Source organism: Ovis canadensis, chromosome 13 (assembly GCF_042477335.2).
Source record: "Ovis canadensis isolate MfBH-ARS-UI-01 breed Bighorn chromosome 13, ARS-UI_OviCan_v2, whole genome shotgun sequence".
NCBI classification, from domain to species: Eukaryota; Metazoa; Chordata; class Mammalia; order Artiodactyla; family Bovidae; genus Ovis; species Ovis canadensis.
The window spans coordinates 74,993,936-75,065,740 of NC_091257.1; the positions used below are offsets into that span (position 1 = coordinate 74,993,936).

At 44.6% G+C, this 71,805-nt stretch overlaps 2 protein-coding genes across 4 annotated transcripts in view; one reads left to right on the plus strand and one right to left on the minus strand.

The window, feature by feature from the left end:
• Nucleotides 1–4,793, plus strand: part of TMEM74B (transmembrane protein 74B) — a 5,286-nt gene extending 493 nt beyond the window's left edge. Inside the window, exons 1-2 of one of the 2 annotated variants that reach the window (XM_069548904.1) lie at nt 1–177; nt 3,803–4,793. The exon at nt 1–177 is cut by the window's left edge and continues 87 nt beyond it. In XM_069548904.1, the coding sequence (XP_069405005.1) occupies nt 3,844–4,545 (702 nt within the window). In that variant the 5' untranslated portion in view covers nt 1–177; nt 3,803–3,843 and the 3' untranslated portion in view covers nt 4,546–4,793. The remainder of the gene's footprint in view (nt 178–3,802) is intronic. The other variant, XM_069548903.1, reaches the window with a different exon arrangement.
• A 12,981-nt stretch (nt 4,794–17,774) lies between these two features.
• On the minus strand, nt 17,775–57,709 carry PSMF1 (proteasome inhibitor subunit 1). Of its 2 annotated transcripts, XM_069546864.1 has the most exons (7): nt 57,374–57,709; nt 52,178–52,330; nt 50,561–50,643; nt 47,805–47,987; nt 20,410–20,463; nt 19,065–19,223; nt 17,775–18,536 (listed from the first exon to the last, which is right to left on the minus strand). In XM_069546864.1, exons 1-7 carry the CDS (start codon nt 57,500–57,502, stop codon nt 18,485–18,487), a joined length of 813 nt encoding a protein of 270 aa, XP_069402965.1. In that variant the 5' UTR covers nt 57,503–57,709; the 3' UTR covers nt 17,775–18,484. The 2 variants fall into 2 exon arrangements, with proteins under 2 accessions (XP_069402965.1, XP_069402966.1); XM_069546865.1 differs by lacking the exons at nt 17,775–18,536; nt 19,065–19,223; nt 20,410–20,463 and adding an exon at nt 24,842–26,602 and having other exon boundaries at nt 57,374–57,691.
• Nucleotides 57,710–71,805: the final 14,096 nt, after the last annotated feature.

Genomic DNA, 71,805 nt, shown 5'->3' on the forward strand with positions numbered 1-71,805 from the left:
GAGGCGGCGGCCGGGCCCGCTCTCCCCCTGAGCTGCGCCGCAGCACCAACACCGGCTGCTGGAAGAAGGCGGGCGGGCGCCCGGGGAGGACGCGCCCTCCCGGTTGCCCGGAGGCGGCTCGGCGCCCTTGCCTCCCGCGTGGGGAGGTGGGGAGGTGAGGAGGGAGGATCGGCACAGGTAGGCACGCCAAGAGGGAACTGCTGCGGGCAGCGGGAGGCCGAGGACCCGAGGCGGAGAGGGGCGGCCGAGGAGAGCTAGCCTGACCTCGCGGCCGGGCCGAAGGACACGCTGCGAGGGAACCTGGGCGCACGCGGGTCCTCGCAGATTCCGGCCTCCCTGGGCCGCCTGGCCGCCTGGCTCCCGGCGCCGCTCGGCCCGGTCCGGCCTGGCCCGGCCCAACGGCTTTTGTGGTCAAGGGCAGGAGCAGGGGGGTGTGAGCTGCGGGATGGCGGGCGCGTGGGTACAGCGGGCAGCCGGGGTGCTGGAGCTTTCTGCTCGGAACTTTGGGTATCACAGCGTGGACGTATCTGAGCGCCCGAGGCTTTGTGTACAACTCGTGCGTGTGTCTGTCGACTGGGTTTTGTGAAGCTTACCCACGCCCGCTGTACGTCTGTTTTCCCCGCGTGTTAGTGCACGCCACTGCGCGAGGTGCTGGACTTGGGCGGATCTTGGTGGATCTTAGCAGTCCTGAGAGTAGTGAACTCTGTGTGTGTGTGTGTGTGTGTGTGTGACCAACTCTATCATTTCTTGGGGAGCGCGTGTGTGTGTGTTTGTGTGTGTGTGACCAGCTTTGTCCTTTCTTGGGGAGTGGATACCAATGTGGTGTATGGATCTCTGGTTATATTGTGTGCCTTCCAGTGTCTGTGGATGCTGCATATGGAAAAGGCCCCTGGGGGTCTGAGTGTGGGACCAAGGTCTACCTTTCAGGTCCTGTTGGACTGCAAATGACATTGGAGTGTAACTGGTACAGCTGTGGGGTGTGAGCAGTGGACAACCAGCATCATTGTCAGCTTGTGTTTCTGCTTATGTTTTGAGTAATTGGGCATGCCCTTGTAACTGGTAGGTATCTCTGAACCTGTGTGTCAGAGACATAGCAACTCTGTGTAAGAAGGAATCTTCTTTTCCTCCACTCTCTTCCTAACTCTGCTGGCATCCTAAGGAAAAAGTTTTGGCTTCCTGCCAGGTGAAAGAGCCCTACTCCAAGAATCTGAGTGTCCTGGGTTTCTTCTGGGATATGGAGGCATCAATATGCTGGTCTGGGAAGAGAGTTCCTGGGCTCCTCCAGGGGCTGAGTTCTAGAGAAGATGCTGAAGATCTAGGTAGGGGACCACTTCTGGACACCAACTGGGCAGGAGTGGTCACTGCCAGTCCCTGTTACTGGCTGGGCACTCAGGAAAATGCGTTTGGTGCCAAAAGTAAAAAAAAAAAGAAAAGCCAATGAACACACCTCTCCTCTTGGTTTACTGGAAAGTGGGAGCAGTTTGGCCAGAGCCTGTCCGGGAATAGGACTCCCCATCCTGTTGTATGGGAAGGATTGTCTGCCTGAGCAGGTTGTGAAACCATTCCTGAGAACTGGCTGTGTTCCAAGCCTTGTGCAGGGGGCTGTGGACCCAGATGTATCCCTGACCTCAAGCTGCTCATGGTTGCTGCTCAACAGTAGTATAAAGTAGAGAGTCTACAAGTGTGGCCTGGAAGACCAGGGAAGGATGGCCAGATGATGCCACTGGCATGAGAGTGTGTGGGTTTTTAGGCTTTTAGGTGATAACAATTCTTGGGGAACCTGTATTCAACTCCTGACCCCCACATGTATGCCATAGGATCTTGGCTACATTTTGTAAAATGGAGATAGTAACACCTGCTCATGGGGCTCGTGAGGGTTACACAAGATACTCCCGAGTGAAGTGTCCACAGTAGGGCCCAGTAGAGAGTGTAGGTGCTCAGTAAACATTTTTAAAATTGGAACTCAGGCAGAAGGGACGTGGTGATCGAGATGGGTTGTAAGTGGAAACAGGCTTTGTACTCAGATGAAAGGCCCTGTGTGTGCTAAGAGGAGGTGTCTGATGCAAGTCCATGTTGGATGGAAGATCAGAAAGATCGAAAAACGTGCCTTCCCGCAGAGGCTCTTTAAATTTCATTCATTCATTCATTTCATTCATTTTCACTTCATTCATTTGCTCATATCCTCTCTCTTTCCCGCATACACACACACTGAACCAGGGAACTTTGGAGAATAAACTCGGGCACAGGGAAGCAGAGAAAGGTCTAGAATCCTGTGTATGTGTGTGTAGACACCGTAGGGCATGTAAGGCAATCTGCATCTGGGGGTCTCTGTGCTGTGTGTGGACTTGGGTCTGGGATGTCTGTACCCACAGGGTGTGGGTGTGCCTGGGCACATGGTGGTCAGGAGTTTTACATGCCAGGGGGGCCTGCTGGGGGCACACCAGAGCTGCTGGAGGGAGACTCCATCATCAGCTCCCGCTGTGTGGCTGTGAGGGAAAGAGGGCTAGGGTCGTCAGGTTCATCCATTTTGCAAGAGAAGCCAGGCATCTAAGGTTTGAAGTGTAGAATCTTTTGCTTTTTATATATTGGCAACTGCTTCACAAAAAAAAAACAAAAAACAAAAAACAAAAAACAAAAAAACACCAGACCAGAAACATGAAAAAGCAAAACTCCTATGAGCCAAACATGGCCCATGGGCTGTAAGCTGGTTTCCTTTGGCACGTGTGCTGTCTGTCTGTGTGGGCAGGTGCTCAGGTACTTGGGTGGGATGTCTGTTCTGTGAGCAGAGAGCCCACTTCCCTGTCCTTTCCCAGCTCCCCTTCTGCCACCCTCATCCAGGTCCTCCCATCTCTATTTATATAAAGGCATTTGGCCTTGACCTCAGTCATGGCTCTCAAATATGCTCTTCCTTCCTCTTTGCCTTCTCAGCCTCTATGCTTCCCCTACTCTACTGGGTTCCTCTCTGGACCCCTGGCCTCCAACTGTCCTCCTTCCCATCCTGACTGTCCTCCATGCAGCAGCCAGAGAGAGCTTTCCGAAACCCAGGGGGATGTTAACCCTCCCAGCCCAACGCCTTGCCTCCCTGGCTCCTTGGCTTGGTTTTCAGAAAATTTAGAAAGCTAGTCCCAGCTGACCTCCAAGGCAACCCCTCTTCCTCTCCAAAATGCCCTTGTCCCGTCTTGCTGCTGGGGGATTTCCCACTTATCCTCTGAGATTTGGCTCAAATGCTACCAACTCCTAGAAGCTACCCTAACTTTCTCCTCTTTGTTCTTACAACCACCTTCATCTCCCCTTCCCCTGCCCCCAGATATCCTCATTTCATCACAACAGTGTCCATTAATTGAACTGGTGGGGGCCTTACATACCTTATTTTATGAAACAGAATCCTCACATCAACCCTATGAGGGAAGCACTTTTGCTTATTCCCACTTAGCAGATCACAAAATTGAGTCTGGAAAGATCACCTCACTTGCCCAAGCTCAAGTGGTGATGCTGGGATTAGAACCTGATATCTACCCTATTTAAATTCCCTCCATCATAGTAATAGCTCATTGCCAGTACTTACTGAGAATTTACTATTCTGAGGACTTTAGTGGATTATCTCAACCCTCACATCAGCCCTTTTAAGTAGGAAGTAGTACTATTGCTATCATTCAATAAACAGGGAAGCTGAGGCCCAGAGAGGATACGGGCATTGCCCAAAACCCACATGCCTAGTAGCAGGCCTTGTGTGATGTCTGGGGCCCGCAGGCTGTCAGTAGTAGAGGCTTGCTAAATTCCACTCTTCTGTTTTCTCTTCTAGCTACCAAGGGGCCAAGGGATGAGCTGGGGTCCGCCTTCCCAATGGCATCTCCCCCTGGTCTGGAACTGAAGACACTGAGCAATGGTCCCCAGGCCCCAAGGAGACCTGCATCTCTGGGTCCAGCAGCCTCACCCAGGGAGGGTGTGGAGAATGCCTGCTTCTCTTCAGAGGAACACGAGACCCATTTCCAGGACCCTGGGGATGCCAGACCAGGCCGCTCCCCCAGCCCTCCTGGGGGCCTTGGCCCCTTGCAGCCCCGACCCCAGAGAGATGACACGTCCCTGCATTCAGAAGAGGGGCCAGGCCTGGAGCCTGTGAGCCGCCCTGTGGATTACGGCTTCGTCTCTGCTCTGGTTTTCCTGGTGAGCGGGATCCTCCTGGTAGTGACTGCGTATGCCATCCCCCGCGAGGCTCGCGTGAACCCGGACACAGTGTCAGCGCGGGAGATGGAACGGCTGGAGATGTACTATGCACGCCTGGGCTCGCACTTGGACAAGTGCATCATCGCAGGCTTGGGGCTGCTCACAGTGGGCGGCATGCTCTTGTCTGTGCTGCTGACGGTCTCCCTGTGCAAGGGCGAGCTGTACCGCCGGCCCGCCTTTGTCCCAGGCAGGGGCTCCAGGAAGACCTATGGCTCTATCAACCTGCGCATGAGACAGCTCCATGGGGACGGAGGCCAGGCCCTGGTGGAGAACGAGGTTGTCCAGGTCTCAGAGACCAGCCACGCTCTCCAGGGGTCTTAAGTAAGAGCTCACTCTGTCTGGCTGCTTCAGCTTCGGGGTGACCAGGCCCCCAAGGCTGGGGTTTTAGACCGAGCTCCACCGAGGGCCCTGTGGAAGGAGTCGTGGGTGCAGAAAGGGGAGCTTGGGGCCTGGTCCAGGCTTCGCTTAGGAGAGCGGCCCCTCTGTCTGTTTTGTAGCCTGAGGTTTTGCATAAGGTTTTGTTTGAAGGATGGCTTCTGCTGCTAAAAATACAAAAGTCTGGAAACCGCTGCCCTTGGAGGATGAGGTTTCTTGGCATTTCTGTGGATTGAGAGCTGTTTGAAAGGCTGCCCATCCTGTTCCCCGTGCCTTGGGGAATTCCGGGATCTGTGCTGTCCTCATCAGCCACCTATGGGTGTTGGGTGACCTCGGAAGGACCCCTTGCAGCCCTGACCGTTGAAGATGGGAGGTGGCTTCATGATGAGGGGAGAAGTCATCCCTGGGATGACCTCTCCTCTCTAGGCCTCAGTCCCCCTGACTGCGATGTGAGAGGGGTGGCCCCTCCAGTTCTGCCCTAGGAATTCCCGTCTGGAACAGGAGCCCAGTGTCTGCATGTGGCCACTCCTTCCGGGGAGGAGAGTGTCAGCGTGTGCTGACCATTCTCCGTGCCATTTTTCTGACCAGGGCTGCCACCACTTACACAAGCCAGCATCTCCCACGGTCCTGCTAAAGGAGCCCTTAAGTCCTCAGGTTAGGCTGGGCTAAATACAGTTTGTGACAGCCTGGTTTTGGTCTTGGTATCGAATTACCTGCAGTGACTAGCACAAGTTTTACAGTCATGTGCGCAGTTTTCACTAACTCCCTGGACAAGGGGCAGGGGGTCTTTCAAATAAGAAAGGGTGAGGGCTTTGCTATATTTCTGTGGACACAGTGTGGCCCTTCATTACCGCCCCTTCCCCAATAGTATGTCTCTTAGGCATCACCTTATTCTGGAAACGGGAAAGAAACTTTTTTTTTTTTTTTTAATGTTGAATTCGTAACCTTCCTTTCCCAACACCCCTAAGCAGCAAAGTGCAGCCCCAATTTACTTGGGGAAGAAATCAGGTACGCATTCTGGTGGCCTGGAAATTCTAGCCACCTTAATCACCATTTGTTCTGTTTCTCTTGTCAAATGTTTTCTAGGCTCCTCCTAGACTGTCTTTAAACTACTGACAAGGAAAGGAAGTGGGTCCTAGTGGGCAAGGAGATAAAGGTGTTTGAGGACTGGGGGAGGGCATCATGCATTCTGAAAGGCTCTAGAGGGCTTTGAGAATATATACCTTCTAGGTCACTGGTTTGAAGACTCTAATGGGGTCATTTCAGTGAGCCCCCAAACCCCTGCAGGTTCTGTGTACTCCATCTCAGTTGGCCATGTGGGTCGCTCATCCTGATTCTTGGGGGTGGGAGAGTGGGGTGGGAATGAGGCTAGAGCAGCCCTGACTATCTGTAACCTGAGCCCTCAGTCCGGTGAGCTGAACATCTGGATGGTGTAACATTATCGCTTCTATGACGGATCAAATATCTGCTCTGCTGGCAGGATTTTCCAGGAGCAGGGGGCTGAGGGAGGGCTAGAGAGGACAAAGGCTATGCATATTGGCCTGTCAGATTCTGTTTCTGCTGTTGAAGAGGTGTGGTTTGAAAAGGACAAAGCCTCGAGATAGTGAAAGGTTCACAAGTCAAGGCTCCAAGCGAGGAGTGGATGCACAAAGTGACAGGAGCCACGCTAGGTAGATGAACTGAACATCCAAAGTGATGGGCTCAGGCCTTTCAAATCTATAATGATAATAAAAAAAATATCAATCCAAGCCAAATAGATTATTGTGATAGTGGGGGACTCTTTTTGAGACTAAACCTGTTGAGTGGATACATCCAGGACCGTCAATTCCTATCAGTTTAAATGCCGTGAATCGTGTTTAGGGAGTAAATCTGTTAGAAGGTAAAATTCCAGGAACCTCAGGTTTTCTCTAAAGCAGAGAAGCCTGCTTTGCATCCTCATGTACTCTTTAGAAAATGTGTAAAATGGATGGAGGCAGTCATTTCTTTATCAGTGAGTTAAGAAAACTTAAGTGATGCCAAAAACATTTCCCCAAGATTGCAGCTGAGATGGCCCAGCCAGTGGATGAGAAACGGGGTCAGGAGGGAGCAGGGTGTAGGATGCTGAGAACTCTCTTTGCAGGTTTTTTTTTGGGTGTAGCTATGAAGTGGCCCCCGGGGACCCTGTGGTGGCTGGAAGGTGCCCACCTGTAGGAACTGCATCTCCTACTTGAGAAGCTACTAGGGTCCCCAGACCTTGCTTTTCCTGGTATAAGAGAACAGATATTGATTTTGGAGTCAGTAAAACCTGGGCTTCAGGGTCTACCATTTCCTGGCTGTGTGACCTTGAGCAAGGTATTGTACCTCTCTAAGTATCCTGAGTACTGTTGTCTCTGTGAAGTGGGAGGAATGAAAGTTCATCCTCGGCCTCTTTTCAGAGAGAGGGAGGTTGGGAAAAATCAGAGATAAGCTGTAGGCCTGAGTGTATGAGGTTGTCTCCATGATCACTCTCCTTCCTCACCCTGGTTGGAGATGACTGGATTAGGCCTAAAACTTCAGAGTCAACCCTTCTGACTTTCTTCTCTCACCTCCCACCCTACTGATCAGCAGATTTCATTGGTTCCATCTCTGGAATCTGAGTCCTCAGTCGCAACTGCCCAGTCCAGGTTGCTCATTTGAGTCCTAATTCCTCTCCTGCCCACTCTCCACCTCACCTCTTGTTCCACTCTGCAGCAAGGAGGATCCTTGTTCAGTCTCTCAGTTGTGTCTGACTTGTTGTGACCCCATTGACTGCAGCACTCCAGGCTTCCCTGTCCTTCACCATCTCCTGGAGTTCGCTCAGACTCATATCTGTTGAGTCGGTGATGCCATCCAACCATCTCATCCGCTGTCATCTCCTTTCCTCCTGCCATCAATCTTTCCTAGCATCAGGGTCTTTTCCATTGAGTTGGCTCTTTTCATCAGGTAACCTGAGTAATGGAACTTCAGCTTCAGCATCAGTCCTTCCAGTGAATATTCAGGGTTGATTTCCTTTCAGATTGACTGGTTTGATCTACTTTGAGGGTCCTATTCAAAAGTTAATTAAGTCAGGTTGCTCCTGCTCCAAACTGTCCTATGGCTCCCTCTTACTCTAGGCAAAAGCTACCATTCTCGCCAGTCAAGGATGCATTTACAAGGCCTCTCACTTGTGCAAGCTCCTTCCAAGGCCCTAAATCACAATTATTTATAATTCTGATTTTTCCAAAAAGGATGACTCCCTAAATTTCATAGGCTTCAGGTCTAACCCTCATGGTGGCCTATGAAAGCACTACACAGTCTGGCCCCTGTGCTGCTCTGACCTTCTGTCCCATCCTAGCCTCTGCTCACTTCACTGCAGCTAGGCTCACTCCCTGCGGGCACATGCCCACCTCAGGGCCTTTGCACTTGCTGCTCCTTCTGCCTGGAAGGCAACCCTTCCTTGTGGGCCTTTGGGTGAATCATGCCACCTCTCTGGTGCTCCAGAGAGAGACTGGAAACATTCCCAACCAATCACCTTCTCTGGGGACTGAGGGGATCAGGAAACACAGAAGAGGGCTTTTCAAAGTTAAGACAGTGGTGCTGAGTCTAGAGAGTTTTGGAGGGGCAAGAGGAGGGAAAGGAAAGGAGGCATTATGAAGCCGCAGGAGGCAGGTTCTGTCTAAGGGATCTGTCTTGGAGGAAAGGGGAGCATCACTGGCATTGACAGAGTTAAGGAGATGCCCTCGGGTTGGGTATGTTGGTTTCTCCCAAAAGACTGGGCTCCTCCTGATATCCATGAGGAGGTGAGTTTCAGCTAAGGGAAGGAGAAGCTTGAGATCTTGCCTGGGTTGGAATGGTAGGGAGCTTCTTGTCAGTGGAGGTATGTTAGCATTTACTGGTTGGGTGTTGGGTGTCTTCAGGGAGAAACATAGTGGAATTTGGGTAGGATTAGTCTTGAGGCTTCCAACCCCCTCTCCTTGGAGGAGAACCTGCGCCCCCGTGGCCAGAGCCTGGCTAAAGACAGTAGCAATGATGGTCTTGCTGCATCCTCTTTTCTTTGGTCCCAGCACCCTCTTCCCCAGATCAACCCTCTTCCTAGTTTGGGTTGGGTCCTGGAGCAGATGGGCAGGCCCAAGAGATATGTATGGTACAGAGGGTAGCAGGATTACTGCCTTCCTCCTCCCAGGGGACCAAGTCCTTCTGAGCTTTCTCCCTACTCCAGTCTTAGAGAGATTAGGGGGCAGAAGCCCTTATGGAGGGATGTCATTGAGGACCACCCATCACTTGAAGCATAAGGGCACTGGCTCTGGAGTCTGATTGCCTGGAGGCTTGTGTGCATGTGTGCCCAGTCGCTCAGCCTTGTCCAGCTCTTGGTGACCCCATGACCTGTAGCTGGGCAAGAATACTGGAGTGGGTTTCCATTTCCTGCTCCAGGAGATCTTCCTGACCCAGGACTTGAACCATGTCTCCTGCATTGCAGGTGGATTCTTTTACCGCTGAGCCACTGGGGAAGCCCGCCTGGATGCTTAGCTGATGCCTGATACCCCTGAGCCACAGTTTCCTCATCTGTTAAATGAAAGCACCTTCCCCATAAGGCATAGTGAGCAGTAAATGAGATATCTATAAAGCACTGAACATAGAGCCCGGCACTTAGTAATTCACTCAATAATGTTAACTATTCATTTGCTTGTTCATTCACACCTAATCTGTATTCTTCCCTGGGGGAGGTCCTATGGCCCCACGTGGACCCTGCCCTTGAGCTGGTCACAGATTGTCTGGAGAAACAGGACAGTGCACAGGGAGCTGTGTATGTGTGGCCAGGGGTGGAGAGTGTTGGCAGAGGAGGGATCCGATTAAGTTGAGATCAAGCCAACTTAATCTCCAGGTTCTGGGGGAAGGTTAGTGAGTGGAACGATCTTCTGGCAGGAAAGCTGGCCCCAGAGGAGCAGGGAGGACAGGGGAAGAAGGTGCCTGCCATGCCATCCTCTTCCTGGGTGGCAGGCATCTGAGACAATAATGACTTAGGGTAAAGGGTACTCAGGAAAGGCCATCTCTCTCCCCTTCCTGATTCTTCATTTCATCCCATCTCTCCCTATCTTCCTCTTTTTTTTTTTTTTTTTTAAATTCTTCTGTGTTTACACCTCCTTTCACTAAAGCCACTCCTGGGGGTTACACCCACAGGTGTGTTACTACTATTGCTGACTCACCTGCCAGCCATCTGACTCTCCTCTTGAGAGTGTCTTCCCTCCTGTATCAAAGATGAAAGCAGGGGCCCAAATGCAAATGTCCATAGAATTTGGCAGGTGACATTCACTAATGAAGCAGGTGGCAATCTACAGCAGTGGCAGGATTAAAGGGGTGTCTGTTTCAGCTGATTGGCTGTTGCCCTGATGGATGGGCTCAGGGTTGTCAGAGCTCCTGATTTTTTAAGAGCAGCTGGACATCTGGACATTTGCATGAGTAAAAAGGATTATCCCACTGCCTGAGAATTCTGACAGACCAGAACTGAGGACAAAGGAGTGTCCAATGAGATGCCACCTGCTAGGGTCAGTCATCCACCCCCTCCTTGGCCCAGGGCTTACCAAGTCACTCAGAGAGATGGGGGCACCCTCAAGAAGCACTCTAGACTGTCTCCCAGTTGGAGGCTCACTGAAATACAGTGCCTGCAGACCACTTGAGTGTTTGTCATCTAAGATTCTTCATTCTTTCACAAAGGACTTACATACCATTCTGTGCTAGGTTTTGAGGTATAGCACCAAACAGATGAAAGAAGTAAGGAGAGTATTCTTGAGTGGGCTTGACAAGTATAATCTGGGGCTCAGAATTAGTGTGAATGCGGAGATGAGGTCTGCTTCTGACCTGGAGAATTTCTGATGTGGGAGACCCATGGGAACAGCCCATGCTGGCTTGAAGGGTAGTGGGACTCAGGGAGGAAGAAGGGCAGCCCTGCAATCCCTCCCAGTGTTCTGAGGCTCTTGAAGACAGGTGGAGGACCCTAGTGTTCCAGGGCTCCAAGAGTTGATGTAGGCAGGTGAGGGGAGGCTGGAGCTGTGGGATGGTGCAGGTGGCTATGCAGCCCAGGATATTACCTCAAGGAGCAGATGGGCTGAGAACCTCTTATGGACTGAGAGAGACCCTCACTACTGAGAGTCCTGGGTAAAGTTCTCAACGGCACCCCCCACCCCAATTTTGCATGTTGTCTACCAAAGACTCTAGCATCAAAAAGCAAAACCCCAAGATGAATTAGAGTAAGAGCACACCCCCCCACCCCATCACCATGGCTAGTGAAGAGACTCTTCATTTTTCTCCCTTCCTCCTCCCATCCCACCACAGAGGACCAGCAAGTGTTCAAAAGAGGTCACAGGAGAGACCTCTTGGAACTGGATGTAAGTTTAAATAGGACTGGACTGAGTTTGAAAATCAAAGTGACCATTCAGTTTTTGGTTGGATACTAGATGTTGAGATGAGAAAGGGGGATCTGACAGAGGTTAGTTGGATAAAACAAAACACTTCAAGTTTCTACATTTCAGTGAACCCATTATGTATTATACACATTAGACGATCAAATTTTAAATGAAATACAGTGTTCTTTCTGTGCCAGGCACTCTTCTAAGTCTTTGCATCTGCTAGTTCATTTAAACCTCACAACCATCTTGGAGAGTGGGTGCTATCATTAATTCCCTTTTACAGATGAGTAAGCTGAGGCACAGGCAGGCAAAGTGACTTTCCCAAGGTCAAAAACTAGTAAATAGCAGACTCAACTATAATAGTGTGCAGGCCGGCCAGGGCATGTTTGCAGATCTGGGCTGTAGGCTGCCACTGAGGCTTGTCGTTTAGGTGCCAAGTGGGAAGCTCTGGGTGGGGTAAGAGGGGACAGTTGGGGCAGCAGCAAACTTGGACAGGCCCATGTCCTACTTAAATCATGGAATCTCATAGGTCAGCGGGATCTTTGAGGATCCTTGGAAGATCAAGTCCACCTTTACCCCCATTTTACTACTGGGGAAAACCAAGGGGAGAAGTGGGACTTGCCCAGGGGCCCCATGGCTCAGGCCCCCTCTCTTCTTCTTAGGGTTCTCATGTGAATTTATGTCATAGACATCAAGAAGCCTAGAGGATGACGCTGTGCTCCTGTGGTTCTAATCTGGAGGCGGGGCGGGCAGGGCTCCATCTTGTAGGCATAATACCTAGGATCATCCTTCCTGGGATGCCTGCCTGTCCCAGAGGAGGGCCATCCTGGACTGGGGAGCAGTCGACACTGGCCTACCCTGGCCCAAAGGCTTCCTCTGGCAGCTGTGCCTAGGTGGGCGCTGACCAGGGTGCTGATCCTGCATGGCCCCTTTCTCTTACAACCTGGCTGAGGGGAGCAAAGGAAGAGGGAGGGACAATTTTTTGGGGTCATATTTTTGTCACTCAAAGAGACCAACATGACTGTTGGGGGTAATGTTTGATACGTAAGTTTGGGGCTAGGATTTCTTTGTGGTCTTTGTGGCAGAGTGGGGGTCACTCAACTGCTCTGGATATACTTTTTCATCTGTCCAATGGGGAGAGTAGCTCCTAACCTACCAAAGTCAAAAGGCTGGGGTGAGCATCATTTGGGGTCAGATGACAGAGCCCTGCACGGAGCCCAAGGCCAGAACTAGGCCAGTGAAGCCTCTCAGGAGGTCACCCTGACAGGCTTTGGGGCCTGTTCCTTCCTCTGTGGGATGGGGGTTGGGCTGGGTGCTTTCAGGTACTCCCAACCTGGGTGCTTGGGTGCTGTGGCTGTAGGTGGAAGTGCTCAGAGACATGAGATACACTTTGCAATAGGTCTAACCTCGGAGTCTTAGGCCATCTTGGGAATTATGCAGCATTGTTCCTTTCTCATATCAGTCCTGACTTGTTTTCCAGCTTCAGGAGTGGATTTTGTCCATGCTCCTCCTCTGGACAAGATGTGGGGTCTAGGTATAGCAGTTCTACTAAAAAGAGCACCAGTTTTAGAACTAGGCTGTCTCGGGTCCTCATCACGGCTCTGCCACCCCTGACGGAACAAACCCAGCACCACTTCAACTAAGCTGCTACCAGTGTTTACCTTGGGAATAGCCAGGTGTACTACACGAGACTAGGAGGAGTTTGGCACACTGAAGCCATCAGATAGTTATTCTCTTCATTGAATAGCAGCCCAAGGTTTCCTTCCTCTTGTTCATGAAGTGAAAGTCATTCAGTCATGTCTGACTCTTTGTAACCCCATGGACTGTAGCCTACCAGGCTCCTCTGTCCTTGGAATTATCCAGGCCAGAATATTGGAGTGGGTAGCTGCTCCCTTCTCCAGGGGATCTTCCCAACCCAGGAACTGAATCCAAGTCTCCTGCATTGCAGGTGGATTCTTTACCATCTGAGCCACCAGGGAAGCTCTCTTGTCCATGAACCCCCAGTCTTATCTACTCATATGGCTTCAGTAATGATAGCTGGTACCCATGGAGCTCCTGCTATCTGTTTGTAAGACACATTATTTGGTTGGGTCCTGCAACAATCCTGAAGGTAGATGTGATGCTCATTTTGCAGATAAAGACACACACCAGCAAAGGGAGGACTGGGAGTCATAACTACTCCTGCTTGATTCCAAGAACCCTGCTTGCCTTCTTGAGCAAATTACTGAAACTTCCCAAACCCTCTTTTTCTGGCATGGAAAAAATGGGGATAGTATTTCCTTATATTAGATATGATGTATGCTATTTTACAAGGGTACACCCATATTTTAAAACATATGAAAAAAAAAACACATTTTGAGTGATATGGGAGAAAGGAATGGAGAGGTTACAGGGGGTAACACAGAAAACAGTTAAAACGAGGAGGTTCTTGTATTAGTCATAGTATGTCATCAACCAAGACTGACAATTCTTTTCACCTGCTATCCAGGTAAAGGGAGAAGATATAAGGTTTGTACACTAGAGAGTTTCAGACTTTAAAGTGCACACAAACCACTTGGACAACTTAATAAAGTGCAGATTCTCATTTAATAGGCCTGGGTGGGGCCCAAGATTCCACATTTCTAACAAGTTTCTAGGTGATGCTGCTGGTTTGAGTAGCAAGGATGTGTATAGCCTTCCCTTCCCTTCTCAGGAATTCTCAAACAGGTCGGCCAGATGAATCACCTGAGGAACTTACAAAAAATGGACTTAAGGGCCCTTCCTAGTGATCTGGATCCAGGTCTGGGTTGGGGCCCAAGATGTACTGTGTCCTTCAAGCAAGCATTTCAGGAGACTGGGAGGCTTGGGCAAGCTGGAGAAGCCTGGCTGTGGTGCTCATCTCTATCAAGGCCCATGCTATAGGGATGTTAATACACAGGAGACTGGCTTGTCAGATCTCTGTCCCAAACGTGCCTTCCTGGGACAGGCAGGAAAAGGGAAAAAGACCATTTCCCAGGCTCCTTTGCAGCTATGGTTTAAAAGTTGATGTAGGTTCCGACTATCAGATGCATGCAACCAAGCCTTGCACTTGGAACTGAGGTGAGAGGAAGTCGGGGAGGGGGGTCAAGGTGGCAGTACAAGGTGCATTTACTTTCTGGCACAGACCCAGGCAGTTGCTGGGTGGCTCTGGAGTTTCCTGATCCCCAGATCAAGACAATGATGCGATCTTGCTGCTGCTGCATCTAAACCTTCTTGTTTCAAAAAGCTAAAGTAGTTTCTGTTTCCTGCAGCCCTCCCTGTCTCTCCTCTTTCAGAACCCCGTCACCCAACACTCACCTTATGTGGCTAGTATGGAACCTGGCCTTTCCCACGGTCACCCAACGTCCGAGGCTGGGCCTTCCACCTCGTACCTGCCACCTAGCCCTGCCACTAGCGGGGCAAACCTCATGTTCAAACCCCTGTCAGGGCTGCTCTCTGCACCCTAGTATCCTTGGTCGCCTGGGTCTTGCCACTCCTCTATAGCCACCATTCTCACTGCCTGCCACACTCCTACTTGTGACCTACCCTCTGGGTGAGGCTCAGGGCTCAGCACAGCTGGAGACTTAGGGTAGCCCAAGGACAAACGGGCTGGGGGCTTGAATGCCTGCCTTTGAATCTCTCTTTTGGTGCAAAAAGTCAACAGCGGGCCTTAAGAATGTAAGTTTTATATCAGACAAAGCTGAGGGTATTTATGTGAGGGATCTTTCATTTCCTTGGTGGTGGGACCTGTCTCATCGGAACTGCCCAAAGCAGTCAAGAGTACACGGTGACAGACAGTAACTGCTCCACAGGCTCTAAGTTTTCTTCTGTGAAGAGGCAAGGATCAGTAATAGAATGTCATTAATGAGTAGAAAAGGAAGCTATGAAGGAATCTGGATTTCAAAGAATGAGGTTCTTATAAGGCTTGCTACCCGATTTCTAACTGCATGTCAACAGGTACTAGCCATCCAGCACGGGAATATAAAATGTTTTGAACGTAATACCTGATTGGAGTCAGGGTCTTGACACCAGTGACTTCACCATGGAGGCTGACAGATCACGACGAGCAGATAAATGCAATGCAGGGAAAAACACAGCTAGCTCTAAGAATCAGGAACGACACAAGGCAAGGAAGAAGAGATGGGGATTAGGAGACTGCCAGAGATGGTACACGTGGTCTGCGTCACTTCAAAAAACAAAGATTTAGAACTAGATGTTAATTTTACTTGTAAGCCACTGGGTCAATACAAATTATTTCAAAACAAGCAAAAGTGGTACCATGAATCTCACCAGACCTGGAAAGGTCATGGTAACTTCCCTACAGACAGGACCTTTCTCCTAAATCATATCCAGCCCTGAAACTTCCCCAAAAGTCAAAATTTAACTCCTCTGCGTCTCACCAGTCAGTCACCCCCGGGTGGCTATCACCAAAGCCAGAGTCTGCGGCCTCTGTCTTGTTTGACCTAGGTCAGAATTCCTTGTTTTTTTTAAATAGAGGACACCACCACAATGAGGTACCACTTCACACCCACTAGGATACTTATACACAAGAAGACTAACAAGTACTGGTGAGGAGATGGGAGGAACCAGGCCCCTTACAGTCTGCTAATGGGAATGTCAATGGCACGGTCACTTTGGGAAACAGTCTGGCAATTCCTCATAAATTAAACAGAGTTACCGTATGATCCCACAATTCCACTTCAAGAGAACGGAACACATATGACCAAACAAAAACTTGTACATAAATGTTCATAGCAGCCTTATTCATAATAGCCATGAAGTTGGAACAACCTGTCCATCAACTGATAAATGGATAAGGGAAATGTGGAATATTTTTCAGCCATTAAAAAAAATGAATCACTGATACACGCTACAGCATGGATGGACCCTGCCAACGTTAACCGGAAAGAAACCAAACGTGAAAGACCACATATTGTGTGATTCCACGTGTAAGGACTGTCCACAATAGGCATATCTTTAGAGACAGAAAGAGACGAGTGGTTACTTGGGGCTGGGAGAAGGGAATGGAGAGTGACTGTTAATGGGTATGAGGTTTCTTTTTTGGATGATGAAATGTGCAGAACTCAGATATGGTGATGGATGCACAACACTGTGAATGTACTAAAAACACTGAATTGTACACTTTAAAATACATGGACTTTATGCATATGTGAACTGTCTCTCAATAAAGCTGTTATTTTTAAAAAGGAGGAACAGGTTATTAAGCACTGGTATTTCTAGGTTCCACAAAACATACACCTGAATCAATCCCTCTGGCTGCTTGGTGGTTACTCATGGCTGGAAGGAGGGAAGTGGCCTAGATACACATGTACTGACAGGCTGACTCAGGAGTTCCTAAAGGTCCCGTTCACCTCCCCACACATAACTAAGGCACAGTCTGCGTTCCTCAGTGTCCTTGATGCAAGGAGTCCCACTCAAAAAATGACTGATTCTGCAGATGAATCACTGAAGTTTCTGTTTTCAGAAAACAGTATTATGCTTATGACTGTCCTTTCCACTTTCACTATTAGAAAATCTAAGTGGTGAATTTATTGTTTTAATCTTGTCCTTCCCCTGAATCAGGGTCCTAAAAGTTATCCACTTCCCCTGCTTGTCTGATGTTCCTTTAAATGCTTCTTTTTATAATAAAGGATGCTTTTATGAGCAAACTGCCTCAAGTTCTTTTGGTAGAAGGTATGATCCAGCTTCCAAACAAAAACATCTCACCCATTTGCTGGCTCTTGGGGAAGATGTCCATTGATGACTGCATTTGCAGCTCTGCCTGACCTCTGGGTCTTTTTCCAGAGCAGAGCTGTTCTAAAAGCTTTACAGTGGTCTTTTACTAAATCAGTGCTTGAAATGCAGCCTGCCAGAAATGCCCAGGAAGCCCTAGCCTCCCCAACTACACCCAGGTGGCATCTTGGATTGACCCTGCGCATATATGCCTGTCTAGTTTACTTGTAACCCACTCTTGGGCACAGCAGACAGGCACTTCCAGGCTATACAGCACCTTAGCAGATGCCTTAGGAAGGCTCTGGTAGCTCTCTGCTGCTGCTGCTGCTACGTCGCTTCAGTCATGTCCGATTCTGTGTGACCCCATAGACGGCAGCCCACCAGGCTCCCCTGTCCCTCCTCTGCCCACAAATAAATACTATCTCCTAATTTAGAGAAAGGAATCCAAGGAGCTGAAAAATGAAAGGCACCACCCATGGCTGAAATGGTAGCGGTGGAGTGAAAATGACTAGTGCCTTCATCTCTCGCCTCTGAGTCTGGTGCTCTAGGGTGCTCTTTCCACTCCAGCACAGGGGTTCATCACTGACCACGTCTGTCAGGCCTCGGGCTGAAAAGGATCCGGAGAACACCAAAGGTCAGGTAGGCCTGGACACAGGGCACAGGCTTCCAGAGGCTGGGGCTCCCCGGGGGTGGAATGCCTTCCTGGGTTGTTTCCTGTATCACCAACTCCTCCATTCACCCTTCTCACACACTGGCTTCCAGAGGCCAGGATCTCTGCTTGTCCCTAAGTCCAGCACTGCGCTGCTATGCTCATGTCGGGGCCTCACGGTGGGCGAGAGGCACAGAGTTGGAGACTCTGTAGGTAAGCACTACACAAAGCCTTTACCCTTCACTCTTTACCTTTTGCCCCAGTTACTAGGGATCATCGTGCATAGAAGCCGACACCAGGATGTTTTAGAGCAAGAAAGGCACCTCGGATTTCGCAGGTGGGCACAATGGCCCTGGGAGGGGAAGGGACTTGCATAGGGTCACTCAGTTAAGTTAGTGGTAAAAAAGAGATTAGCCTTTAGGTCTGCCCTGTTTATTCCTCTGTTCGTAGGCGGCCACTGCCCAGGCACGACAGACCCAGAGGACAGGCTCAGACAAGCAGAGCTGGAACGTCTTGCCCTTTCCAGAGATGCAGTCGTTCTGCAGTGCGCCTGGCCTTGTGGAGGTCATCCCTGCGGCCTATGGGGGTTCCAGCCACTCATTTTCATCCATGCAGCCAGACCATCTCAGTGGTATCAGGAGCAAGAGCAAGTCACAAAAGGAAGATGCCTAAGAGAGTCCTTTAGCCCCTCAAAGATCCAAACTCTCAAGTCTCATACATGGAAGGAGTTGTGCAGTAAAGAAGAGTGGGAGACCGGCAACATGATTTCTGTATTGACATTTGGTTCTTAATAATAACATCCAAAATGGGTTCTGTTCTTATAGTGATGCAGCTGGAACTGCATCGGGTCAAGGGCATATGTTGCCGGAGTCTCCCCTGGGAAGTGGAGAGGAGCTGGTGGTGAGACACACACTGATTTCTCTTTGGGACCTATATGCAGCCAGGTGGAGAACTGCAGCAGGTGCCCTGGCTCTGGTAGGGGGTGGGGAGGCAATCCCAGCCGGCCTCCAAACACATGGACAGAGTCCTTTGTCCCCAGCCCGCAAGAAAATGGGTGCTGATGGGGCCCGCGATGGCAGCTCCAGGACAGTGGAGGGAAGGCTGGGACGTTACATTCTTGAGGCCTTCACAGGTACATGTCATCGTAGCCCGGCGGGGGCAGATGGTCTGGGTTAGGTCTGGAATGGAAAGAGGGGCTGGTGAGTTGGGGTGATGAAGAGTCAGGGGCACACAGGTAGACAGGATCCTGCATGGAGGGAGCCTGCCTCCAGAATGATGTGGTGATTTGTGGAGTTAAAGACCATGTGCTCCAGAGTTGGTGTGAATTCTGATTTTCCCATGTTGGACAAGTTACTTCATCACTATGGGCCTCAATTTCTGTCTCTGTGAAATATCTATCCACAAGTGCTGACATAAGAATTCACCGAGTTTCTGGCACATACAAGAAGTCCAGTAAATGTGAGTAGCAACCCCTCCTCTGAGTCCTCCTGGAGGGAAGCTGGGGAAGGGAGCCACTGAGGAATGGGAAGCTCATGGAAGGCTTCAGGGAGCACCAGACAGGGGCCTGGAGGAGGCTCCACTCTCTCGGTGGCAAGGCCTGGGACTACTGGCAATTCTGTGCTTGGTGTCAGATGCCTTTATCCCTGCAATGCTGAGCTGAGCCGCTATCGGGTCCTACCTCTCAGTATCCCTGAGTGAATACCTACCCAGATGGGCTGGTCCCAATGGGTCCAAAGGGGTCAAAGCGTGCTCCTGGGGGCACAGCGCCTGGAGGAAGCCGGTTTGGGAGTCCTGATGATGGGTCAATAAGTGCTCTTGGGAAGCCAGATCTCAGGGGATCCACAATCATGCCACCTCTCCGACACCTGAGGCAAGAAGGAATGATGGGTAAGCAGGTGTGGCAAGCAGCTGTTGGAGAAGAAGTGAAGGTGATGAGAATGCAGGTAAAAATGATACAGATACCAACTCTGGATGGCTCACACAGATGTGTGTGGATGGTTGCCTGAGTGCCAGCAGGAAGTGGGCAAGAGCAAGAACACACCTTTTCTGGCCATCATGGCCTGCGCTTTCAGCTCTACAAGCTCCAGGACCCCACAACACTGAGACCCCCGCCATGCCCTGCAGCCAAGCAGGGGGGCGCGATTTGATCAAGAACACGTGCCAGAACTTGTCAAGGCGAATGCAGAACCAAAACAAGGCTCTTCCAGGCACAGCTTTAGCTAAGGGCTAATGAACTGAGACAATTTATAATACTAGCTTTTTGTGTGTGTGTGGTTTTCTTGAAGGGTCTCTGGGCATTCTATCACTTGATTGTCCAAGTCTGACTCTTGACAGTACCCATCCCTCATGGAGTTCTATGGATCTGACCTTATAGCGCAAACTAGGATGAATAAGAAGGTGATGTTACCCCAAACTTTGAGGTCAAAGTTTGAGCTTAACTTCAGCTCAAGCAAAAGTATTAAGTTAAAAAGTTAAGTTAAGCTTACTTGTTCAAGCTTAAGATTTACTTTCCCCCACTGTCTAAAAATGAAACACTCAAGTTGGGGACACCCTTTGCAGCAGAGCTTAAAATCTAGAAGCACTGAGCAAAGACAGTGCAGTGCATAGCTGAGGCTATAATTCTGTTGGGGACTTCACAAGAACTACCCCAGAGTCTAGTGGGGATCAGTGACCCTCCCTTATCAAGTGAGGTCATGACCTCTGAAGAGCCCGCAACTGACCTCAGGTCTGTAACCCACTTGTGTGTTTTCCAGTCTTCACCTGATAGACCTCCCCCCGGGGGTATCGTTCCACCAGGGCAAGCGGGGCCAGAAAACAACAGTGGAACTGCCCACTGGGCTTGCTCAGTTGCTCCCAACATTGAGAGCCCTCTTGCACTGCTCCAGGCATGGCAGAACAGAACAGTGGCAGTGCTTCCTCAGCCACTCGGCAACAAATGCCTCCTTCACCCCAAAGGAAGACTGACAGAAAGTTCTAAAATTGGAAGATGAGCTGGGGCTGAAAGGCCACGAGACCAAGTTGTGTTGCTGCCACCTCCCCAGCAGTACTCACCCAAAGGGGTCTAGGTCCTCTCCCCCGACAGCAAATGGGCCCAGGGGATCACACCTGAAACAAACAAGGGACAATTACTGAAAGTCGCAGAGCAGCTTGGCGCCTGGGCTCCCAGAGGTCCAAAGCCGATGCCTGTGGGGGACACATGTGTACTTCCAGGCATGGAGGTGGGGAAGTCCCTGCCTAAGACCATAACACAAGAGGTATTTCAACATGGTCCTTGGCACAGACTACCACTGAAAACATTACATATCACAGTAACGTGAAAAGAGCTGGGCACAAAGCTAGAAACACGGAGGATTCCTAATGATATAGAAAGATAAAAATATGAACAGTGGGAAACACATACATTTTATTTTATTCAAACCTTTCTCAGGTTCCTAAAGTCTGTACAAAGAATTAAGAACATTTAGACCAGAAAAATACTGTTCTAATCCCAAACCAAAAACTCAAATTTAAAAGCTTCCAAGGATGGAGTGAGATGGGTGCTCATATACAGCTAGAACTGTTTCTCAACCTTTTTCTCATTATGGCCTCTGCATGAAATGTTAAAAGCAAATACTGTATATCAGTTTATGCTCTGGAAACCACTGGATAGCCACAAAATTTCTAAGGTTTTTTCCACCCCCCACCAAGAACCAATTTTTCCCCACACTGAGACTGCACGAGCCAGAAGCATAAATTAGTGCATGCTTTGTGGAAACCAAGTTTATACTAATACACACACACACATACACACACACACACACAATGTAACTGCCTCTCAAGAGCCTTTTGTATCTTTACATTTCATGGTCTGATAATGTTATGCGTAGGTATCCATCATAAGGGATTCCATGTGGCTCAATGGTCAAGAATCTGCGGCCAATGTACGAGGATGGGGAAGATCCCCTAGAGAAGGAAATGGCAACCCACTCCAGTATTCTCGTCTGGGAAATCCCAGGACAGAGGAGTGTGGTGGGCTACAGGCCATGGGGTCACAAAAGAGTCACACATGGCTTAGTGACTCAACAACAAATCCATCTTAAAGAAATTCAAATATCGTCATACAGACTTTAACCAAGGGCACTGGATTGGTCACAAATGGGGACCAGTCAGGTAGATCGTGGAGCCATGGGAACAAATGTTCTTAGAATGTTTAAAAATGATGTGGAAAAGTGCTTATGTTCTAGCATTCTAGTGTAGAGAAAACGGGATTATCAATAGCCTAGGAAAAATGTGTGTGCATAAAAAAAATAAGAAAGAAGCATAACTGAAAATAAAAAGTGACAGTTATACCTGGGTGACATTTCCTCTTTATACTTTCCTACTTTTTCTATGAAGGATCTGGCTATGGATATAATGAAACAAAAAAGATCTGGTATTTGAAAGTATGCTTTGGAATCTACTTGGAGCCCTGGCAAGCAATACAAACCTGACAGTTCTGGGGCATGGCAGACCTCAGAAAAGCTTTGTAAATAGCAGTTAATCGAAGCTTATAGTAAGAAGCCATTAATTAAAGACCTGGGAAAAAATCCAAAAGTAGGTGCTTCTCCAGTCAGTTCTACCAATGAGCTGGAAAAGACATAGTGATTAGGCAGACATGGTTTCCAAGGGAAGCAATTTTTCCTGATGGAGGTTATTGTTTCCAAGTCATGGTCCACGGAGCTGGCAGTCAAACTTTCAGGTGGCCTCCCAATAACTTGCCTCACTGGCGAGACCAGGTGGTGCGGAGGGCAGGAAGCATTTTATCTGTCTCCACAAGCTGCCCCCTTACAGAGAACAAACAGAACCAACTGTAACAATGACTTGGAGAAATGAGCCTTGATGCCTCCTGAAACATGGAGCCATCTCTATTTTTCTCTCTGAGGCCACAGAGTGTGAGGAGAGAAGAAATAACAATAGATAAGAAAGGCAGTTGCCAAGCCAACCCCAACAATTTGGGTACTTCAAATGGTCATGGTATATCCCTTAGGCTCGTACTCAACATAGTCTAACTGCAACACAAACACCCTTCTGTGAACTCTTCATATACAACACACCCAGAATCTATTATAATATAGTCTCAGTCCTGAATGTGCTGAATGAGGCTCTCAGGATTAAAAAAAAAAAAAAAAAAAAAGGTAATTTTGGTACAGTCTCTAGAATCAAGTCCCTAAAACTTCATCTGGTAATCAACTGAAGCAGAGTGTGAGTATGCTAAGTCACCTCAGTCACATTTGACTCTTAGCTTGCCAGGCTCCTCTGTCCATGGGATTTTCCAGGCAGGAATACTGGAGTGGGGTGCATGCCCTCTTCTAAGGGATCTTCCTGACCCAGGGACTGAACCCACGTCTCTTACGTCTTCTGCACCAGCAGGCAGGTTCTTAAAGCTGAGCCACCTGGGAAACCCCTGATGGAGAATGCTGGTACACTAAATGCTATAGGCACATCTGCCTGGCTGGGCCCACGGGACTGTCTAATGGGATTTGGGGGTGATCCTGACCACACATAATTTCCTCATTCTCTCCTTTGGTCTTAGATAAAAACAACTTGGCTCTCTTGGGCACACAAATCCTGCTGATGCCATTCTTGTGGCTGAGGTGGTCTAGTTAATAGAAAAAACCTCGGGACCCTAGGTGCGGGGCTGCCTGGCTGGTTGGCAGGCATCTGTCACAAAATCTTTGCACCTCAGTCTTTAAAAATGTAAAATCTAAGCAGTAACAGTCACAGGGTCTGCTGTGATGGTGAAACGTTGTATTGGACATGAACAGATTTGTTGACAGGAAAAGCCTGGAAGAATGGAATAACAGCAGCTGCTGATATTTACTGACAGCTTGCTTTGTGTCAGGCACCATGCTAAATTTAGTTTTTAAGATTTAATTTTGTGAATAGGTAATGCCTTCACCAGTTTCAAAATTCAAGACAATACATAGATTGAATTCAAAATTCAAAGGCTACATAGATCCATAATCTTGTGCTGAATGTGTTTTTGAATTCAGAATTTTTCATATTTTAGAAATATGTGTATACCAAACATTACTATGTAGCACACTGTAAACAAAACCCTAAAATTTCTGCAAAATGAATAAGAATTCACATAAAATGAATATATAAGGAACTTCATGCCACTTCAGGTCACGTTGTGCTACCAAAAAAGGTTTGGCACTAATCTTATGAAAAAAAAACAAAACAAAACAGCAACACTTTTTTTCAGTGCTCTTTTGATTTCAGAGCTGTAGATAAAAGATTCTGGACCTGTACAAGTTAAAAAAAAAATCTCCCTCTTAGCTCTGTCCTCCAGCCTACCAGGTCTTCCCACAGACAACTACTAACATCAGCTTCTTGTATGTCCTTCCAAAGATACTTTGTATATATGAGCAAATATGCATCTCCTCTACTTTTCAAACAGATGGATGTGCAGAGTTCTTTATATACATTACCTTATTTCATCTTTGTAACAGCCCTCTGAGGCCATACACTTATTTTACAAATGAGGAAACTGAGGCTCAAAGTAGCAAGTGTTTTTACACAAGCCACATAGGTATAAGTAGCCAAGAATGTAAATTTTACACCCGGTTTGCCCAACATCAGAAGCCATGTTCCTTTAATTCGTATGTTGAGACCATTTACATTTAATGTGATATGTTTATATTTAGGTCTGCCATTTACACTATTGCTTTTCCAACTGTTCCCTTTTTTCTTTCTTCTGTTTTCTCTCTTCATAATTCAACAGAAGGGGTAAAGAGTAGAAACAGTGACAGATTTTATTTTCTTGGGCTCCAAAATCACTGCGGATGGTGACTGCAGTCATGAAATTAGAAGGCGCTTGCTCTTTAGAAGGAAAGCTATGAAAACCTAGACAATGTATTAAAAAGCAGAGACAATACTTTACACTTACAAAGATCCACAGAGTTAAAATTATGGTTTTTCCATTAGTCATGAACAGATGTGAGAGTTGGACCATAAAGGCTAAGCACCAAAGAATTTATGCTTGTGAACTGTGGTGTTGGAGAAGACTCTTGAGAATCCCTTGGACTGCAAGGAGATCAAAACCGTCAATCCTAAAGGAAATCAACCCTGAATATTCACTGGAATGACAGATACTGAAGTTGAAGCTCCAATACTTCGGCTATCTGATGGGAAGAGCCAACTCTTTGGAAGAAACTCTGATGCTAGGAAAGATTGAAGATGAGGATGACAGAGGATGAAATGGTTGGATGGCATCACTGACTCAATGCACAAGAGTTTGAGGAAACCCCAGGAGGTAGTCGAGGACATAGGAGCCTGGCATGGCGCAGTCCATGGGGTTGCAAAGAGTCGGACACAACTTAGTGACTGAACAACAACAAATTAAACATATTCTAATTCTCTTGAACTAGAGAACAGCCTATTATAGTTATCTAAATATTTACTATTTTTATTGCTCTTCCTTTATTCCTGATGTTCCAAGTTTCTATTTGATTTCCCTTCCTTTTTGTCTGAAGAACTTTTATTAGCAATTTCTTCTGAGAAAATCTGTTGACTATGAATTCTCTTAGTATCCTTTATACTAAGAATATCTTAAAATCCTTCAGAAGTAAGATGATGTATTTGTTGGATATAGAATTCTTGTTCTGACTTCTTTTCTCCATTTAATGATCAACTTATTTCTGGTTTTCTGATGAGAAACCACAATCATTCAAATTCTTTTTTAAAAAATATACATTTATTTATTTTAATTGGAGGTTACTTTACAATATTCTATTGGTTTTGCCATACATCAACATGAATCCGCCAGAGGTATATACGTGTTCCCCATCCTGAACCCCCCTCCCTCCTCCCTCCCCATACCACCCCTCTGGGTCATCCCAGTGCACCAGCCCCAAGCATCCAGTATCATGAATCGAATCTGGACTGGTGATTTGTTTCATATATGATATTATACATGTTTCAATGCCATTCTCCCAAATCATCCCACCCTCTCCCTCTCCCACAGAGTCCAAAAGACTGTTCTATACATCTGTGTCTCTTTTGCAAATTCTTATTCCACTATAAGCAACACATGTTTCTCTCTAGTTGCTTTCATGACTTTTTTTTCATTTTTAGCAATGTGATTATGTATGAGCATGAACTTCTTTGGGTTTATCCTGTTTAAGCTTTGCTGAGCTTTTAAAATCTGTACGTTTATGTCTTTTGCCAAATCTGGGAAGTTTTTAGCCATTATTTTCTTCAAATAATTTTTCTGTACTACACTCTTTCTCTTCTCCTTCTAAGACTTTCATGGTCCCAGTGTTAGACCTTTTATAATTGTTTCAGGTTTCTGAAACTGTTTAAAATATTTTTTTTCTCTCTGTTGTTCAGATAGGATAATTTCTATTGATCTATTTCCATACTTATATTTCCTCTGTTTTCTCTACTCTGCTACTGATTCATCCAGTGAAGTTATTTTGATTATTGTATTTTTCATTTCTAAAATTCCTATTTGGTTATTCTTTGAATCTTGTTTTCAAGCTGAGATCTTCTATCATTCCATTTGTTTCAAGACTATTTGCCCTTACTTCTCTGAGCATTTTGTAACAGCTGCTTTATCTGTCAGCTAATTATTCCAACATTTGTGTCACCTTGGAATACTGGCGTCTGTTTTGTCTTTTTATGAGCTGAAATTTTCTTGATTCTTTGTAGTCCCCAAAACTTTTAATATTTTGTTATGAGGTTTTAGGAGAATCCTGATATTGTTGTCTTAGCAGGCAATCAACCAGCTGGGTTTGGGATTCAAGCTCAGGTTTCAATGTCAGTTGTGTTTGCAAAGCCATTGTAGTGCTATCTAGTTCTGTACCACATATGTGCTATCCAGTGGTCAGTCTGAGACCTGGCAGTGGGCGATACTACAGTTCTGTTCCCAAAGTTTTTGGTGTGCTATTTAAGAATCACATCCACTTAAGTACATTGTGCAGAGAAGGCCTGGAGTCCACAAACTTTACAGAGTTGCCTTCTGAACCCTTCCCTTTCTATGATCTATCACCTTGGTGGAGAAGGAAATGGCAACCCACTCCAGTACTCTTGCTTGGAGAATTCCATGGACAGAGGAGTCCATGGGGTCATAAAGAGTCGGACACGACTGAGCGACTAACATATCTCCTTGGTACCTTCTAGGTCCTTGGGGCTTTTCTTTTGGTCCTCTGGCCAGAAAGCTGAGGCACTACTTACCTTGCTCTGCCATGTACCTCCCCTGACAGTGCCTATGTCCACATACCTGTATCAAGTGGAGGAAGAACAAAGAGAGGATAAAAAGCAGCAGTGGTTCACTTCATACTCTTGAAACAAGTCTTATTGGAAAGGAAGGGTCTTTTCCTTCAGTTTTAAGTGTTTCTGGACTGTCACATGTTGGAATTTTTGGGAAAAAGGAAGAAAATACATGGGAGATTTTCTTCCCACCCTCTCTAAGCACTAGACCCCATTCTCAGTACTTTAGCCAGAATGGAGGACTCTCCTGGAGTGCTCTCTTTCCATGCCAAGATCTAATTCTTCGTTTTGGGCTTCCTTGAGTTCATACCAGAGGCCAGTTTATTGGTATTTCGGCCTTTGATCTTCTCTCCCAATGTACCTGCTACTATTTTTCAGCATCCTCAAATAACTGCTCCATGCATTCTGTATAGCTGCAATCAATGGGAAAGTCAGGATGGAGTGTGCTTACTCCAGGACCAGAAGTTTCCAAACCCAGGCTTTTAACTGGTACATACCAGTTGTCTGCTTACCATACCAATATATTTGCTTTGAACACAGCTGCTGGTCTGCACTCATTGGTGACTATTGTGACTACCAGGCGTGAACACAAACTCTCCATCTGCACATCACACTTCTCTGGGAGTGCCGGCTGTGTTTTCACAGTACTTCCAGCAGCAGTTACCTGAAGATTTCTCGCCCCTGACCCCTGATTTGGTTTTCATGGCATTGTTTGAACCACCTAGGCCAGTTCTGTTCAAGTTGTTATGTGCACCTGAATCGGAGGGTGAATCTTGCTAAAATGCAGGTTTTGATTCAGAAGATCAGGAATGGGATCTGAGATGCTTCATTTTGTAGAAGCTCCCATGTGATCTGACATTGCTGGTCTGGGGACCTCAAATAGCTAGGCTGCTTCCCAGTGAGGATACAAGTTCAGCTGGGGAATCATGGTGATCGAGGTTTCTGTACTTTGTCCTGCCAAATGTGGAAACTCAGGACTGGGAGATGCTGATAACTGTAGACAAGAACGTGTTTACAAGTAGAGCACCAGCTATGTGTTCTGAGCAAGCAGGGCACCACACCTTTCCCTTTCCTAATCCCAAGGATATCCTATGAGTTCAAAGGTGAATGGGAGATTGAGAATGGTTGGAAAATACTGCATTTAAGCTATGTGAACTAGATGGGGAAACAGCGGAAACAGTGTCAGACTTTATGGGCTCCAAAATCACTGCAGATGGTGATTGCAGCCATGAAATTAAAAGACGCTTACTCCTTGGAAGGACAGTTATGACCAACCTACACAGCATATTCAAAAGCAAAGACATTACTTTGCCAACAAAGGTCCATCTAGTCAAGGCTATGGTTTTTCCAGTGGTCATGTATGGATGTGAGAGTTGGACTGTGAAGAAAGCTGAGCGCTGAAGAATTGATGCTTTTGAACTGTGGTGTTGGAGATGACTCTTGAGAGTCCCTTGGACTGCAAGGAGATCCAACCAGTCCATTCTAAAGGAGATCAGTCCTGGGTGTTCTTTGGAAGGACTGATGCTAAAGCTGAAACTCCAATACTTTGGCCACCTCATGTGAAGAGTTGACTCACTGGAAAAGATTCTGATGCTGGGAGGGACTGGGGGCAGGAGGAGAAGGGGACGACAGAGGATGAGATGGCTGGATGGCATCACTGACTCGATGGATGTGAGTTTGTGCGACAGAGTTGGTGATGGACAGGGAGGCCTGGTGTGCTGCAATTCATGGGGTCACAAAGAGTTGGACACGACTGAGTGACTGAACTGAAGAAAGATTTTTAAAAGAAAAATATGCATATTTCATACTAAAAAATTGTAAGAAAAATGTTACCCATCATCTGACTCTAACACAATGATTATTTTTGCTATTTCTTTCTAGTCTTCTTATGAGCATATTTTTATATGCTTACGTGAAAATTGTAAGTACAATTATATCTGTTTTCCTCCATTTGCATCCTATATTTCTCATGTTGTTTGTCCTTGCTACTAAAATTTTTACTAACCAAACAATATTCACTGAAGTGAAGAAAATCTTTAAAATTCTTCTAATGTAGGTATTAGTATTGCTTCTGGTGTGTGTAATTATAAATAATGCTGTAATTAGTAACTTTCATGTTCATGTTTTTTCCATGTTAGAAAAAAGTTAACTGTTATCCTTCGCCCATCCAACCAGTGTATGATGGGAACAGACAATTTGTTTCTCTGGACAAGAGACAGAAAGCAGTTGTACCCAGGAGCTTCCACTATACCCAATTTAGATGATTTAGAAGGTGAGATCTGGGTCCTTTAAGTAGAAGAGATTTAGACAATATTTTCAGGCTGAGCTGACACAGTAATGGCACAAGAGTCCTCAGAACTCTAGGGAAGGGGTATTGTATTTTGCGTTTGGTAAAAATGGCCCCTTCTCAATCTTCCATAACTTCTTAATCCCCAGAATCTGTGTGTGTGATAAGAAATCAACCCACATTTGTTTTATGGCACAGAGGTCCTCAGAAATGGGGGATTATCTGGGTGAGCTAATCTAATCATATGGACCTTTAAAAGCAGAGAACTTTCTCTGGCTGGTGGCAGAAGAAAACGTGGAAGGGAAGACTTGAAGCATGAGAACAATCTGACACACTGCTGTTGGCTTTAAATATGCAGGCAGCCATGTGAGGAGAAATGCAAGAAGTTTAAGGAGATGAGAGAGAGGTCTCCAGTCAACAGCCAGCAAGGAATGAAGTAACAACAAAAACTGAATTTGGGTTCAGTTAAGTTTACAAATGTTATAAGGATGATGCCTTTCTAAATAATTTAAAAGAAAAAGGAGACTAACTCCAGCAATGAAAAGGATAGGCAAATGACATCAAAATAGAGGGAGAATGCTAATTAATACCATTTAGGAAGGCAACTGGGCAATGTGTATCAAAATCTTTAAAAAGAGGCTTAGTCCTTCAGCTCAGTTGAGTTCTGACTCAGTCGTGTCTGACTCCTTGCAACCCCATGGACTGCAGCATACCAGGCTTCCCTGGCCATCACCATCTCCTGGAGTTTGCTCAAACTCATGTCCATCTAATTGGTGATGCCATCCAACCATCTCATGTTCTGTTGTCCCCTTCTCCCGCCTTCAATCTTTCCCAGCATCAGGGTCTTTTGCAGTGAGTCAGCTCTTCCCATCAGGTGGCCAAAGTATTGGAGTTTCAGCTTCAACATCAGTCCTTCCAATGAACACTCAGGACTGCTTTCCTTTAGGATGGACTGGTTGGATCTCCTTGCAGTCCAAGGGACTTTCAGGAGTCTTCTCCAGCACCACAGTTCAAAAGCATCAATTCTTTGGCACTCAGCTTTCATTATAATCCAACTCTCACATCCATACGTGACTACTGGAAAAACCATAGCCTTGACTAGATGGACCTTTGTTGGCAAAGTGATGTCTCTGCTTTTTAATATGCTGTCTAGGTTGGGTCACAGTTTTTCTTCCAAGGAGCAAGTGTCTTTTAATTTCATAGCTGCAGTCGCAATCTGCAGTGATTTTGGAGCTCCAAAATATAAAGTCTGTCACTGTTTCCACTGTTTCCATGGCATGGGACTGCATGCCATGATCTTCGTTTTTTGAATGTTGAGTTTTAAGCCAACTTTTTCACTCTCGTCTTTCACTTTCATCAAAAGGCTCTTTAGTTCTTCTTCACTTTCTGCCATAAGGGTGGTATCATCTGCATATATGAGGTTATTGATGTTTCTCCCAGCCATCTTCATTCCAGCTTGTACTTCATCTAGCCCAGCATTTCGCATGATGTACTTTGCATATAAGTTAAATAAGCAAGGTGACAATATATAGCCTTGATGTACTCCTTTTCCGATTTGGAACCAGTCTGCTGTTCCATGTCCAGTTTTAACTGTTACTTCTTGACCTGCATACAGACTTCTCAGGAGGCAGGTCAGGTGGTCTGGTATTCCCATCTCTTGAAGACTTTTCCACAGTTTGTTGTCATCCACACAGTCAAAGGCTTTGGCATAGTCAATAAAGCAGATGTTTTTCTGGAATTCTGTTGCTTTTTCGATGATCCAACGGATGTTGGCAATTTGATCTCTGGTTCCTCTGGTTTTTCTAAATCCATCTTGAACCTCTGGAAGTTCAAGGTTCATGCACTGTTGAAACCTGGCTTGGAGAATTTTGAGCATTACTTGGCTAGCATGTGAAATGAGTGCAATTGTGCAGTAGGTTGAACATTCTTAGGCACTGCCTTTCTTTGGGATGAAAACTGACCTTTTCCAGTCCTGTGGCCACTGCTGAATTTTCCAAATTTGCTGGCATATTGAGTGCAGCACTTTCACAGCATCATCTTTTAGGATTTGAAATAGCTCAACTGGAATTCCATCACCTACACTAGCTTTGTTCATAGTGATGTTTCCTAAGGCCCACTTAACTTCACATTCCAGGATGTCTGGCTCTAGGTGAGTGATCACACCATTGTGGTTATCTTGGTCATGAAGATCTTTTTTGTATAGTTCTTCTGTGTATTCTGGGACTTCCCTGGCGGCTTAGATGGTAAAGCATCTGCCTACAATGTAGGAGACCTGAGTTCGATCCCTGGGTCGGGAAGATCCTTTGGAGAAGGGAATGGCAGCCCACTCCAGTACTCTTGCCTGGACAATCCCATGGACGGAGGAGCTGGGAGGCTACAGTCCATGGGGTCACAAACAGCTGGACATGACTGAACAACTTCACTATCAATTTCTGTGTATTCTTGCCACCTCTTCTTAATATTTTCTCCTTCTGTTAGATCCATATCATTTCTGTCCTTTAGCGTGCCCATTTTTGCATGAAATGTTCCCTTGGTATCTCTAATTTTCTTGAAGAGATCTCTAGTATTTCCCATTCTATTGTTTTCCTCTATTTCTTTGCATTGATCACTGAGGAAGGCTTTCTTATCTCTCCTTGCTATTCTTTGGAACTCTGCATTCAGATGGGTGTATCTTTCCTTTTCTCCTTTGCCTTTAGCTTCTCTTCTTTTCTCAGATATCTGTAAGGCCTCCTCAAATAACCATTTTGCCTTTCTGCATTTCTTTTTCTTGGGGATGGTATTGATCCCTGTCTCCTGTACAATGTCATGCATCTCTGTCCATAGTTCTTCAGGCAGTCTGTCTATCAGATCTAATCCCTTGAATCTATTTGTCACTTCCACTGTATAATCATAAGGGATGTGATTTAGGTCATGCCTGAATGGTCTAGTGGTCTTCCCTACTTTCTTCAATTTCAGTCTGAATTTGGCAATAAGGAGTTCATGATCTGAGCAATAGCCAGCTCTTGGTCTTGTTTTTGTTGACTGCATAGAGTTCTCTATCTTTGGCTGCAAAGAATATAATCAATCTGATTTCAGTATTGACCATCTGGTGATGTCCATGTGTAGAGTCATCTCTTGTGTTGTTGGAAGAGGGTGTTTGCTAAGACCAGTGCATTCTCTTGGCAAAACTCTGTTAGCCTTTGCCCTGCTTCATTCTGTACTCCAAGGCCAAATTTGCCTGTTATTCCAGGCATCTCTTGACTTCGTACTTTTGCATTCCAGTCCCCTATGATGAAAAGGACATCTTTTTTTGGTATCAGTTCCAGAAGGTCTTTTAGGTCTTCATAGAACCATTCATCTTCAGCTTCTTCAGCCTTACTGGTTGGGGCATAGACTTGGATTACTATGATATTGAATGGTTTGCCTTGGAAATGAACAAGAGATCATTCTGTCATTTCTGAGACTGCACTCAAGTACTGCCTTCTGGACTCTTTTGTTGATAATGAGGGATACTCCATTTCTTCTAAGGGATTCTTGACCACAGTAGTAGATATAACCATCATCTGAATTAAGTTCTCCCATTCCAGTCCATTTTAATTCTCTGATTCCGAAAATGTCAATGTTCATTCTTGCCATCTCCTGTTTGACCACTTCCAATTTGCCTTGATTCATGGACCTAACATTCCAGGTTCCTATGCAATATTGCTCTTTACAGGTTAGTCCTTAATGTAGTTAATTCTACTGCTGGGAATGCATGCTAAGAAAATTCAGAGCTGTGTTCTAAGCTGCATGAAAAGCATGTTCCATAAAGCTATGGTAGCCTCAAATTAGAAATGACTTAGGCTAAAAAAAAGCCTCCTTGCATCATCCTGGTTTTTTCTTCCCATCATTAAGCAACCCATAAGCAAGTCCTGTAAAGTGTACTTCTAAATATATCCCAGATTATCCTTGTATCTGCCACCATCTACCACCATTATTTCTTGCCAGAGTGACTGTGTCAGCTCCTTACCTGATCTTATTTTTTCTATTCTTGTCCCTCTCTAATCCATTCTCTACAAAGGAGCCAGAGGAATTAAAAGAAAAAAAAGGAAATGATATCAAGTCTCTCTCTTGCTAAACACACCTAGTGGCTTCCCACTGCTCCTGACTTTGACCCCAAGGTTCTACACAAACTGTCCTGTGCTTATCTCTACAGAGTCATCTCCTATCCCCATATCTCACCATGTTCCAACCATACCAGCTTTCTCTTTGTTCTTGGAATAATTCAAGCCAAGATAGTTTTTCTGAAGCAATGGCTGATATAAGTGTCAAAAGGAGAAAATACTAAGGGCTGAATCCCACACCAATATTTATGAGCTGTTTCTTTGGGCAAGTTGATTAACCTGTGTCTGTTTTTTTTTTTCCAAAAAATGGGATAACAAGAGCAGGTACCTCTCATTCTCTTGCTAATGAAGATTAAGAGAGACTATATTCTATACTTAGTGTAATAATAGCTTGGCACACATTAAAGGCTTAATAAATATTAACTATGTAAGTTGACTTCCCTGGTGGCTCAGACAGTAAAGCCTCTGTCTATAATGCGGGAGACCTAGGTTCGATCCCTGGGTTGGGAAGATCCCCTGGAGAAGGAAATGGCAATCCGCTCCAGGACTACTGCCTGGAAAATCCCATGGACAGAGGAGCCTGGTAGGCTACAGCCCATGGGGTCGCAAAGAGTTGGACACGACTGAGCGACTTCACTTCGATGTAAGTTGACATTCTAAGTGGGATTCCCTGGGCGGGGGAGGGGAATGGTTAAAAAGGTCCCAAATGAATCACTTTCTATCCAAAACATTTTGATGGCTCCCATTACCCCAGGATCAAAACCAGCTCCTTAGCACATAAGGTCCCTTGTGATGTGGTTCCCACATTCACCTATTCTCCCTTCACACACCAACACAAGTAACATATAACCTCTTGGTCACTCCCCTGCCTACACACACACACACACACACAATGACAAGATGATTTCATAGCCCCATTTGAATCCATTTTTCTCGTGGCCACAAATACCAACTACTCCCAGTACTACAGAACTTTTATTAGTCCCTTAAAATTTAGTTCATCATGCATTATCTCAGTGAAGCCCTTCCTTCTATATCCTGTCCCAACTCAACCCTTCAGAATAATCACCCTTCTGTGAGCTTCAACAGACCTGAGACATACTTCTTTAACTGTTTTAGAAACACTTACGGTCTGGAATAAAAAGAGCAATCAGCCCTAATCAACTGTGAACTCCCTGAAGGTTGAGTCCCTATCCAATATTCTATTATTATAACACAACTTCTGTTCATGAATGACTGTGGTCAAGTTACTTACACATGAACATCAGTTTCACGTAAACTGTAAAAGAGGGGTAGCCCTTACCAATCTCATGGGGTTGAGAGAATTAAATAAGAGAATATGGATGAAATGCCTAGCAATTTCTGTAATAGTTGGCATTCTATACAGCAGTCATATAAATATTACTGAACCAGCTTTGCCATCCATGGGGGGAAAAACCAAAAGGATCAAGATTACTTCCATTACAATGAAAAGAATGAGAGCAACTATTATTGTATCACAAGTAATGAAAAATGAAAATTATTAAGGTGGCACAGGTAGGGGATAGTTCTTTTCCAAATATGGTGCTAGATCAACTGGATATCAATATGGTAAAACATGTATCTATCTCACAATACACATAAAAGTAATTTCAAATGGATTATCTTAATATTAAAGGTAAAATAACAAAGCTTCTAGAGTACATGAGAAATTCTACATGACCATAGATAGGGCAAAATTTTCTCAAACAGGTCAAAAAAGCACCACATATAAAGGGAAGGTATTGATAAATCGAATTACATAAAATATTAAGAATGTTTTAATTAAAACAAACACCCTTAACAGAGTGAAAAGGCAAGCTACAGAGGGAAGACACTTGTAGTACATATGTCTGACAAAGGACTAAATCCAGACTATATAAGCAATGTCTACAAATCATAAGACGACAAGACAATCCAACAGAAAAACAAGCAAAAGATTTGAATAGACTCTTCACAAAAGAGTAAATTCAAATGGGCTTGTAAACATTAAAAAAAAAAAAGATGTTAAAAATGTGGTCCATGGACCCCTGGTGGGTTCCTGAGACACTTCAGAGGGTCCATGAGGTCAAAACTATTTAATCTTAAAAGCTATCTGCTTTCTTCACTGTGTTGATATTTTTACTAATGGTATAAAAGCAACGATGAGCACTTCCCTGGTGGTCCAGTGGTTGAGAATCCACATGTCTGTGCAGGAGACAGGGGTTCGATCCCTGATCTAGGAAGATTCCACGTCCCTCAGGGCAACTAAACCCGTATGCTTCAACTCCTGAGCCTGTATGCCACAACCACTGAAGCCTGCACACTCTAGAGCCCGTACTCTGCAACAAGAGATGCCACTGCAATGAGAAGCCTGTGCATAGCAAGGAAGAGCAGACCTCGCCACAACTAGAGAAAGCCCACTCGAAGCAACTAAAACCCAGTGCAGCCAAAAATAAACAAAAACACAAAATCAAAAGCATCAGTGAGTAGGAGTCATGGTAATCTGACTCACCAGCCACTCCAACTACACCCACCCCATCCATTTTCCCATCAAAATGTCCTTAAAGAAGTGGTAAAAAATTACCAAGGGTTCTAAAGTCTCAATCTTTGAGTACACTTCTTTTTAATATTCTGTGTGATGAAACAGGAAATATTCATAAAGCACTTTTGTTGCATGTAGAAATACAATGGCTGTCTCAAAGAGAAACTTGTGCAGTTTAAGCTGCTAGTTAAAGTAGCCATTTTTTTCATGGAAAACTATTTTTACATAAAATGGCAAACCAAAGTTATTCAGACTGAGCTACACAGTAGACACTTTCCTGAAAACCATGGAACCTATTACTTCAAGGAAAATAACTGATAGTATATGTTGCCAATGATAAAATTCAAGCTTTCAAGAAAATCTGCAATTTGGAAATTTGTTTTTACCACTAGGAGAAGGAAACTGCAACCTACTCCAGTGTTCTTGCCTGGAGAATCCCATAGACAGAGGAGTCTGGCAGGCTACAGTTCGTGGGGTCGCAAGAGTTGGACATGACTTAGCGACTAAACCACCACAACCATTCATCACTAACTTGATGGGTTCCCCATACAGATGCTGAGATTAGTAATACTCATGAATATGATTTTTTAGATATTGTGTAATAAAATGTGTCAATGTTTAGTGGATCAGCACATACCAGTGAACCAGCATTTTCCAAACAACCAATACATGATCTTCCAACAGCATGCACTGGTAAAAGATCCATTAAAAGGGCATGATAGACCAGTGGATTTTAATGTAATAACATACAAAAAGTTCACTGATATGAATTCAAATTTTACACTGGAACTAACCCTTTGTGAAAATTAATGAAGAGAAACCTAACTAAAATAGAATGAGGAGGCCACAAGGGAGAGCTTTCAAGTAGGTATCGCTGGACATCAACAAAGACTCCAGCAAGAAGAGAGTATCTTCCATTTCCTGCAGGAAGTAACACTATCTTACTACTTTCAGTGGAGGAAGAAAGATTTCCTCAGTGCTGGTAATAGCTCAGCTAATAAGAGAGTGGCACAACTCAGCCAATGGAAAGCCATCACACTGTAAACTTCCAGTTTCTTCCAACAGACTTCTGATTTATAACAGCCCCGTGGAAGTGACAATTAGATTTAAGAGACTAGATCTGATAGACAGAGTGCCCGGTGAACTTTGGACGGAGGTTTGTGACATTGTACAGGAGACAGGGATCAAGACCATCCCTAAGAAAAAGAAATGCAAAAAAGCAAAATGGCTGTCTGAGGAGGCTTTACAAATAGCTGTGAAAAGAAGACAAGCCAAAAGCAAAGGAGAAAAAGAAAGATATACCCATTTGAGTGCAGAGTTCCAAAAAATAGCAAGGAGAGATAAGAAAGCATTCCAGTGATCAGTGCAAAGAAATGGAGGAAAAGAAAAGAATGGGAAAGACTAGAGATCTCTTCAAGAAAATTAGAGATACCAAGGGAACATTTCATGCAAAGATGGGCTCGATAAAGGACAGAAATAGTATGAACCTAACAGAAGCAGAAGATATTAAGAAGTGGCAAGAATACACAGAAGAATTGTACAAAAAAGATCTTCGTGACCCAGACAATCACAATGGTGTGATCACTCACCTAGAGCCAGACATCCTGGAATGTGAAGTCAAGTGGGCCTTAGGAAGCATCACTATGAGCAAAGCTAGTGGAGGTGATGGAATTCCAGTGGACCTACTTTAAATCCTAAAAGATGATGCTGTGAAAGTGCTGCACTCAACATGCCAGAAGATCTGGAAAACTGACTGGAAAAGGTCAGTTTTCATTCTAATCCCAAAGAAAGGCAATGCCAAAGAATGCTCAAACTACCACACAACTGCACTCATCGCACACGCTAGTAAAGTAATGCTCAAAATTTTCTCCAATCCAGGATTCAATACTATGTGAACCATGAACTTCCAGATGTTCAAGCTGGTTTTAGAAAAGGCAGAAGAACCAGAGATAAAACTGCCAACATCCACTGGATCATCAAAAAAGCAACAGAATTCAAGAAAAACATCTATTTCTGCTTAATTGACTATGCCAAAGCCTTTGACTGTGCAGATCACAACAAACTGTGGAAAATTCTTCAAGAGATGGGAGTATCAGACCACCTGACCTGCCTCTTGAGAAATCTGTATGCAGGTCAAGAAGCAACAGTTAGAACTGGACATGGAACAACAGACTGGTTCCAAATAGGAAAAGGAGAAGGCTGTATATTGTTACTCTGCTTATTTAACTTCTGTGCAGAGTACATCATGAAAAATGCTGGGCTGGATGAAGCACAAGCTGGAATCAAGATTGCCGGGAGAAATACCAGTAACCTCAGATATGCAGATGACACCACCGTTATGGCAGAAAGCAAAGAAGAACTAAAGAGCCTCTTGATGAAAGTGAGGAGAGTGAAAAAGTTGGCTTAAAGCTCAACATTCGGAAAACTAAGATCGTGGCATCCGGTCCTATCACTTCATGGCAAGTAGATGGGGAAACAGTGTAAACAGTGGCAGACTTTATTTTTGGGGGCTCCAAAATCACTGAAGATGGTGACGGCAGCCATGAAATTAAAAGATGCTTACTCCTTGGAAGAAAAGCGATGACCAACCTAGACAGCACATTAAAAAGCAGAGATATTACTTTGCCAAAAAAGGTCCGTCTAATCAAGGCTATGGTTCTTCCAGTAGTCATGTATGGATGTGAGAGTTTGACTGTAAAGAAAGCTGAGCACCGAAGAATTGATTCTTTTGAACTGTGGTGCTGGAGACGACTCTTGAGAGTCCCTTGGACTGCAAGGAGATCCAACCAGTCCATCCTAAAGGAAATCAGTCCTGAGTGTTCAATGGAAGGACTGATGTTGAAGCTGAAACTCCAATACTTTGGCTACCTGATAGGAAGAGCTAACTCACTGGAAAAGACCCTGATGCTGGGAAAGATTGAAGGCGGTTGAAGGGGACAACAGAACATGAGATGGTTGGATGGCATCACCGACTCAATGGACATGAGTTTGGGTAAACTCCAGGAGTTAGGGAGGGACAGGGAGGCCTGGCGTACTGCAGTCCATGGGATCTCAAAGAGTTCAACAGAACTGAAAGACTGAACTGAACTACCAACTTCCCCTTATTCTCTATAAATGGGTCTGCCAGGTGGCTCAGCGGTAAAGAATTTGCCTTCAAAGCAGGAGACCTGGGTTCGATCCCTGGGTCAGGAAGATCCCCTGAAGAAGGGAATGGCTACCCACTCCAGTATTCTTGCCTGGAGAATTCCACGAACAGCAAAGCCTGGCAGGCTACGGTTCATGGGGTCACAAAAAGTCGGACACAACTGAGCAATTAACACTTTCACTTATTGTTTTAGGTTAACACCTTAAAGAAACTATCACTTACCAAGTTTTGGTGTAATACAAAATAGAAGATGCACAATTATTTGAAAATTACTAAACTACTCTCTTTTCCAACAACTTGTCTATGTTAAGGCTTAAACATAATCAGCTACAGACTAAATGCAGAAGCAGAAATGAGGATCTAGCTGACTTCTAGCCAGATATTAAGAAGATCTGCAACAATGAAAACAATGTCACTCTTCTCACTAAGTTTTTGATTTGAAAAGTATTTTCATAAAATTTGTTATTTAAGTTAACACATAAGAGGTTTATTATTTTTAGTGAATAAATGTATATTTAAATTTTAATTTATAATTAAAATAGTTTGGCTATAATTTATAATGTAGTAAATACTGACAGATATCACTCAAACAAACAGATCTTTTGGGTTCCTAAGTAATTTGGGGGCATGCAAGGGAGTTCCTGAGACAAAAAAATTTGAGATCTGCCAGCATAGGAAATGTAACTTCAGGAAACAAAATTTTATTATACAGATGTTCATAGTTTAGTATTTAAAACAAAAAATTGGACACTCTTCAAATACCCAATGGAGACGAGGGATAGTATAGCATGTATTAGCAGAACAAAATATCAGATACTAAAAAAAATACGTTTATTACTTTAGTAAATAAAACAAAATTTTAAAAAATGTGGAACACAAATATTGGGAATATTTTAAAAATATGTAAAGATACAGACTGACTGGGATTAAAAAATGAATTTTGAATGACATAAGAGCTTTATATGCAACGGTTTAGTTTTAGCAAAGCTGGTTAAACACAGGAAAAATTGATTTTTCAAAACAGAGAACAAGATTTGGGGCATACAGTTTCCTGACTGAGGACAGATGGAGCAAAGGGAAATGGGTTAGAATCATAATGACAACAAAAAAAGTTAGGCTTAGAGTAAAAAAAAATTTCCCTCACAGATGGGCTGTTTTCAGTAATTCTTCCCAAGAGGTCTCAGCAGAACAGACCTACTTTGCATCCTCAATTCTCCACTGCAATGGAATGTCATCTCCCTCTATGCCAGCATCACACCAGCAAACCAGTATCCTCTGACAAGCTCTGGACACACGTGTCACCACACACTTACTGAAGCAAGACATCTCAACTTCAGTTTGGATTTGGAGGTTTCCAGGTGTGGGATAGGCAACATGGTACGGAAGTTCAGGGTGAGACACAAAACTGTATGCTACACAAAGGGGCAGAGGCTGTTGTTTCCTGCTCAGAACATAACACAAGGCTGTTCAGCGATAGGGTTAACTAACATCCTGCAGCAGTCCTCTGCTGGCCCATTCTTTCCCTTCTTCCTGCCCTCAGGCCCTACCCTTAAATCTGGCATTCGTGGAAAAAACCCAAAAAGGTGACAGTGTGAGCACCTAGCTGCCCAACAACATGGCAGTGATGGGGCTCTCACAAAGAAGTCGTCTTTATAGCCATCTGCGCTGTCAGCGGAAGGTGGCTTGCAATGGGTGGGCGTGGAGGCAGAAGGGGACTACAGAGCCAAGATCTGTCAATTCCCTAGTGGCTGACAGAAAGCCTCCTAAACATCCGCCTCCCCTTCCAGTTCAGTGTCCTGGTCCTGGAAGCGTAGCTTGCTTGAGAAAGATCTCACTGGCGGGAGAGGTAGGGGATACATTTTTCTCCATTATCACTGTGCAGTCACTACACTGAACTTGTACACAAACCGATTACATGAACTAAAATGGAAGCATGCAATGTGGAAAGCATAAGCTTCTGAGTCCCACGTAGGGGCAAAGCCCAGTCCTCACCATCTCGGTTAGAATATTCTGGCAAGCTATGCTGCCTCTCCTCATCCATTGTCTCCCTTTCTGTAAAAGCAGGGATGCCGCTGATTTCTACGTAGGACTGTCTGGAAGGTGAGCAACCATAAACGAAAACACTTGGGATGGCAGTCAACACATGGTGGACAGCCAAGAAATAGCAGTTTTTCCTACCCTAGGTTAAGCGGTGGCCACCATAAGGAACGTGTCCTCATGATGGAAACAATGTCCATAGAGGTCTAGGCTTAAATGCAGTTGCCCAGCACACCCTCTGCGTCAATATTCTCACACCTAAGTGGCTCTACAAGCATCAAATCCTTTTCTCAGAGGAGTAGGCTATGTTATTTTAAAAACAATAAAAGAAGGTTCTCTCTTCTAGGGGACCATCTAGTCATTACACCTTCAGTATTGTTCTCATCTCTGCTTGCTACCTGAATAAGATCCATGGAGTATTTCTTGAACATCTACTATATTCTGAGCAATGAGCTCAATATGACATCTATCATCATATTCCTGAGACAAGTACAATAATTCCCAAGTTGCTCATGAGAAAACCAAGGCTAACTGTCCTCACTGAGACATGCAAAGCTACAAGGCCAGGGTTTGAAGCCAGCTGATCAAGCTGCAAAGCCTGTACTCCTAACTGCCATATGATACTCTCTCCTTGACAGGAGAGGTGGGTGAGGTGGCAGAAAGAAGGGAAAGAAGTCCCGCCTGCTAAAAGTGGTACACAGGAGTGATAAGCCTTGGCCCTCCGCCTCATCCCTTCCAATCCACCACGATCCTTAGCAAGGACATCACCTCCCTCTATCAGTATTCTTCCAATGATTTCCAACTGTCCACTGGGGAGATTCAGGTACATCAGGTACACCTGGCATCAGGATCCTTGCAAAACCTAGTCTTATCCTTCAGAGCTGTTATATCCCAGGTTTCTGACATGAACTCTTTCTCAAACCAAAATTCAAAGACAACCGCATGCTTTCAGATCTTGATGCCACTGGACTGCTGGTCTCAGAGCCTGGAACAACCTCCCCAGAAAGGAATCTGAGGAAATAATCCAGGCACATGAAAAGGAAAAATGAAAAGGAGCCTGAGGAAAACTTCTCCTCTTCCCCATGAACACACAGCTCAGGCAGCAACCCCCAAGAAGCCTTTCCTAGGCCACCAATGGAGGATCTCTGTGCTAATCCCTGATAACCTGGCAGTTATATAAACTCTTATTCACCTGTCTCCCATACCAGAGGGACAGCACACGCCTCAAAAGTACGGGCCCAGGCCCAGGGATCTCTGAACCCAGAGGGAAACATTTGCTGGATAGAGAACTCATCAAAAATGTGCAAGATATAGGTCCAGGTGATAGAGATACAAAGGGTTGAAAAAGGAGGGTAAAGGGGATATGCACTTAAAAAACACCAATAATCTTGGAATTAGAGAAATATAACCACATGGTATGGACCTAACAGAAGCAGAAGATGTTAAGAAGAGGTAGCAAGAATACACAGAAGAACTATACAAAAGAGATCTTAAGATCCAGATAATCACGATGGTGTGATCACTCACCTAGAGCCAGACATCCTGGAATGGAAAGTGTGGGCCTTAGGAAGCATCACTACAAACAAAGCTTATGGAGGTGATGGAATTCCAGTGGACCTACTTCAAATCCTAAAAGATGATGCCGTGAAAGTGTTGCACTCAATATGCCAGCAAAGTTGGAAAACTCAGCAGTGGTCACAGGACTGGCAAAGGTCAGTTTTCATTCCATTCCCAAAGAAAGGCAATGCTAAAGAATGCTCAAACTACCACACAATTGCACTCATCTCACACGTCAGCAAAGTAATGCTCAAAATCCTCCAAGCCAGGCTTCAACAGTACATGAACCAAGAACTTCCATGGGTTCAAGCTGGTTTTAGAAAAGGCAGAGGAACCAGAGATCAAATTGCCAATATCCACTGGATCATCAAAAGAGCAAGAGAGTTCCAGAAAAACATCTATTTCTGCTTTATTGACTATGCGAAAGCCTTTGACTGTGTGGATCACAACAAACTGAAAAATTCTTCAAGAGATGGGAATACCAGACCACCTGACCTGTGTCTTGATAAATCTGTATGCAGGTCAAGAAGCAACGGTTAGAACTGGAAATGGAACAACAGACTGGTTCCAAATAGGAAAAGGAGAAGGCTGTATATGGTTACTCTGCTTATTTAACTTCTGTGCAGAGTACATCATGAAAAATGCTGGAAGAAATGAAGCACAAGCTGGAATCAAGATTGCTGGGAGAAACATCAATAACCTCAGATATGCAGATGACACCACCGTTATGGCAGAAAGCAAAGAAGAACTAAAGAGCCTCTTGATGAAAGTGAAAGAGGAGAGGGAAAAGTTGGCTTAAAACTCAACATTCAGAAAACTAAGATCATGGCATCTGGTCCTATCACTTCATGGCAAATAGATGGGGAAACAGTGGAAACAGGGACAGACTTTGGTTTTTTGGGCTCCCAAATCACTGCAGATGGTGATCTCAGCCATGAAATTAAAAGACACTTGCTCCTTGGAAGGAAAGTTATGACCAACCTAGACTGTTTATTAAAAAGCAGAGAAATTACTTTGTCCGTCTAGTCAAAGCTATGGTTTTTCCAGCAGTTATGGATGGATGTGAGAGTTGGACTATAAAGAAAGCTGAACACCAAAGAATTGATGCTTTTGAACTTTGGTGTTGGAGAAGACTCTTGAGAGTCCCTTGGATTGCAAGGAGATCCAACTAGTCCATCCTAAAGGAAATCAGTCCTGAATGTTCATTGGAAGGACTGATGCTGAAGCTGAAATTCCAATACTTTGGCCACCTGGTGCAAAGAGCTGACCCATTGGAAAAGACCCTGATGCTGGGAAAGATTGAAGGCGGGAGAAGGGGACGAGAGCATGAGATGGTTGGATGGCATCACCGACTCAATGGACATGAGTTTGGGTAAACTCTGGGAGTTGGTGATGGACAGGGAGGCCTGGCGTGCTTCAGTCCATGGAGTCGCAGAGTCAGACACGACTGAGCGACTGAACTGAACTGAACTGAACTGCATGGTAGTATCTTCAAGGATAGGGTGAATGCCAGTGCTAGCGGGCCAGGAGTTTTAGCCAACCAAAAAGAACATGAAGAGCAGGATGGGGCAGGGCTGGCTCTGTCTGCAGCAGGCCTGTGCTTGGCTGGCACTATTCCCAGCCTCTATCCCCACCTTCTAGGCGTAGAACAATGCCTACATATTTCCAAATGCCTTTCGCAGCCCAAAGACTTAAAATGCACAGACATCACTGCTGACAAAGGTCTTTACAGTCAAAGCTATGGTTTTTCCAGTAGTCATGTACGGACCTGAGAGCTGGACCATAAAGAAAGCTGAGTACCAAAGAACAGATATTTTCAAATCATAGTGCCAGAGAAAAGACTCTTGAGGGTCCCTTGATTGCAAGGACATCAAAACAGTCAATCCTAAAGGAAATCAACCCTGATTATTCACTGGAAGGACTGTTGCTGAAGCTCCAATACTCTGACCACCTGATATGAAGAGTCAACTCACTAGAAGACCTTGATACTGGCAAAGACTGAAGGCAAAAAAAGGAGGTGATGGCAGAGGATGTGATGGTTAGACAGCATCACCGACTCAATGGACATGAATTTGAGCAAACCCCAGGAGATAGTGGAGAACAGAGAAGCCTGGCATGGTGTAGTCCATGGGGTCGCAAAGAGTCAGACACAACTCAAATGACTGAACAACAACAACATTGTTCTATTGACCTATGAGTCTGTCCATCTAATGTAGGTATATAATGAGCCTGAATACTGGGTATAGTGATTTTTTCATCTTTATTTATTTTCAAAATTATTTTTAACTACTCCAAACTCCTTTGCCTTTCCATATAAATTATGGAATAATCTTGCTCTATCTTCAGAAGTTTTTGTTGGGATTTTGACAGGAATTGCACTAAACTACTGTATCAATGTGTGGAGTATTTGACATCTTTGGTGCAGTGGGAAAGAATCCACCTGCCAATGCAGGAGACACAAGAGATGTGGTTTCAATCCCCAGGTCGAGAAGATCCTCTGGAGTAGAAAATGGCAATCCACTCCAGTATTCTTGCCTGGAAAATTCCATAGATGGAAGAGCCTGGAGGGCTACAATCCATGGGGTGGCAAAGAGTCGGACACGACTGAGCCACTAACACACAGAGTGTATCAATTTGTGGAGTATTTGACACTTTTACTGTGTTGTCTTCCATTCAGGAACATGTGATGTTTCTCCATTTATTTAGGTCTTCTTTGATTACAGTTTTCAGCATAAAAATCTGAAATGTTTTGTTAGATTTACACCTAAGTATTTTTTCAGTAGTTCTAAATGGTGGCCTGTGCTGTGCTTCAGCTGTGTCCGACTCTGCAACCCTATGGACTGCAGTCCCGCCAGGCTCCTCTGTCCATAGGGATTCTCCAGGCAAGAGTACTGGAGTGGGTTGCCATGCCCTCCTCCAGGGAATCTTCTAAACCCAGGGATCAAGCCCAGGTCTCCTACACTGTAGGTGGATTCTTTACCAGCTGAGCTAAAAGCTATTATATTGTATCTTAAACGTCTATTTCCATGTGTTTATTGCTAATACAGTGAAACATAGTTGACTTTTGGATATTGAGCTGGTATCCTACAACCTTACTAGGCTCATAGTATTCTTTTTCTGGTAGATTCCTTGAGATTTTCCATGTAGACCATTATGTCAACTATGAATGTAAACTTTTATTTCTTCCTTTCTTATCTGTATGCCTTTTCTTTTTCTTGTCTTAATGTGGTGGCAACACTTTCAGTACTATGCTAAGTAAGACTTGTGAGAGAGGATATCCTTGCCTTGTTTCTTAGGGGGAAAGACTTCAGTTACTAATTTTAAATAAATTCCTTTTGCTAGTATAATGTTGGTCTCAAAAAATATTGTTTAGGGTATTATCAAACCACTCTCCAGTTGAAGGGAAAATACAAAATCTCAATCATGGGCTATTACTATCAGTTCTCTTATAGTCTGATCCTAGGAGCCTTATTTCAATTGTTATATATTCATGCTTCCAAATAAGACAAAGCTAGGACCTTTTAAAAATTTTTTGCAGCTTTACTGAGATATTTCATGTACCACAAAATTCAGCCAGTTAACATAGTGGTTTTCAGATTTTACAGAAAGTGCAACTACTCTAATTTCTGAATATTTTCTACACCCTAAAAACACACCCTGTACTCATTAGCAGTCATCCCCCATTCATGCTCTTTAATCCTTCCATCTCACCTCCTGGCAACCAAATAATCTTTCTGTTTCTGTGGATTTGCCTATTATTGACATTTCACATAAATGGCTTTTTGCACTTAGCACAATGTTTTCAAGGTTCATATATGATGTGATGTGTATCAGTATCAGTACTTCATTTTCTATTGCTGAAATATTTCCCTGTATGCATATATCACATTTATCCATTCATCAGCTGATGGACATTTAGGTTGTTTCCACTTTTAGGCTATTATGAGTAACGCTGCTATGAACATTCTTGTACAAAAGTTGTACATGAAGATGTGCACAAACCAGTAGTTTATCATGGTAGTTTTGACTTCCGTTTTTTTCACATGTTTATGGGCCACCTGTACATCTTCCTTGAGGAAATGTCTATTCAAATCCTTTAACATTTTTGAAATTGGGTTGTCTTTTTATTACTGAAATGTAAAGTTCTCTACGTATCTATGTGTCTCTAGATACAAGTCTCTTGTCAGATATATGATTTGTAAATGCTGTCAAATTCAAGATAACCCCACATACAAGTGCATATCTTTTCTGGTTAATTATGCTCAGGCATCTACACAATGAAACAAACATTATCTTATCATTATTTACTATTTATTTCTCATTTATATTATATTTAATACTACCCCTTTTGAAATTGTGCATTTGGTAAGTTAGATTATCTATGAACTCCATTTTCAGAGAGTAAAGGAGATTTCAGAGAATATTTGTTTTGATATGGGAAGTAAATCTGAGAGAACTGAGAATTACTATCCACTTAATAAGATCTAAAAGTCTTCCCCAATTTGACTGCTGTCTAGGGCTTATCCTTCAACCTTGTCAACATATTCTGGTTACATCACAGCAGAGCACTGGGCTAGAGTGAGGACACCTGAACCCCCAGCTCCGGCTCTGGCTCTTTATTACTGGCTGGTGACCTTAGGCAAGTCATCTTAAATAAGGGGTTTAGATCAGACAAGCTGTTCCCAACCTTTCAAGACTTTTTATCAATTTCCATTCTGCCCACAGAAACCAGTATTTCCAAAAACTGTCAAAGAGACTTGCCAATTACTACTTATTATATTAATAGAGTTCCCATTTAATTAATCAAAGGTATACAACTGTAACACAGTAGTATTAACAATGGCAGTTAATACTTATTGAGTACTTATTATGGCTGCACAGTGAGCCCTCTCTTTCAACCCTGCCAAGCCCACCACTACTACCGCACTGTGGACTCCAAATTGGGAAGTGCCATCTCAGCTAGAGACTACGGCATCCCTGCTCCTTGTCTTCTCTCAGAGCAGAAGTCTCCAGTCTTAAATACTGCCATCCTAATCTGCAAAGATCTTAGATGTGACTTGTTCAGACCTCATGCTGTTTTGGAAAAGTTTTCACATTGTCAAAGAGATTGGGGGCTACAATGAAGTAAAATGTAAAGAAAGGGAACACTGAGACAACATCCCCTCCAGGAACCTCCAATAATTCTACATCTTTGCATTTTGCCCCAAAGCCTGATTCAGAGTCCTGTACAAACAGCTCTGGAATGAATAACTGAACCAGCTGGGCAGCAGCTCTGGAGTACTACACGCATGCCTCAGAGGCACTGACCCTTTGGGGAGTGAGAGGCTCTGTGCAGCCTCTAAAATAAAGATGCAGGCAGCCTTAAGATACTGGGGTGACTAGCAGCAGTATAAGAACTCACTGCTCCACTCAGATCTCCACTTCCTATCTCCAAATACCAAGACTCTTGACAATTCTATTGAAGAGATTTGGGGGGTCCAGAGAGGGGTCAAGCAGCAGGATGGTCACGGATAGAATCCTTCTAGAGAAGCTGGGGCTGCCCTCTGTGGGCTGTGCACTCACCAGGTAGGCTGTCGGCTGGTATGTGGGTGTTGTGGGTGAATCCGGAGTGGGTCCACCTCTCTGGCAGTGGCAGGGGGAAACTCCCGGTGGGGACTTAGATTGGCTTTTTCCCACTGCTCATGAATAGGTGTAATAATCCCAGACACAATACGAGACCGAAGTTCCTCACTGTTCTTGTAGACCCTGAAGAAAGGAGACGAGGCGTCAGCTGCTTTCTGCTGGTTGGCAACCCTGCGCACAGTATTTTGGTGGCGGTGGTGGCGGTGGTGGCGGCAGCGGCGACAATGGCGGCGACGGCCCTGATAGCGTTTGGACTGTTCGCAAGGGTGGGAACAGGCCGCCCGGCGGACCTGGGTAAGGGGGGCAATGGCCCGGCGTTGTCTCCGCGATTTGGGCCTAAGCTTCTTAGGCATCTGAGTTGCCCCTTTTCGTTTACCACCCCATTAGAAAGAGGTGAGGGTGTAGGGGCACAGGGCCTTGACTCCTCTGGGCCCACCCCACCCCACCCTGCCCTCAGCCTCATTGTGTGTTCATCACATGTCATGGGAAGAGTCATGGAAGGCAAAGGCTCCAATGGGAAGGATAACCAGGTTCCTGGTCCAAGTAGGCAGGGCTCTGGGGCTTAATGTCCAATCCTGTCACTAACTCAGGGGCCTTGGAAGGCTGTTCTAGGCCTCTTTTTCTCTGTCTGTGAGAGAAAAGCAATGTGAGCTATCACTGAAGCGTTAAGGCAGACTGAGGTAGCAGGGAGTGAGCAGGACTCTATGGAGTTCCTAAAAATCTGTCATTTTAAAATGAGTCATATCCTGAGTCAAAAAACAAATCTTATAAACCAGGGACACAGAAAATAGACTGGTGGTTGCCAATGGGAGGGTGGAAGAGGACCAAACTGGGAGTTTGGGATGAGCAGATGCAAACTGGTATATACAGAATGAATAAACAAGAAGGTCCTACTGTGTAGCACAGGGAACTACATCCAATGCCTTGTGATAAACCGCAACGGAAAAGAATATGATACAGAATGTCTACATTGTATAACTGAGTCACTCTGCTGTACAGCAATAATCAACACAATACTGTATATCAACTATATTTCAATAAAAAATAAATTAAAAAAAAGCAAACTTCATAAATGTAAATCAAAATCTGAAGGAAATCAGACGTCTTTACTGGAGAGAAAGGTGGCAAATACTGTCATAATCAAGCGACCAAACTGAACAAAATCTATAAGACAGATGTCATGAGCCTGACATGAAACACTTAGAAGAACCTAGCCTCACTTACATAGAATTCTTGTTGAAAATGTCCAACCTGAATCAAATGATAAGGAAACAATCTGAATGTTCTATACAACAACTGACCTCAAGTCTTCAAAAATAGCAATGCTAAGAAAAATAAAAGTCTAGGAAACGTCTAGATTAAAGGTAATTGAAAAAACATGAAAATAAACACAATGTGTGATATTTGGCTGGGTTAAAAAAAACAAAAACCTCAACTTGAAAACTAAAAGACTACCCAGAAAGGACACTACTTGGATGACTGCAGAAACCTGGACACTGACTCTGTACAAAATGACATTAATCTATCAAAACTAAGTTTCCCGAGTGTGATGACTGCCTTAAGGTTATACAGGAGGACATCTACGTAAGAACGAGGAGATACATGCTGAAATATTTAGGGCTTCAGGTTCATAAAGTCTGGAAATAATTCTCAGATGGCTCAAGAACAAAAAAGCATACAGAAGAAGTAAATGCAGCAAAACATTAAAAACTGGTCAACTTAGGTGGTGGGTATATGGGTGTTCACTGTATTTTTTTGCAAACCCTCTTTTCTGAGGGGTTGCAAATTTCAAAATTAAGAGTCAAGATAATGAAAAGACAAGTTAGCCTCCAAGAAAATATTTGCAAAACACATGTATGATTAATGACTGTTATCCAAAGTATACAAAGAACTCCTAAAACTCAACCTTAAGAAAGCAACTCAATTAAAAAATGGATCAAAGACCTGAACAGATACCTCACCAAAGAAAATGCAAAGACAACAGAAAAGCATATAAAAAGATATTCAACATCATATGTCATCAGGGAACTGCAAATGAAAACAAAAATGAGATACCACTACACAGCTGTTAGAACAGCCAAAATCTCAAACACTGACAAGGAAGCAGACCAACAGGAACTCTTGTTTACTGTTGGTGGGAAAGCAGAATAGTATAGCTACCAAGGAAGATAGTGCAGCAGTTTCTTACAAAAGTAAACATACCCCAACACCACCAAGAAGGGAATCTGGGTGATAATGTGTGTCAGCACAGGTTCTCAACTATAACAAATGCACCACTCTGTTGCAGGATGCTGAGAGTGCGGGGCAAGAGGGAGGTCCCAGGGAACTCACTACACTTACTGCTCAATTTTGCTGTGAACCTAAAACTGCTGTAAAAAATAAAGTCCATGAAAACAAAAAACTGGGGAATGGAGTGTACCAGAGTAGGTATACTTTATCCTAAGAGGTCACTGGCCTGGCCCCATCTCTACCCTGCAGACTTGTGGTCTATTGATTGCATCATTTAATTTCATGGGGCATTTTCCACATGAATCTTCTCTTAAAATAAATTAAAAACAGAAAGAACAGAGTGCCCAGGAGAGAAGGATCCTTCTGTTAACCTTCCTCCATTCTCTAACACCTCAAGTCCATTCCTTATGTTTGGCCATTGGTTCTCTCTTCTTTTTTCCCAGGCAAAAGCCATCGCTTAGAAATACCTGTGGAAGTCAACCAGATGTTCTGAATCGATATAATCATTCAAGTTCAGGGTCAAATCTGACACTTGCTGTGAGCCATGTTCCTAGAAAAATGAAAACAGAAAATGAGAGACTGGGGTATTTCTGGTCTAATGAGTGAGTAAGTGGGCGACTAGGGGGGAGAAGAACAATTTTATATCCAACCTAAAGAAACACACATGGGCACCAAGAGACATATACAGGGACCGTTTGTAACAGAAGAAATACACGTTGAGCATTTGGGGACAACTCTTGATTTAGGAATAATGCCTTTCTGAGGCAGAGCCCAGAAATACCTCCTTCCCAAGCTCTTTTGCAGCTTAAAATCAAACATGTGAATGCAGTCCCAAACAGATGCACAACTTCAACTTGGTGGTGAGTAACGTGGATAAACAGGCTGAGGAAGGAGCAGACATCTTGCCATTATGGGCAGCAGCAGAGACACAGGGGCTACAACATCAGTGGCTCATGAGAAGGGGGCCCCTGGGTTGGCAGCCAGCCAGTACCTAATGCCCTGGGCTGACGGCAGCAGCACTGGTTTCCACAGCATGGTTTGGAGCAATGCCCTGGAAGCTCAGCCTTCGAACTGCCTCTCCAGCCCTTCTGACAACTCAGTTATCCCAGTTCTTTTAATAAACCCGACTATTCAAATGAACCTAAAGGGAGTCCGTTGTTTCAAACTAAGAACCTTGAGTGATATACGATATAAGTGATCATCAAAAGGAAGAAGGGTAAATAAATTATTGTATTATGGAATACTACATCGTAGTTAAAATGAATAAGGCATAGTCATTTGCATTGCCATGTAAAGACCTTCAAGACATATCAAGGTAAAACTGCAAAGTGCAGAACACTACAGACTGCCTGATATCTTTATATGAATCCAGACAACCAGGCCAAATTTAGAGAGTCACTGCCCTCAGGGTGCTCACAGCGCATGTTATATAGACTACAGAACATTCTGCTATAGTGGCAGAATACAAAATATTACACCAAAGCATAAATGTAATTAACTAATTGCAAACCGTGTCAAGTACCAGGCAGGAAACTAAAATGACCAAGCAGAGGCATAATTTAGATCTTTCTGACAGACAAGAGGAAGCAGTAAGGACTGACTGAACTTTCTGAGTAAGTGAAAAGAAAACAAGAGGGAGTCAGTCAGGCTAAAGGGCTGTACCTGTGTGAGGCAGCAAAGGTGGAGAGGAAGAGCTTTCCAGGAGGGAAAAACGAGAAGGATAAAGGCTTCGAGGCAGCAGAAAGCCGTGAGCCATGAAAGTCTAAAGAACTAAAAGCAGTCCCCTAGGGCTACAATAAGCTTTTTTTGTTTTCTCCCAAGTTGTCCCTGAATGAATCTACCTAAATTTACTTCACTGTTCCTTTGCGATGGCAAGCACTTCCTTTTACAATAATAAGGAGTAGGAGTAGACATCTTTGAACACAAAGCATTTCTACATTTAGGGTCGTGGCCTCAGAATAAAGTTCCAGAAGTAGGATCACTAGGTAAAGGCTTCACATACACCAAGGGCTCTTAAATGGGTTTCAAAAAGGCGATCCCAAGGTCCATTCCCAACATCAGACTCTTTGTGACTACAGTCTCACCAGCACATTGATGATCATGCTGTTCTCCACGGTGACAGCCTTCACGAGGAGCTTTCTGGACCCATCCTTGGACTCATACCGGAGGACATACAGGTCTTTATTACTGTTCCATTCCACTGGGAGCAGTTCTGATTTCTTATCACTGGGACCCGGCTGAGAAGACACCAGAGAGGAGAAAGATCATGACTTCAGATCTGAAAAAAGGAAATTACAGATAATCTAATCCTGTTCCCTCACTTTACAGATGAGGACATGGAGGTCGGGAGAAGTAAAACGCCCAAGGTCCAACAGCAAGTGAGAGATCTGTGGTCTCTGGACTCCAGCTCCAGTGTTTCTCCCTCACTGCTGACTGCCTTTGTGACACAGCACTGGAACCTGTTAAGAAGCTACAGTCTTGGTTGAATAATTTTCTCTCCATCTCCCTGCCAAGAATAAAGACAGTCATCTCAAGCAATACCGTGAAATTCTAAAGACAGTGTCTCTCAAAGTTTGGAATTTCGGCCAACTGCAAAGGCATCATGAAAGTAGTGACTAAAAGTAGATTCTAATGACACCTCTCCAGACTACTGTAGTGGTTTAACAAACATTATGAACAACTTTCATACAAACACAAAATCTAGCATATGTACAAGATAAAAAAAGAATTATAAAATGGACAACTAGGTATCTACAACCAGCTGAAGACAAAGAACATGGCTTGAGTAGTGTACCCCTAATGAATCTCCCTCCTCTTCCCTTGTGGGTAGTCACTAGTCTGTATTTTTAAAAATTTCCTTCCTTTTCCTTAGAGTTATGTTACTATATACAAATCCGAAAAATAAGTTGTTTCAAGTGTTTTTGAATTTTATCTAAATGGCATCATTTTTGTCATTTTCATTCAATACTGTTTTGAGAGTCATCCGTAACTATAGTTGACGCACAGTGCGTTCCATTGCTACGTAGTTCACAGCCACATAATGCACCATTGCATGAACACGCTGCAAGTTACACTCACTTGATGGATATGTGGGGTGTTTCCAACTTATTTGTTATGCTATTAAAAATAACGCTGCTATGAACATTCTTGTACACAGAGTAGCTCACATCCAGTAACACAGAAATGAACTTCTATAAAATATATCTAGGGGAAGAATGTTTAATTTATAAGATAAAGTCAAATTGTTTCCCAAAGTATGGATTTACACTCTCATGAGCAATGTATCAAAGTTCTTGTTTCAAGTGGTCAGCAACATTGCTACTGTCCAAGTTAAAATATTTTTGCCAACCAAATAGATGTAAAAATGCATCACTGGGAGTTGTGATGTCCTCCTTTCTTAAAAGAAAAACAAACAAACCCGAGGACTTTCCTTTTACACACTAATGTTTGTGACACAGTTCTCAAACTATTTCTATAGAAAAACCCAAAACCTGATTTCCAGGTGGGAAAAGATTTCTTAAACAAGGTCCACAAAAGAAAAAAAATGCTATCTTTGACACTGCTCATAATTTAAAGCTTCCGATCAATAACCGCTACTACTAACGAAGTGAACAGGCAGCCACAGGCTAGGATGAGCTATGCGCCGTGGCTGCAAATGAAAAGGAATGAATAACTAGTACAAAAAGGGAATGCCTGAAAAATGAACAATAAAAATTGGCAATTCACTTGAAAACCAGGCAAAAGGTCAGAGCAGCTAACCCTGTATAAAGGGCTGTTCAACTTGACTAATGTTCAGAGATACCGGGATCCACCCACTCGACTGCTGTTATCCATTTTTCTATTTTTTGCCAGGCGTTTGTGTGGGTGTAAGGAGAATGGCAACCTCTAAGTCCTGCTGGAGACTGCTGACATTCACACAACCCCCTTTGGAGAGCAATCTGGTAATATTTAATGCCATCAGATAAGCCAATTACCCCATGACCCAAAACCTCCACTTCTAAAAGAAATTCTGTACACAGAGGCACAGGGAATATGACAAGGGCTTGTTGGGGTCACCAAAGCGGAGGCAAATTGCACAATATGCCCACAGTACAGCAGTGAGAAGAAACAACTAGATCTAATTGCAGTATTATAGGTAAAAATAAACAACATGACAGAGAAACTTTTTTAAAAAATGAGATTTACAGCTGGGTAGCACTTGTGTAAAAAGAATAATTAAAACACATGAAAAAAAACCCCCACTATATTATTTTCATGGATGCATACGTCTATAGCTAAACACAGAGCAAGTGGACTGGGAAGATCTGTATTCATGAGACTATAGTGGGAAGGAGTGGGACCAAAGACGAAAAACAACAACAAAACACAAATGTCTAGGAACACAAACCTCACAGGTATCAAGGACAACAGGAAGCCAAGAATAGAGACTGTGGGCCTCTCCTCTTTGGTAAACTCTAGGCCTCAGAAATCAAACGAGGAAAGCAGTGCCGAGTAAAATTCAAGATGTTGCAACTGGCCTGGTTTCAAAACTGGCTGAATGACAAGGAAACTCACAGGCCTGAAGCAGGGAAATGAAAGTGATAGAAAACAAAAGTGAAACTTATCAGCCAACTCCGCTTAAGAAAGAGAAATTATCCCCTCACCCCTAGCTGGGTAAATTTCCTGTAACACGTGTAGTGTCCTGGATTTATGGTTTACTTTGGAAGCCAAGAATTTGATAATATGACTTGTCTTTGTTGTATCAAGGGCCTCTGAATTTATATTTATACTCTCCATGTACAGCATTCAACCCACCAGAATTTCTTCTTGGAATATATATAACTGGGCCTGCTCTCTGCCCTGTAACATCTGGCTTCCAGAGCAAGAGACACTACTGGGGTCTGGCGCGGCTGATACCTCTCACTGCAGCAGAACTAGTGTTCCCCAGCTCAGTGCCTGCCCTGATACTGGAAAAAAGGTGGGACTGAAAAGAGACTGGCCTTGGTGATATCAAATCAAACATGGCATTCAACTGCCTTCTAGACCAGGACATCAATATCAGACCTCCCAAAGAGCTACAACTGGAAAGTAGCCAAAGTACATAGTTGTGTAGTTTAACTGGCTTGGATGAAAACAATCTAAGAGCTAAGAGGGGGCTATGGCAACCCACTCCAGTATTCTTGCCTGGGGTATCTCATGGACAGAGGGGCCCAGCAGGCTACAGTCCATGGGGTAGCTGAGTCGGACATGACTTAACAACTAAACAACAAGAGGGAGCTGACACTTGCCCAAGGTCATGGTAAGTCAGGTGCAGAGCTGGGTTTGGCATTCAGAGCTCCTGGTTGCCTGTGTTATGGCTAAAGATGCCCACCTCACAAAGTAAAAATAGCTGTCCCCTTAGGCAAAATCCTGGGGCTGGAAGTATTCTTTAATGGAGGTGAGTCCATCCCAGTATCCCTGGGCTAAAATGTGTCTCAAAAAGATCATTTCAGGCATTTTCCTCTTTTGTCATAATCTTTAGATTCCTACAACAAAACACTAAATCCTCGAACTCAAGCCTATGGCCATCTCTATTCCCTGGCCACCTAAACCACCTGACAGAGCTGTAAAGTTCTTACGAGGTGTGGTGCTGACTTCAAGAGAGAAATCCAAACTCAATACTGAATTTTTGATTGAAAATGCATTGTTCTTCTAATCAAGTTTTATGTACACAATTTTCCTGAACCAGAGAATATAGAACCAAAGACAAAAGGAGACAATTTAGCTTTCTATTTAACTGTCAACATAGTAAATGATCAAGTAGACAATTTTAGGACCTTCCTCTCTCTCTTATCACCCCTAGAAGGGTGGAGCTTCAGACAAACAGTCTCTGAACTCTGCAAACACTGCTGGTGTCAGCTGAGTCTGCTGGCCCCATGCTGGAAAACTAAAACCTCTCTTGAATAAACTAATAGGAAAGATACTCCTCCAAAAGGCTTCTATTCTGAATGAAAGTAAACACAGAAGTGAGAGGAGGACAAGCACAACCTGAGCCCCAGAAGCATTTAAGGGCAGAGAGAAGCAGAAATACACCACGCTCTAGTGTGCAACACAAACACCCATCCCCCAGGGGCACATGCTTGACCTAACACTGGGGTGGACAGATGGACAGTGGGCAATGCTTTCCAGAGCCCCATCTGCACTCTCCTGGGGCCTCCCCCGAGAGGTCTGGAGCCAGCAACTTTTTGTTTTGCATTAACTCAACATGTGGCAAGGTAAACAGTGTGCACCTCTGAGATTCAGTCAGGGATCTTTTTTTTAGACCAAATCATGTTCTTTCTTAAAACCTGGAAGCCTGGAGTACACGACAGGGGAAAGGTGGCGGTTAAGAGCAGGCAATGATCCACACGGACTGAGGTCTCTAAGCTGTCAAAGTGTCTCCGCTGACAGGATCTGTGCAGGAAGGGGTCCAAGTCAGTGCTCACAGGAAGCTGATGTGTACCATGACAGTGCGAGGGAGAGTCGCAGGGAAGGGGCAGGGAAGATGGCAGAATGCTACAGCAAAGAATCAAGTGAGGCAGGCTGGCCCCGGCAGTCCTGGGGCTCTGTGGGGCCTGCAACAAGGCCCCCAGCTGTAAGAGGCAGAGTCTGAGAATGAGCAGGAGAGGCTGCTACTGTAGGGACAGCTATGGTGAAGGAAAGTTTACTTGGCCTTCACACCCAGGATGCATGTGGGTGCATGTTGGGGAGACGGTTGTTGGCCTGGAGCCTGAGTTCAAGACGACAACGGTGAGTGGGCAGCACAGGGCCCTGCAGTATAGAGTGAAGGGTGTCGAGCCCTCTGCTCTTGATTGGAGCTGAGTCCAAGCGCTCCCCTATACTGGTGTCCCTCTATATGGTGCTTGGATCCAGGTGAACGCTCCAGTACAGTAGGAGGGTGGTACTGAATACAGCCCTCTCCCCACCCAGCTGCTTGTGAAGGAGTTCGGTGGGGTTCGGGTAGGTGAGGAGTGCTCAAGGGAGCTCATTATCCCCGTCTCGGTGCCAGAGGGCACAATCTCAGCCTGGGAGAACGCCAGCCGGTGCTGGAGGGCGTTTCTGACCAAGGGTTTTCAAATCATGTTGTGCCAGCTAGAATGCAACAGTAGAGCACCTCCCTGAGCCGCAGACTACAGGTATCAAAGGTGTCATGAGCCTCAGGGCCCGGACCTGCGAAGGGGGAAGGTCGGGCACTCTGGACCAGGCCTCTGTTCTCCGGATTCGGGCAGAAGACGCCTCCCGCCTCCACAATGGTCCCATGCCACCCTGGCTCCGTGGCGTACCTGGTCGCCGGCACCCAAGCCGTAGTAGCCGTGCGTGACCACCTCCCAGTGCAGGAAGCAGACAAGCGCGTCCTGCGCGCAGGTGATGGCCGGCGCAGCCGACGCGAACAGTACCTCCAAGCCAGCCATGGGCGACCCTGGCTTCTGCGGGCGGAGGAAGGGAGGAAGAAAGTGCGGTGAGCCGACAGGGCCCTCACAATACTCCTGACTCTTCTCCGCTACTCCGCAGGTCGTGGTCTAATGTCAACCTGCGCGACCAAAATGGAGACACCCAGGGGCGGAGGTGTGGCCACCGGAAGTAACTTCCAACTCCCGCGCTCCCTTACAAGAGCGCCCGGCTGGAAACAGAAGGAAGACTCTTAAAGGTTCCGCCAGGCAGAACATGGGCAGGGCAGGACCCCTGGGAGCGAGGTCTTTCAAAGCTGGGATCTCCATCTTCTCTGTAGGTGGTAGGTGTGCTATACGTAGGTTGTGGCATCGTTGAAGAGAGGCTAACTTTGTTTTGAGTCACAGACTTCTGCAAAATAGGGTGGGTGTATGCTGGTAGGAGAAGAGATTATGAAATAAGATTAAAACATATTCATAGAAATAGTCGGCACTTAATGCAGTGCTTGCTCCATGGAACGTTATTGTAAATGTTTTGCTTGTATTAATTTATTTAATCCTCAAGACTCAACCCTATAAAGTTGGTATTTGATAGCTCCATTTGGCAAATGGGTAAACAGACACATGGGGCTTCCCAGGTGGCTCAGTGGTGAAGAATTTGCCTACCAAGCAGGAGAGGCAGGTTCTATCCCTTGGTCCGGAATATTCCCTGGAGAAGGAAATGGTAACCCACTCCAGTATTCTTGCCTGGGAAATCCCATGGACACAGGTGTCTGGTAGGCTACAGTCCATGGGTTCGCAAAAGAGTAGAACACAATTTAGGGACTACACAACAGCAACAAACACACACAGAAGAGTGTATTTGACCAAGATGAGTGAACAGTAGAGATGGTACTGCAATCTAGCAGTCTGGCTCTTTGAATATTAATTATTTATTGTGTGCTGGATCCTGGGTGAAAAACTTCATATCACTCTATCAAATGTTTTATGAAATATGTTCCATTATCATTCCCATTTTGCAAATTTAGCTCAGATGGAAAAGAATCTGCCTGCAATGCGGGAAGCCTGGGTTCCATCCCTGGGTTGGGAATGTCCCTTGGAGAAAGGAATGGCAACCCACTCCAGTGTTCCTGCCTGAAAAATCCCATGGACAGAGGAGCCTGGCGAGCCACAGTCCACAGGGGTCTCAAAGAGTTGGACACAACTGAGAGACTAACACTTTCACTTTTCACTTGGAGAATGGAAGCTGCTTCCCCCAAGAAGACGCAACAGCTGACTGCAGAGCTGATCTACTTCCAAATGTCAGTCATTTATTTGACTGTCTTCTTCCTGATTTGTACCACTTACTGTTTTTACTCAGATAAATTTAGTTTTCCGGTCCCAGTCACCACCCTCCTGCAAGCCACCATCATCCCCCACTTGAATGTCTGCACCAACCACTAAATTGCCTTACTCCATCTCTGACTCCTGAAAGTCTGTTCTGCACTCTGCAACTAGAGATCCTGTTAAAATACACACCAGATCACATCTCTCCTCTGCTTGAAACCTCCTGGGATTCCCATCACACTCAAAAGAAAAGTAAGTCCTTCCCATTGGTCTGCAGGAACCATCATCTGGTCTGCATTCCCCACCCTCACCTCTCTCTCAGACATTAACTCCTTCAACTCCCCTCTCATCCTCTGCACTCCTGACTGTAGTAACCTTGACTTCCCTCACCTTTCACACCCACATCTGATCCGACTTCACCCTCAGAATGTATTCTGAATCTAATCCCTTTCTCCCACCTCCACTGCCTCCCCCTGGACTGCTCTTTCCCCAAACAGCTACATGGTTTATGCCTTCATTTTAGGTGGCTCCTTCCCTCACCTCCTCTCAGCCTCAGCAGAGGGCTTCCCTGACATCCCAGCTAAATAACATCCTATCTCAACCCCTTTATTGTTCAGTCACTCAGTCATATCTGACTCTTTGCGACCCCATGGCGACTGCAACATGCCAGGCTTCCCTGTCCATCACCATCTCTTGGAGCTTGCTGAAACTCATGTCCATTAACTTGGTGATGCCATCCAATCATCTTGTCTTCTGTTGTCCCCTTCTCCTCCTGCCTTCTATCTTTTCCAGCATCAAAGTCTTTTCCAATGAGTCAGCTCTTCATATCAGGTGGCCAAAATACTGGAGCTTTAGCTTCAGCATCAGTTCTTCCAATGAATATTCAGGGTTGATTTCCTTTAGAATTGACTGGTTTGATCTCCTTGCAGTCCAAGGGACACTTAAGTCTTCTTCAATACCACAGTTGAAAAGCATCGATTGTTTGGCATTCAGCCATCTTTATGGTCCAACTCTCACATCCATTCATGACTACTGGAAAAACCATAGCTTTGACTATACAGAACTTTGTCAGCAAAGTAATGTCTCTGCTTTTTAGTATGCTGTCTAGTTTTGTCATAGCTTTATCTTAATCCCTTACCTCACTGTCTTTCCTGCAAAGCATTAATAATAACCTGACACTATGCTAAATATTTATTTCCTTAATAATTTGACTACTGGCTTACCACTAAACTGTGACAAGGGAGAAGGGACCACGTCTGTCTAGTGCACAGGTGTACTTTAATGTTTCCCTGGTTCAATATATACTTATTGTAATGAATGAATGAATGAATGGTGAATGAATGAAATATTGGCCTGGGCTCAGCCTAGTGGGGCCAATTTCACCCTTTTGAAATCCACTACCCATTTTGTTAGCTGGCCCAGTACTTCTCCAAATTTTGTGTTCTTGGGGTTCCCCTGGGATGCCCAGGTTCTTGAATCCCATTTGCAGAGATTCTGGTTGAACATGTCTGAGGCAGAGAGCAGGTAGGTCAAACACACATTGGGTGGTGCTAAAATCACTGCAGATGGTGATTGCAGCCATGAAAGTAAAAGACGCTTACTCCTTGGAAGGAAAGTTATGACCAACCTAGATAGCATGTTGAAAAGCAGAGACATTACTTTGCCAACAAAGGTCCATCTAGTCAAGGGTATGGTTTTTCCAGTAGTCATGTATGGATGTGAGAGTTGGACTGTGAAGAAAGCTGAGCACTGAAGAATTGATGCTTTTGAACTGTGGTGTTGGAGAAGACTCTTGAGAGTCCCTTGGACTGCAAGGAGATCCAACCAGTCCATTCTAAAGGAGATCAGCCCTGGGATTTCTTTGGAAGGAATGATGCTAAAGCTGAAACTTCAGTACTTTGGCCACTTCATTCAAAGAGTTGACTCATTGGAAAAGACTGATGCTGGGAGGGATTGGGGGCAGGAGGAGAAGGGGACGACAGAGGATGAGATGGCTGGATGGCATCACCGACTCAATGGACGTGAGTCTGAGTGAACTCCGGGAGTTGGTGATGGACAGGGAGGCCTGGCATGCTGCAGTTCATGGGGTCACAAAGAGTCGGACACGACTGAGTGACTGAGCTGAACTAAACTGAAAGCTGATGACCATGGAACTCCTGACGTGTATTGGTGGTGCTGCCAGTGACGCAAGCTACTTGCCCTCTGCACTGAGAAAGTTTGCACTTGCAAGCTTCCTACTTTTGCTTACTGTATCCCTTCTGCAGTGTCCTTCCCCATTACTGAAAATTCTCACCTATTCATTCATTCACTGATTCACAAAACCTCCATAGGCTGGATCACCATGAATAGTGATGGAAGCTGTGCACTGCACAAAAGTAGCAGCCCCGTTCCTAAGTGTCTACTACGAGTCAGGCCCAGATAACCAAGCCTTAATTCCTGCCTTTATGGAGCTCACTGTCTAGTGGTTAAAAAAATGACAGAGATAACCCAGTGTGAAAACTACCATGAGAGGGACACTTGGAGGACTGTACCAGGCAGCTGGTACTGTGTGATTGGCGGGTCACTTTTGCATGAGTAAGATCTTCCCCCATCTCCTCTGCTCACAGTCAGTTACTCTCTGTTAGTGCAGGTAGCCTCAGTGGGGTGCCAAAGGGTGGGCATGGACAGTGAGATCTATTATGTTCAGTGGGGAAGAGAATTTTATCACTGAAGTTGGTTAGAGTGACTGGTTCATGGTGATAAGAAAAGTAGACTGCTTGTTGGTCCATTATATTACTGCTTTCAAGTGTTTTAAAGGTAAAGTCCCCACCACCTCCACCATTGCCTGAACCTGGGCAGGTGGCTCCCCTTGGTTTAGCCATTGCTTTGCATACAATTGGTTACAGCTCACAGAAGTTTGTTTCCTTGTGATACATCATCCCTGTTAGCTTGGGTTCCCACAGAAGCCAGCCTGAGATGAGGATTTGAGTGGTTTATTGGGGAGCTGATTCCAGGAAATAGCAGTTAGGGAGTAGAGAAGTGAGACAGGGAATGGAAGGGAGCCAATGTATGCTATGTGCTCATGCCAGGATGCTACCTGTGGGCACCTGAAGCTCAGTCCTGCCAGGCAACTCTGGGAAGCAGTGTAGGACATGTCTCAGAGTTGTTTCAGTTGAAGGCGAGGCACCCGGGGTGTTTTGTTCACTCACTCCGGTCTGCCACAGTTCAAGGTCTGTGGGCCAGCAGCCAGCATGGAGTAGGCACTAGCATCTGGATACCGAAAGAATGAAGTGAGCTCTGTCTCTTGCACTAGGCTCGGAATCCTTTGAGACCAGAATTGTCTTCCATTCACACTGGATCCTGGGGTCCTCCAGGGTCCTCCATGAATGGGAGCAAATGGGGGAATCCTCTGGGGCTGAAGGTTGTCTGTGCCATGCCCCCAGTCCATCTAGCGTTCTGTGGACTTACCGCCATCAACAAGAGTCTCAGTTGTCTCTGTGAGGCTTGTGAGTGCCTGAGGAGGAAGGCTGGTAGAAGGTGCCTCCCTGGCTGGGCCCCCACTGCCTGGGCTGTTCAGAGTCCATGCCAGAGATCAGAACCCAGGATGATGGAAGAACATGGCAAGCTGATGCACCCACCAGTTCTTAGTTGCCAAGTGACAGCAATGTGCATATTCCAAGTTCCTTGGAAACTATCTCCCTGGAAACTGTGAAAAAGTGAGCTGAGAAGCCGGATCCAGATGAACAGTGAGGTGGAATCATTCACCACTGGAATCCTGCCCCTTTAGCCTAACATCAGTCCAACCACTACCCCTCCTCCAGGAAGCCCTCCATGATTGATACTATTCAGTAGTATCTGAACTTCCCATTTGCCTTGTCAATGGGGTGCCCAGCATATTTGACACCCAGAGGCGATAATTTTTTTTAAGAATATATGTATTATATAATTTTAATATAACTCTGTTAGTTTTTTGAAAGTTTTTTATTGTGGTAAAATACATATAACAAAATTTAGTTATCTTAATGATTTAGAACTATATGGTTCAGTGGTATTAAATATATACATACGGTTGTGCAATCACCAACATTCATCTTCAGAACTCATTTCATTTTGCAAAACTTAAAACTTTGTACCCATTAAACATGAACTCCCCATCTTCCCCTCTTGCTAGTCCCTGGCAACCACCGTTCTACTTTCTGTCTCAAAGGATTTGACTACTCTAGATACTTCATTTAAGTGGAATCATATAGTATTGTCTTTTTGTAACTGGCTTATTTCACAGCTAAGTATCTTCAAGACTGATCCATATTATAGCATGTGTCAGAATTTCCTTCCTTTTAAAGGCTGAATAAAATTCCATATGTATATATATATATATATATGTATATATCTATTAATATGTCACATATATGGAATTCCAGGTTACTTAGTGGTAAAGAATCTGCCTGCCAAGTGGGAGATGCTAATTCAATCCCTGGGTTGGGAAAATCCCCTGGAGAAATAAATGGCAACCTGCTCTAATAGTCTTGCCTGGAAAATCCCGTGGACAGAGGAGCCTGGCAGCCTACAGTCTGTGAGTTTGCAAAGAGTCAGACACAACTTAGCAACTAAACAACAACAAATGACAGATATATATCTATATATCTGTTTACATGTCTATCTATCTATACAATGGAATGTCTATATCTATTACATTTTGCTTATCTACTCCTCTGTTGGTGGACAATTGGGTTGCTTCCACCTTTTGGCTATTATGAACCATGTTTCTATGAACATGTGTGTACAATTATTTCTTCAAGACCTTGATTTCAGTTGTTTTGAATATATACTCAGAAGTAGAATTCTTGAACCAATGGTAATTTTATTTCTCATTTTATGAGGAATCACCATACTGTTTTCCACCGGGGCTGTAACATTTCACATTCCCACCAACAGTACACAACGGTTTACATTTCTCCACATTTTTGCCAACATTTGTTATTTTCTGTTTTGTTGTTGATAGTGGCCACGCTAATGGGTATGAACTGATATCCGTTTATGGTTTTGATTTGCCTTTCCCTGGATGTGAGAGTTGGACTGTGAAGAAGGCTGAGCGCCGAAGAATTGATGATTTTGAACTGTGATGTTGGAGAAGACTCTTGGGAGTCCCTTGGACTGCAAGGAGATCCAACCAGTCCATTCTAAAGGAGATCAGCCCTGGGATTTCTTTGGAAGGAATGATGCTAAAGCTAAAACTCCAATACTTTGGCTGCCTCATGCGAAGAGTTGACTCATTGGAAAAGACTCTGATGCTGGGAGGGATTGGGGCAGGAGGAGAAGGGGACGACAGAGGGTGAGATGGCTGGATGGCATCACTGACTCGATGGACGTGAGTCTGAGTGAACTCCGGGAGTTGGTGATGGACAGGGAGGCCTGGCGTGCTGTGATTCATGGGGTCGCAAAGAATTGGACACGACTGAGCGACTGAACTGACCTGAATGATTAGCGATGTTGAGCATCAGTTCATGTGCTCATAGGCCATTTGTATATCTCCTTTGAAGAACTGTCTGTGCAAGTCCTTTGCCCATTTTGGGATTAGATTGTTTTGGGATAGACTTTATTGTTTAGAGCAGTTTCAGATTCACATCAGAAATTGAAAGGATGTTATAGAAATTTCCTATATACTCTCTTCCTCAACACATGCATAGCCCCTCCCTTTATCAATATCCCCCAAAGAATGGTACATTTTTTACAGTTGGTGAACTTACATTGACACATCATTATCACCACAGTTCTTAGTTTACATCAGGGTTCATTCTTGGTGTTGTACATTCTGTAGGTTTGAACAAACGAATAATGACATGTTTCTGCCATCATGGATTCATACAGAGTAATTTCACTGCCTTAAAAATCCTTTTCCCTCCACCTATTTATCCCTCCCTCCTTCTTAATCCTTGGTAACCACCATTCTTTTTACTTCTTCATAGTTTGCCTTTTCCAAACTGTTACACATACAGTATGTAGTCTTTTCAGACTGGCTTCTTTCACTTAGTAATACACATTTACAGTTCTCCCATGTATTTTCATGGCTGAGAGCTTGGTGGTTTTTTTTTTTTTTTGGTTCATTTTTTTGTTTGTCTGTTTTTGTTCTTAGCATTGCATTACATCCCACTCCTAGAGGGTTAAATGGCAACCCACTCCAGTATTCTTGCCGGGAAAATCCTATGGACAGAGGAGCCTGGTGGGCAAAGTCTGTAGGGTTGCAAAGAGTCAGATGTGACTGAGCAACTGAGCATACACATAACATTCCACTATCCGGATGCGCCTGTTTACCCATTCACTGACTGAAGGACATCTTGGTTGTTTCCAAGTTTAAGCAAATGTAAGTAAAGCTGCTATCAACATACATGTGCAGGCATTTGTGTGACCGTAAGTTTTCAACTTCTTTGGGTAAATACCATGGACCATAATTCCTGGATTTGTGTGATAAGAGTATGTTCAGTTTTGTAAGAAGCTGCCAAAGTGTCTTCCAAAATAACTGTACCATTTTGCATCCCCACCAGGAATGAGTCCGTGTTGCTTCATATTCTCACCAGCATTTATGTTGTCAGTGTTTGGACTTTTGGCCATTCTAATAGGTGTGTAGTAATAGCTCATTGTTTTCATTTGCATTTCTCTGATCACGTATGATGTGTAGTATCTTTCCATATGCTAATTTGCCATTTGTATATCTTCTATGATGAGGTATCTGTTCAGGTCTTTGGCTCAATTTTTAATTACATTGGTTGTTTTCTTATTGTTGAACAACTCATTGTTAAGAATTCTGCTTATTTTGGATTAAAGTCCTTTATCAGATAGGACTTTTGCAAATTCTTTCCCCGTTTATGGCTTGTCATTTTATTCTCTTGACTGTGTTTAGCAGAGCAGACTTCTAAAATTTTAATGAAGTTCAGCTTATTGGTTCTTTCTTTCATGAATTGTGCCTTTGGTGTTGTATCTAAAAAGTCATCACCAGACCCCAGGTTGTCTACATAACATCTCCTACATTGTCTTCTAGAAGTTTTATAGTTTTGTGTTTTATGTTTAGGTCTGTGATTCCTTTTGAGTTAATTTTTGTGAAAGATGTAAGGCCTGCGTCCAGATCCTTTTGTTTGTTTGCATGTGCGTATCTAAGTGTTCCAGCACTGTTTGTTAAAAAGACTATCATTCTTCCATTATATCACCTTTACTTCTTTGTGAAAGATCAGCTGACTGTATCTATTTGGATTCATTTCTAGGCTCTCTGCTATGTTCCATTGATCTCTTTGTCAGTTCTTTCACCAGTACCACACTGTCCTGATTACTGTAGCTTTATAGTAAGTCTTGAAGTCAGGTAATTGATCTCCTTCAATATCGTGTTCACTATTCTGGATTTTTTGCCTCTCTACATAAACTTTGGAATAAGTTGATATCCACAAAATAACTTGTTGTGGTTTTGATTGGGACTGCACTGAATCCATAGATCAAGTTTGAAAGACCTGACATCTTAATACTATTGAGTCTTCCTAATCTGTGAATATGGAATATCTCGCTATTTAGTTCTTTGATTTCTTTCATCAGAGTTGTTTGTAGTTTCCCTCACATAGATCTTGAATTGAGATTTTGTGTCTGTGGGGTGTGTGTGTGTGTGTGTGTGTGTGTGTCTAGTAGAGTTTTAAAAGTTCTTTATGTATTCTGGGTATTAATCCCTTATCAGATACATAATTTGCAAATATTTTTCTCTCATTCTGTGGGTTGCTTTTTACTCTGTTGATCGAGTTTTAGGATGTACAAAAGTTTTAAATTTTCATCAAGCCCAATTTGTTTATTTATTTTTTGTCATTGCCTGTGCTTTTGGTATCAGATCCAGGAAATCACTGCCAAATTTAATATCATGTAGCTTTTACCCTGTTTTATTCTAAGAGTTTCATAGTTTTAGATCTCACATTTAGGGCTTTGGTCCATTTTGAGTTAAGTTTGGTGTTTGGTGTGAGATAGGGATTCATCTTCATTCTTCTGCATATGGGTATCCAATTTTCTTGGCACCATCATTTGTTGTAAAGAGTGTCCTTTCCCTGTGAATGGTCTTGGCACCCTTGTCAAAAATCATTTAACTGTATATGCAAGGGTTAATTTCTGGGCTCTTATTCCTGTTCCATTGGTCTATGTGTTTGTCCTTTATACCAGTACTACACTCTTTTGATTACTGTGGTAGCTTTGTGGTAATTTTTGAAACAGAAGTGTGAGTTCTGCAGTGAAGCATTAAAGTAATAATCACTTGAGATAACCAGTAAAAATTACTTTCCTAATTCGTTCTTTTTTTCATGAAAGTACAACTTGTATCTAACAGGTCTTCTCTGATAGCTCAGTGGGAAAGAATCTACCTGCAATGCAAGAGATGTGGGTTTAATCCCTGGGTTGGGAAGATCCCCTGGAGAAGAAAATGGCCTCTCACTCCAGTATTCTTGCCTGGAAAATGCCATGGACAGGAACCCTGTGGCTACAGTCAACGGGGTTGCAAAACAGGGGGACACAACTTAGCAACTAAACAACAACAACAAAACTTACCATAGTACAAATCCTTCTTTTTAGTGTATAGTTCTATGTTTTGACAAATGTATACAATCCTGTAACCACCACATGGTCTAGATATTTCTAGAAAGCAGAGATTAAAAAAAAAATCTTTATGGAAGTATAATTTGCATACAATAAAATTACCAATTCAATTGTACACTTCAATAGGTTTTGAAAAATGTATAAACCAATGTAACCACCGTGATAGTCAAGATATAGCACATTCGTGTTACTCCAAAAAGTTTGCTCATGCCCCTCTGCAATTGATCTCTCCAACCTCTTGCTCATTTGACTACTGATCTGTTTTCTATCTCTACAGATTAATTTGGCCCTTCTTAAAATTTCATCGAAAAGAATGTGAGTTAGGGATCCTGGGAAGCAGCTCTCAGGATGGAGTTAGCAGTGCTAGAGATTTATTGCAGAGAAGGCTTATGAAAGAGAAAGGGGAGCAAAAGCAGGAGTAGCTGAGAAGGATTTTCATTCCATGATGCAGGTCTGACACCTGTGAAAGAAGAGGGGGAAGAAATGAAAATTGTACAGGAAGAGCCTCAGGTTTTGGTGCAGTTCTGAGTAAATCTCAGCCGGCTCAGAACACAGATTCCCGTAGAGTCCCACATGGGGCAGGAGCAGTCAAGCACCCCTTTGCACTCCCTCAGCGACCTGTCACTGGGAGAACTGCCATGAAGAGCGTGGCCTCAGCATTATCCCAAGGGAGCTACAGCTATGGGCTGTCAGAGAACTTCACAGGTGATTGGCAATTTCTTTCTTGAAGAGAGACTGGCACCCTTCCATGGCTGACGCATAAAACATACACTCTTTTTTGCCTGGTTTTTAATCTGTCATCCTAGTGTCTGAGGTTCATCTGTGTGTGTCAGTTCCTTCCTTTTTATTTCTGAATAATATTCAGATCTATGGCTGTATCACAGTTTATCTTACTGAGGGACATTTGGGTTATTTCCAGTTCGGGGTAATTGTGAATAATGCTGCTATTAACGTTCATGTACTTGGGGCAACTCCAGGAGACAGTAAGGGACAGGGAGGCCTGGTGCCCTGCAGTCCGTGGGGTCAGAAAGAGTCAGACACAACTTAGTGACTGAACAGCAATAACAATGCAGGTCTTGGTTGGACATATGTTTTCATTTGTCTTGGGTACATTGTTAGAGTGGGATTGCTGGGTCATATGGTAGTAGTGTATGTTATAAGAAACTGCCAAGGTAGCTGTGCTATAGTTGACTCCAAGGACCATGAATGAGAGCCCTAGTTACTCCACATCCAGCTGGAATGGATCTGATATGAAAAATTGGGGGCTTACAAAGCCATTGGGTGCATTGAGATGTAAAGATCAGGCTGGAGGTAGCTTTCAGAGAGTCTGGAAGTGGCAGCTGCCTCCTGTCCTGAGGCTGTGTTCAGAGAAAAGCCTGCAGAGGTGTCTGCAAAATCGAATCCTAGAACTCTTGATTCTGCTGCTACTGTTGGAGAAGCAGTAACGTGCCTTTGCTGCCTCTCATTGTCTGAAGCTAACCTAGAACTCTGATGGCAAGTCAGCACAGAATTTTTGTGTATGCATGTGTGTGTGTGAGTGTGTGTAGAACAGGAATGGTACTGAGGCTTTAACAGATAAATTGGCCAATGAGTATTATCTCATTTAATTCTCATAGCTCTTTAAGGTAGAAACTATTATGATCTTCATTTTTTAAAAGAAAAGTAAGGCTAAGCAGGGCTTCTCTGGTGGTTCAGTGGGTAAAGAATCCATCTGCAATGCAGTAGATGCAAGAGGCACACACATTCTATCCCCAGGTTGGGAAGATCCCCTGGAGGAGGGCATGGCAACCCACTCCAGTATTCTTGCCTGGAGAATCCCATGGACAGGGGAGCCTGGCGGGCTACAGTCCATAGAGTTGCAAAGAGTCAGACACGACTGAAGCAATTGAACACACATGCACAAGGCGCAGCAAGTTTGTACAGTTGCTTCTAAGTGTGGACACAGTCAGGATTTGCACCAAAGGTATGTCTGCGTGGTACACCAGCACATGGCTGTGCCTGCGGATAGCATCACAAGGGCTTGCAAGCAAGTTTGTGTTCCAAGGTCTACACAGTAAAGTGTGAGAAAACTGTGACTAAGTTTTTCAGGCCTCAGCTGAAGGCAGGAAAGGCTGAGAATAGGGGAAAGGGGTTCAAACTGGGAGCAGAGAAATGGCCTAGGCCCTCCAACCAAGGGACACATGGAGGGTCCATGCACAGACAAGGGAAGCCACAAGGGGGCGCCTGGGCCTACCCAAAAGTCCACCAAAGACAGCCATGCAGAGTAAGGTATACATCTTCATCCTGATTCTTTGTACTTGGAGGTTCAGAGGAGCCCTAGATCGGAGACACCAAAGCAGGCTTTGTCTACAGTGTAGTCAGAGTTTTCTTGTATGGAAATACATGCTTTTAGCTGTAGGCATTGCTGACTTCAGAGAGACATAGTCCTCAGGGACCCAAGTCCCGGGGGCACAGAGAATCTGCTCTGCTGTTTCTGAAGCCATCCCCCACTTCTCTTAGCAGACATATTCACATTCATCTTTTCATAGATTTGGCCCTTGATCCTTCCCCCTACTCACTACCCAACCGTGTCCAGCTCCATCCCCAAAGTCCCATCAGGTACTTGCCACACCTTGGTCAGGCAGGTGGGGATGGGTGACCAGCCTCACCCCGAAAGGCCAAAGCTTTTCTTGATATTTCTGTAGCTAGAACATCAGTTTTTGGAGCACAGGGATTTGTGTCTGTTTGATTCACTGCTGTATCTCTACCTCTTAGAATGTTACCTTGCATACATAGTAGATGTCCTACTTGTTGAATTGAGTGAATTAATGAATGCATAGAGTAGGGGAAAGTGTCCAGGTCTTGGAGTCAGGCAACTTGGTTTATATCTCAACCTCACTGCTCACTCTGTGCAATTTTGGGCAAATGACTTCTCAAATTGTCAGATAGTGGCTACAGTGGTCTCTCCCCAAGGGTCGTTGGGAGGATTCCTGGAGATGATGTCACCAAAGTGCCTCCCACAGTGGCACGTGGCAGGGGCTCCTAAGTGATGGCTCATTATTTGAGATAATGAGGCCTTGGGAAATAGCACTGTTTATTGAGGACTTACCATGTGTCTGGCACTTGGCTTACATTATCTAATTATCTTAACTACTTCATGAGAGGTTAACTAGCTGAGAGAGAGGTTAAATAACTTGCCCAGGTCACACGCTGGTTGAGAAGAAAACCTTGGACTTGAGTCTAGGTCTTGGAGACCTAGTATGAAGCCTGCAGCATGCAGTTGGACTTCCTGGGTTCCAGTCCAGGCTCAAGCACTTGCAAACTGTTTGACCATGGGTGGTCTTCTCAGGGGAGATTAGGAAGGGACAGAGTGGGCCACCACATAGGCCTGGACTGTTCTTTAGGATCTGGAAGGGCCGAAGGCACAGCCAGCTGTAGTGGTGCAGCCTCATTCCCTAGAGTGACCTGCCGCAGGCTCTGAGAGCTGCCCTGTTTCCACAGCACCGCCTGGCCCCTGTCACATGCGCCAGAACATTTCCAAATACATCTCTTGGACTCTACCTGGAGCTGGATTCACAGTCTAGTCAAGGAGGCAGGACACACAAACAGCTCTAGAAGGAGAAATTGTTGGCCTTAGCCATGTGAAGTGAAAAGTGAAAGTGTTAGTCGCTCAGGCGTGTCCGACTCTTTGTGACCCCATGGACTATAGCCTGCCAGGCTCCTCTGTGCATAAGATTCTCCAGGCAAGAATACTGGAGTGGATTGCCATTCCCTTCTCCAGAGGATTTTTCCAACCCAGGGATCAAACCTGGGTCTCCTGCATTACAGGTAAATTCTCTACCCTCTCAGCCACCAGGGAAGCCCCTGACTGTGTAACCTTGGCTAAGCTGCTTTGCCTGTCTGAGCCCTAATTTCCTCATTCATAAACTGCAGAGTGACAAGTAGCATCCTGTATGACGATTATCTAGAAAATATACTTGATTATCTTGAAAATACACTTGAACTGTGGTGTTGGAGAAGACTCTTGAGAGTTCCTTGGACAGCAAGGAGATCAAACCAGTCAATTGTAACGGAAATCAACCCTGAATATTCATTGGAAGGACTAGTGCTGAAGCTGAAGCTCCAATACTTTGTCCACCTGGTGTGAAGAACTAACTCACTGGAAAAGATTAATGCTGGGAAAGATTGAAGGCAGGAGGAGAATGGGGCAACAGAGGATGAGATGGTAGGATGGCATCACTGACTCAATGGGCATGAGTTTGAGCAAACTTGGGGAGATAGTGAAGGACAGGGAAGCCTGGTGTGTTGCAGTTCATGGGGTTGCAAAGAGTCAGACATGACTTAGCAACTGAACAACAAGGGCTCCAGAGCTGTTCTTTGGGGGAGTTACCACCTGCCGAGGGACTGTTTGGGTCAAGCCCCTGCTATTC

Coding starts and splice junctions, on each gene's coding strand:
- PSMF1 (XM_069546864.1), bottom strand. CDS start 57,502: ATGGCTGGCTTGGAGGTACTGTTCGCGTCGGCTGCGCCGGCCATCACC. Junction 52,331..57,373: donor GCTTGGGTGCCGGCGACCAG/GTACGCCACGGA, acceptor GTGTCTTCTCAG/CCGGGTCCCAGTGATAAGAA. Junction 18,537..19,064: donor ATTGGGACCAGCCCATCTGG/GTAGGTATTCAC, acceptor TTTCCATTCCAG/ACCTAACCCAGACCATCTGC.